Source organism: Hyperolius riggenbachi, chromosome 9 (assembly GCF_040937935.1).
Source record: "Hyperolius riggenbachi isolate aHypRig1 chromosome 9, aHypRig1.pri, whole genome shotgun sequence".
Taxonomy (NCBI): Eukaryota; Metazoa; Chordata; class Amphibia; order Anura; family Hyperoliidae; genus Hyperolius; species Hyperolius riggenbachi.
The window spans coordinates 72,284,589-72,356,677 of record NC_090654.1 but is presented as its reverse complement, the minus strand read 5'-3'; the positions used below and the strand labels follow the sequence as shown (position 1 = coordinate 72,356,677).

The window sequence follows — 72,089 nt, the reverse complement described above, 5'->3', positions numbered from 1 at the left end:
GTGTGTGTGTAAGTGTGTGTGTGTGTGTGTGTGTGTGTGTGTGTGTGTGTGTGTGTGTGTAAGTGTGTGTGTGTGTGTGTGTGTGTGTGTGTGTGTGTGTGTGTGTGTGTGTGTGTGTGTGTGTGTTGTAGTGTGTGTGTGTGTCCAGTGACTTATAGTTACGCCCCTGTTCTGATCCTTAGTGTGTTCTTAACTAGGAACAATATTTTGGCTAGAGTTAGAATATCATTTCAAAACCTGCTAGGCTAGCGTTCCTACGTCACAATGACAGGGAATAGCCACACACAGGAATTGCACTCTGGACAAATTATTAAAGCAAATCTAAAGTGAAGAAGCCACTACCAAGATGGGAGAGAAGACCCCTTCCCCCATGTGATTGGAGGGCCCTAGTCATCATGGGGGAGCATGTCTGGGCATTATGGGAATGCCATAAAACAATATTTAAGTTTGAATATCAGCATTTTTGGCGTCTTGGACTGCAGTTTGACTGTCTGTTTTGCATGGAGTAAAGAGCAGCAAGTTTTAAGTAGGCTCGGTGCTCCAAGTACCCATGGCAATCTCTTCATGAGCCAAATTCGCGAAACATCGGTAATCTCATCATGAGCCAAATTCACGAAACTTCGGTAAGATTGCCGAGCACAGGCAGCACATGGAAATGTTACCATTACTTACGCAGCTACATAGTGTGTGCTGCACAACTGCCGCAACCCGTGGTACCTGGATAAAGCTTGCGTTGCTGGGATAACGCATGCATTACCATAGCAACATGAGCGTTATCCAGGTGCCTGTGCATGGCAATCTTACCGATGTTTAGTGAATTTGGCCCATAGTGACATATCACTTCAGGTATGTATTAGTGGAAAAAAGCAATGGACAAACTACAGCCCGCAGGCCATATCCGGCCCAGATACACTGTGAATCCGGCCCGCTGGGCGGCCAGATTCCTCTCCTCCCTCCCTGCACAGTTGCAAGCAGGCCTAAGCAAGAGGTTTATCTCACCTAATCGTCTCTTCCAGCGCTGGTTCTCCATGGTAACAGCAGCGTCACGTAACATGCCATCAGTTCATACCATGCGGCCAACAATCCACAGCCTGTATAGAATTTGCCCTGCCTTGAAAGCCTGTGGCAGGGTGAAACAGTTGGCTTTTACTTACCTGCCAGGAGTGTTCTGCTCATACGCGGTTCCCCAAGATTCATAACTGCCATAGTGCGCAACTCAGCCGACTCGTAAACTTTACCGGGGGTGACAGCGGACCAACGGCGGAGACCAAGAGGACACTGAGGGACCTTCAAGACTACAGGGGCTGGGGCCCCACCTTGGGCTTCCTTTAAAGGGGCACTATGGAGTAAAATTGTAAAATGTAAAATATGTGCAAACATAAACAAATAAGAAGTACGCTTTTTCCAGAGTAAAATGAGCCATAAATTACTTTATTCCTATGTTGCTATCACTTACAGTAGGTAGTAGAAATCTGACAGAAGTGACAGGTTTTGGACTAGTCCATCTCTTCATAGGGGATTCTCAGCAAGGCTGTTTTTCTTTATATATTCCCTAAAAAGGATTTAACCACTTGAGGACCCACCCTTTACCCCCCCTTAAGGACCAGCGCTGGTTTGATTGATCTGTGCTGGGTGGGCTCTGCAGCCCCCAGCACAGATCAGGGTGCAGGCAGGGAGATCAGATTGCCCCCCTTTTTTCCCCCCTATGGGGATGATGTGCTGGGGGGGTCTGATCTCTCCTGCCTGCTGTGGGTGGCGGGGGGGGGGGCACCTCAAAGCCCCCCTCCGCAGCGAAATTCCCCCCCTCCCTCTCCTACCTGCTGCCTCCCCCGGTGATCGGGGCTGCACAGGACGGCTATCCATCCTGTGCAGCCAGTGACAGGACGTCCCCTGTCACATGGCGGCGATCCCCGGCCGCTGATTGGCCGGGGATCACCGATCTGCCTTACGGCGCTGCTGCGCAGCAGCGCCGTACAAATGTAAACAAAGCGGATTATTTCCGCTTGTGTTTACATCTAGCCTGCGAGCCGCCATCGGCGGCCCGCAGGCTATTCACGGAGCCCCCCGCCGTGATTTGACAGGAAGCAGCCGCTCGTACGAGCGGCTGCTTCCTGATTAATTAGGCTGCAGCTGGCGACGCAGTACTGCGTCGCTGGTCCTGCAGCTGCCACTTTGCCGACGCACGTTATGAGTGTGCGGTCGGCAAGTGGTTAAACAATGATGCTGGCCAGCTTCCCTGCTTTCTACACAGTTTTTTGGCAGTTGGATGGAGCAACTGCCATTCACTAAGTGCTTTTAAAAATAAATAAATCCCTGAGAATCTCCCCATGAAGAGATGGACTAGTCCAAAACCTGTCACTAATGTCAGATATCTACTGCCTACTGTAAGTGACAGCAACATAAGAGAAAAGTAATTTATGGCTCATTTTACTCTGGAAAAAACGTACTTCTGTATATGTTTGCACGTATTTTAAATTTTACAATTTTTTTCGCCATAGTGCCCCTTTAAATACGGTACTTACATTATTATTTCCCTGTACTTCAGACACTGCCTTATTATCAACTGTGTGTAAAGTAAAAGCTATAAAGGTAAGTACAGACACCACATTTTCATCTTCAGATCTTCAATAAAGACATCCATTCATTAACTGGTGTCAGTAAAGCTGTCATGCAATGATGCTTAGCAGGCCATAGTAATGAACAAGCTGTATATTTTTTGTATTGTTCTCCCTGGGTTTTTTGCCACTCATTGTGTCCCACCTCTCTCTATAGAGCATAGGTTCTCAACGTGTGGTACGCATACCCCAGGGGGTACTTCTGATGGTTCCAGGGGGTACTCGGGCTTGATATACTTAAAGAGAACCCGAGGTGGGTTTGAAGAATATTACCTGCATACAGAGGATGGATCTGCCTATACAGCCCAGCCTCTGTTGCTATCCCAAACCCCCCTAAGGTCCCCCTGCACTCTGCAATCCCTCATAAATCACAGCCATGCTGCTGACAAACAGCTTGTCAGAGCTGGCTGTGTTTATCTCTATAGTGTCAGTCTGCTGCTCTCCCCGCCTCCTGCAGAACTCCAGTCCCCGCCTGCATCCCTTCCCTCCCTGCTGATTGGAGGGAAGGGACGGGGGCAGGGACCGGAGCTATGCAGGAGGCAGGGGAGCAGCTGAGACTGACACTACAGATGTAAACACAGCCTCACAGCATGGCTGTGATTTATGAGGGATTGCAGAGTGCAGGGGGACCTTAGTGGGGTTTGGGATAGCAACAGAGGCTGGGCTGTATAGGCAGATCCAGCCTCTGTATGCAGATAACATTCTTTAAACACAGCTCGGGTTCTCTTTAACCAAGAACAACAAATTTAGAGTTTTAGAACATGACAAATCTTCTTTAAACAACACCAAATTAGTATTTTAGCTAATTAAAATTATCATGTACTACAATTAAATATATATTTGTAAAGGGGTACTTGTGATAATGTTTACTATGCTAGGGGGTACTTGGTGAGTACAGGGTTTTAAAAGGGGTACATACCAATAAAATGTTGAGAAACACTGCTATAGAGGACACAGGATTCTTGGGCATAGCCAACTAGTAGGTCTGTACAGTGATTCTTACTATAATAGACCAATCACTAATGATTATAACTTTCTACTTATGATGATAGTTAACAAGCTGCAGTGTGTACTCAGTGATCAGTGCTTTAAAGAGAATCTGTACTCTAAAATTCTTACAATAAAAAGCATACCATTCTATTAATTATGTTTTCCTGGGCCCCTCTGTGCTGTTTCTGTCATTCCCTGCTGCAATCCTGGCTTGTAATTGCCAGTTTTAGGCAGTGTTTACAAACAAAAGACATGGCATGTGATAGGCTGAGAGTAGGTCAGTGTGTGACTCATACAGAGCTTGCAGGGGGCCTGGAGAGGGTGTGTATAGCTTCTATCCAATCACAAGCAGAACAGCACATTCCAGCTTGAGTGCCTGAGCCCAGAGCCGACAGAGGAAAGATTAGATCATATAACAGAGATAATACAGCCACTGTGCAACTAGGAAAGGCTGCAGTAATCCAGACCACATTAGAACATGTATATCAACTTATAGGATAGAAGAAATAAGGCTAAAAAAATGTTGTTACAGAGTCTCTTTAATAATGTGTTCTGAAACTGTTTAGAAATTATGCTTCTAATATGTTCCCACTTTCTGTAGCACTTTCTTTTTTCTTCCTCTTACACATCTCATCATCCCTCTCGATATCTTTTCAGCTTTGAATGCCGGCTAGTGATGAGTCATTTGTAAATATGTGAGTCACATGACGGTATCTTGAAATAAAGCTAACATCAGAGCATTCAAAGATATGACTATTCAACCAGCTTATGTCCAATAAGTCATTTATTTATTGCTAGTGACTTCAAGGCTTCTGGTGTGATCTGTAGATCAAGCCCATTTCTGCTGTGCCTTGATGTCACTAGCAATAAAGCTCTGAATTACTGGGCATGAGGTGGTTGAGTAGCCATATCTTCACATACTATTGGTTACAGGAGTTGTTGGATCCTCCTTATGGCACACTCCCTTTCTGATCTAGGAGAATGTATTGATGACGATGTGCAGAATCTGGAGTAAATTATTCAGAGCTACGTTTTAAGATGTTTTAAAGAGGAACTCCAGTGAAAATAATTTAATAAAAAAAGTGCTTCATTTTTACAATAATTATGTATAAATGATTTAGTCAGTGTTTGCTCATTGTAAAATCTTTCCTCTCCCAGATTCACATTCTGACATGTATTACATGGTGACATTGTTACTGTGGGCAAGTTATGTAGCTGTTTCTAGCTGCTCTGGCTGTTACAGACAGCTTTAAACAGCCATTTCCTGTCTGTGAACATTGTTACATTGTGGCAGTTTGCCCAGAGTACCGCGGTATTCAGAGCCTCTTGTGGGAGGGGTTTCAGCACAAAATTAGTCACACAGCGCCCCCTGATGGTCTGTTTGTGAAAATCATTCTATTTCTCATGTAAAAGGGGGTATCAGCTACTGATTGGGATAAAGTTCAATTCTTGGTTGGAGTTTCTCTTTAAGACAACCTAACCACCTAACCACTATCGCGAAAAAAGTAGGCAGTTAAAATCTGACAGAACCGACAGGTTTTGGGCCATTCCATCTCCTCATAGGGGATTCTCAGGGTTTTCTTTATTTTCAACAGCATTTCATGAACAGCAGTTTAACTGCCAAAATAGTAAGATACCAGCCAGCCTCCCTAATCACTTGCACACTATTTTGTCAGTTAGACTTTGCAACTGCTGTTTAGGAAATGCTGTTAAAAAACAAAGAAAACCCTGAGAATCCCCCATGAAGAGATGGACTGCCCCAAAACCTGTATGTTCTGTCAGATTTTAACTGCCTACTTTTTTTTGCGATAGTGGTCTTTTAATGGAAACCTGAACTGGAAAAACGTGCAGACAGCCTTTTTTGTTGTTATCAGATGCTGGACTGTCATGCTGATCTTTTGACTTCATTAGTGTATGAAACCATACAAAACATGTGGAGCACCATCCATAACCAAAAATTTTGTACTATCTATAAATAATACAGTACTCTGAAATGTCCAGAATGGCCAATCAAATTCAATATCAATCAAAAGAAAACAGCTATGACCTCAAAGAACCGCACCAGATCAGCACACAAATAATGTTGAAAAAAGTCCATCCTTTATTGATAAATCCACAAACAACTAAAAACACAATTAAAAACAGGTGGGGAATAGCATGTAAACCCCAAATATCGGAGAACCGGAAGGGTAATAAAGTGCTGTTAGTGCTGATCACACACCACTAGGGGTGTGAAACATAGATTGGGGTGCACAATATAAGTTGTTGTCAATTGAAATACAAGTAAAAGCTGTTTTCTTTTGATTGATATTTCATTAGTGTATGAGTCCTGAGTCGTGCATCTGGAGCAAGCATGTAGCCAGCCAGTGGAGCTGGACTACAGTAGCCTTCCTCAACCATGAAAGGGGACAAGAGACATGTTTTTTTTTTTAAGTGAGTTTAAAGTGACTTCGAGCTCATCAAAAAAATGAAAGTTGTACTCACCTGGGGCTTTCTCCAGCCCAGTGCTGGTCAGGAGGTCCCACGCCAGCGTCCTGGCTCCTCTCCTTCTCCCCGCTCCGGAATGGCTGACAGGCCGCAGCCCGGGCGACACTCTCCCGAGTGTCGGGCTGCTCCTTCCGCATATGACGCGGATTACGTCACACGCCGGTCGCCTCGCGTCATCACGGCGGCCGGCGTGAAAGTACTGCGCATGCGCGCTTTAATCGCGCATGCGCAGTACTTTCACGCCGACCGCCGTAAGAGTGTCGCCCTGGCTGCGGCCTGTCAGCCATTCCGGAGCGGGGAGAAGGAGAGGAGCCAGGACGCCGGCGTGGGACCTCCTGACCAGCACTGGGCTGGAGAAAGCCCCTGGTGAGTACAACTTTTATTTTTTAGATGAGCTCGGAGTCCCTTTAAGTGGACCTGAACTCAGAACTTCCTCTCTGCTCTAAAATATACACAACAGCATAATAACCTTTAAAGAAAACCTGAACTGAAAATTAAGTCAAAGCATACACAAGTCATACTTACCTTCCATGTAGTCTACTCCTCAGTGTCTTTCTCCTGTCCCGCGTCTTGTTTGTTCACTGTGATCAATGGAATTTTCTGTCCTCCATTTTGAAAATGGCCATTACCCATAACAGCTTTCTGGTCAGCACACAGTTAAACTGTAACATCGCCCACTTGAGCCATAGGGAAACATGGACATTACCTGGTACATCAGTTTTCCTCTCAGCTATAAGTGACAGCAACTGATATTTTACTGACAGCAACTGTTATATTTCAGATCTGACAAAATATTGTCAGAACTGGAAGGGATTATTGTCAGAAGAAAATGGTGAGCTTCTGAGAGGAATTGATGGCAAGGTAACTATGTGATGTTCATTTGAAGTTACCTCATGTGTTTATTTTAACCACTTCAGGATTCTGCGTACGCATAAGTACGCCCCTGAATCCTGAAGCGGTTTCCATGGAAACGAGCGGCCGTTCCATGTCAGTTCACGGAGGGTGTCTCCGTGAACACCCTGCGAGCCTCCGATCGCAGCTCGCAGGGTAAATGTAAACACGCGGGGAACAACTTCCCCGCTGTTTACATACATACGGCGCTGCTGCGCAGCAGCGCCGTAAAGGAGATCGGTGATCCCCGGCCTCTGATTGGCCGGGGATCGCTGGCATCTGATAGGCTGAAGCCTATCCGTCCTGCGCAGCCCATAATGAAGAGGGGAGGGAGGGAAGGAGGCAGAGGGAGGAATAGCGCTGCGGAGGGGGGCTTTGAGGAGCCCCCTCCGCTAGGCACAGCAGCACGGCGGCAATCAGACCCCCCCAGCAGGACATCCCCCTAGTGGGGAAAAAAGAGGGGAAGTCTGATCGCCCTGCCTGCTATCTGATCGGTGCTGCGGGCTGAAGAGCCCCCGCAGCACAGATCATCCAAACCACCCGAAACCTGGAAGTGGTTAAATATTTTTACTCAGTACAGGTTCTCTTTAAAAAAAACAAACATTTTTTTGTTATAGCTGATACAAATAAATCTGCACAGTTTCTACTTTCTGATTCATGGAAGCAAACATATTGTTTACAGCCTGTGCTTTCAAATGGGCTTATCTGCTTATCTGCCATAGGTAGTCATGTGACACAGTGGGGAGATCAAATTACAACTAGTGATTAGACACAAATGAGGGGGAATTACAAACTCTTTAAATACATACAGGGTGCATTTCTGTTATGCTTTCCTTGTGTCCTGTGCAAGAGTTAAGGTCCACTTTAAACACTTTGTATAAAAATTCTAGCAACCTTCTTATTTGGCCACGTTCCTCCTTTACAGTGCACCCGTTTCACTACTCTTCATCCACTGTATACCCATCCTCAGTTCTGGGCTCTTGTGTACTCGTTCATTACTCCAACATGCAGTGGCGTAGCTAAGGAGCTATAGGTCACAGTGCAAGCTTTACATTGGGCCCCCAAGCTTTCTATACATAACAAATGATATGGTGCACCAAAACCTGCCAAGGACAACCACAGTGTCAGAGGTGCAAGAAGGGGATGGGGAGCAGTTTGCTAATGATCACTACTATTCAAAGCATCTATAGAAGTAATTATTCCCCATAAAGGATCAAATAAAGAGCTAATACTGCAGTTAAGGGAGGTCCCTACGGGGCCCCTCTGGCCCAAGTGCCCCGATGTGGTCGCAACCTCTGCACCCCCCTATTGCTACGCCACTACCGGCATGATAGTCATGTGTCACACAACAGGCTACTTCACATGGGATAGGAGGGAGACTGCTGTACATGGAATGGTAAGAGGGGCTGCACTTAGGATGGGCGGGAGGCTGCTGCACATGGGATGGGATGGAAAATGCTGCACATGGAAAGGGAAAAGGGGACTGGATGTCTGATAAGAAAGAGGTTGCTGCACATGGAATGGGAAGAGGGGGCTGCACTTAGAATGGCAGGGAAGCTGCTGTGCAAGGGTTTGGGAGAGAGGCTGCTGAACATTGAATAGGAAGAGGTTACAGCAAGTAGGTTGGGAGGCTACTGCACATGGCAGAGGAGCCACAAGAAAGAAATCCTCTCTCACTGAGGAAAAAATGCCAGGAACCCTTGTAATGTCCTTAAGGAACCCTGGGGTCTACAGCACACTAGCTGAGAGAGTCTGGATTAGAGTCTGAGGCCCTGATCTACACTCTCCTTCCGGGTCAGGGGTCAACGGTAGTTCTAATCATATTCCTGTCAGTACAGGTTTTCTATAAGAAATGTTTGCAGCTAACGTTTAGAGTGCGTGAGCTCTGTACTCAGTGAAACGTTTACTCAACGGAACCCTCCACCCTTTCCATGTAACACTGACAAGTCTGGCATGGAGACACGACTTCCGATGCATCCTTTATTGAGTCATATACAAGCAGTAAAAGGACCATGCGTCATATATACAGGCTTTCAATATCCATAATAAAATTGCTATATACAGAATACACAATGTATATACCGACAACACACAAAAAAGATCCTTTCCCTATAAAAATAACTTTTCACATTCATTTTTGTTTTTTTTTATATCCAGGAGAGGGGTGAATGGAAATACTGATAGAATCATTTATTTTTACATGTCAGAGAAAAGAATTTACACCAGCATCAACCATCCTGGGGGAGCTTGATTGAGAGTCCATCAAAGTAAAAATGGATCTGTTGGGCAACTGGCATTGCTGGAATGAGATTAGTTTAGGGGCTGACATCTTTGCGCAGTGGAGTCTCGTTGCCATGGGTTACTGCACTTTAAAGAGTACCCAAGGTGGGGGGGAAAAGTGGAGTTCTACTTACCTGGGACTTCTTCCAGCCCCCAGGTCATCAGGTCCTCTAGTTTCCTCATAATCCCTTCCTTTGTGCCAATGTCCCTCTCCGAAAGATTGCTTAGGGCCTGTTTCCACTACACGCAGATTCTGGATGCAGAAAAATGGACTCCAATGAAAGCCTATGGGCCTGTTTCCAGTAAACACGATTTTTCTGATGTAGATTTCCCATAGGCATTCATTTGAGTCAGTTTTCTGCATCCAGAATCTGCGTGTAGTGGAAGTTGCAAGCTACTGTACATGCATGGCCATGGCTGCATGCTTTCTCGATCATGCGCAGTTCATAAAGACTTAAACTGTGTATGCGCAGAACACTCCTGGCCATGGAAGCACAATTGAAGAGGCTCATGGCCGGTGCTGTACATGTGCTGTCCGCAAACTTTCAGAGTGGGACAGCAGCACAATGGAGGGGAGAAGGAGGACTCTGATGGACCTGATAGACTGAGGAGGGGGGGCGGAGTCTGGAAGAGGCTCCAGGTAAGTATAACTCCACTTTTCCCCGCCCCGTTTTTTTAAGCAGATATTATTATTGGATGTTTGCACTTTTGTATTTGGGTAACTTATGCTGAATTAAAGTTGTAGATTACTTCACTTAATTACAAGAATCTGTAACATAGGTCATCACTATTCAACTCATTTTGGGGTATATTCACAAAAGTATGGTAAGATTTTGTTGGTGTCTACACAAGCAGCATAACGTGCGTTGCGCATATAGCAAAACTTTTGTAATGTACACAATGTACCTTCTGCTTCTACAACACACATACTATTATGCTGTCTGCGCAACTTCATTTATATATACTTTCATCAATATGCCATATGCCATGTGTTAAGAAACTTGCTGGAAACCATGGCAACAGTATACAGTTAAGTCTAATAGATACCCAGAATTTTCCTCTCTCTGTTTCTCAACGGTGTCTCTGTGTCTATATGGCTCAAACTCTTCACCTGGCAACATTACATTTATCGCTGCCATTGTATCCCCTTAGCTGTGCTGGTTTACTGCAATGACACATTCATTCCATAGTGTGTGTAGAGCTCACAAGCACATGGATTCAGGGATGCATATGTATCATTTGGATTTAATGACTTCTGGTTTTAATAACAGCTGATACTGCCATGCAAGGCAGCTTTCACAGTAAGGCTCAGAGGAAAGATCAGGGCAAGCATGAGAGAAATCACTGCTGCACTGATAGGTTAGTGTAATTTAGGCCATTACAGTAATTAAGATGCATAACCATGCATTAAAACTGTTACCCATAGAAATTGGGGCTCAATCCCTATGGTTCTTGGCAGTGGGCATGGGCACAAGCTCACACAGATGTGTTCCTTGGCTACTGCCAAACATGTACTGTTGCTATGGAGTGGGTAGAAGGGACTATGGATGGAGGAACATTTGGTAGGTGGAGTAAGGATGGGAACAACGCATGCCAAATCTACCCTCCTTTGCCAAATTCTATCTAGCATGTGTATGACGCTTGAAGGACCACTATCGCAAAAATAAATAAAATATATACATACATTTCCCTGAGAGTTAAATACACAAAAAAATATTTTTTTCCTAGCTTACTTTCACTTACAGTAGGTAGTAAAAAGCTGACAGATCTGACAGATCTCATGGGAGATTGTTAGTGTTACCATTATTCTTTACAAAAACATTCCCTGGAAAGGATCTATACCAAGATGCCAGCCAGCTTCCTTACGAGTTTTGCACACTATTCAGGCAGTTGGACTGAGCAACTGCAGTTCAGTAACCGCTTTTGTAAATAAAGCAGTAACTGAGAATCCACCATGAGGAGATGGTCTAGTCCAAAACGTGACAGATCTGTCAGATTTTCACTGCCTACTGTAAGTAACAGCGACAAAGGAAAAAAGTAATTCGCAATGTATTTAACTCTGGGAGAAATGTACATTGATATATATGTAGCTTACAATTTTTGCAATAGTTGATCTGTAAATCTATATGATTTTGATCATTGGGAATGTGAAGATACACTTTAACTTGTAGAGAAAGGAGTATAGAGACTGTCCTCTTTACTCCCTCAGACCTCAGGATAGCGCTGTGCAATAGATGGCAGAGTGTCTCTTCATTCATGCCAACAGACTGGAGAGGGCAATGTGGAGGTAAGTAAATAGGCTGAGTTCTGGCATGCTTTACATGCAAGGCTGGCACTTTCATAGAGGCAAAGAGGGCAATTGCCCCAGGTCCCCAGAGCCTGTAGGGACCCCCAAGGTGTGTCCCCCCTCCCCTCCAGCTACGGTGACCCCATACATGCCTACAAGGAACAAGGAAGAGAGGCCTGGTGGAGAAAAGTCCAGAGTGTAGAGCATGGTGCTGCCTCCTGTGTCCTACCTGGATTAGGCAAGACCCCGCTGTGTGCACACTCTAAATTTGTAAGGCAAAGGAGGAGGGGAATAATGGAGTCCTCAGCAATGCTTTTGGGGACATATGATGGACACCTAATGATTTGCATGGCTGGAAGTGTGGTGGGATGGGTCCTGGGAGTCCGGTCAAGGGCTGCTAAGGGGGGCTCCCAAGTTACTTTTGCCCCGAACCTCAGCTAAAACCATTCCTGTTTACATGGATGGAGGCAGGTACTGCGGGCCTTTCAGACGCAGAGAATCCAGAGGGGAATAACTAGGACAGATGAACACTGTAAGTATAGTCTTCCTTTCAAACGCTATCATGACAACAAGAGCTGTCGAAGAGCAAGGTTTATCAAACAGTTGAACCTACTGCTTTTTAAGTGAGAATGTTTAGGCCGAGGACTAACCAATGGAATGAGACACTGAACACGAATGTGACATTTTGTACTCAAAGATTCAAACAGCTTTTATTGCACAGCTGCTAAGGACCTGCTCTGAAATGAGGACAGGCAAAACTGGAACCCTGGCCTGTATTAAAGACAAAACCATTAAGACAGGACCCAAAAACAAATATTTTTATAGGGAGTCAAGTGAAACAGTAACAGCAATAGATATGGTCTTTGACAAGGTGGTCTAGTTTGGGTTACATGTTGGGAAGGGGTGCCAATGTGTTACACCAGAACACTGTGATAAAATGCTGTGTGGGTTGGTGTTCTTCAAGCCAATGTGCTGGCAGTAAATTCATTAAGGGTCATGGGCTAGTACAGTTGGAGTTATTGTGGAAGGTTGTGTACATTTCCATAAGTGAAGGGGTTGTCAGAGATGCTTCTTAGATTTGTTGGAGGACTGAAGAGGCATTTACTCCTGAGCTGCAGGGACCTCTGCTTCCCAGGTTGACCGTCGCCCAGGATGTTGCCTCTTCTCTTCCAGCCGGCCCCTGTTGACATTGTCTAGAAGCTCCAACAAAAGGCTTCCTTTGCTGCAGTTGTACGGGTCTGTGCCTTCACATGGGGGGGCATAGTCAAAGTTCTCAGGTTCTACGAGCCTCTTACCAGGGTGCTGACGCTTCTCCATGTCCTGGAGGTCCCCAAAATCGCTATCTTCATCCTCATCCCATCCTCGTTTGCCTGGATGTTGACGCTTAGGGTAGGACAGACTTCGCTTGCCTGGGTGCTGCCTCTTGGAGACATCAGTCAGGAGGCCCAGAGGAGGATTGGAGTTATCTGAGAACTGATCTCCAAAAGGAGATCTCCTTCCTGGGTGCTGTCTCTTGGGAACTTCCAGATACCAGTCGCCTTCCTCTCGTTTGCCTGGATGTTGCCTCTTTTCCACCTCCTCAAGGAGCCTTTTGCCTGGGTGTTGTCGTTTTGAGAGCCATTCCAGAGGGGTAGACTCTGAATCTGCAAAGGTCAAAAGTCAATTCAGTATAAATACCGCATAAGGCTGCAACCTGTATGCAGAAAAAAACCCCAATGTGCTCTAGGAAAAAACAAATTGAGTTTAAAGCTCTGTAGTCTCGGTTGCCATGGTACATGCTAATTACTGTATAAAGTAAAATACAGGAGTATATACAATTTTAACTTATCAGCTTGCACTCCCTAGATAAGGCACATTCATCTTCTTATTAAGAAGTTCTTAAGACTGTTTTCCTCTCAACTACGTCAGGCTGGTGCTTAGGATGCCCATACACATTTATTTTTCCCATTCGATTCCTGGCAGATTCGATCCCCAAAATGTCCAAACCGTGAATTTCAGTTCATTTTGACAGGACAGATAATCTTGCGTGTCCAAAGACACATGCACATTAGACTGCGACTGGTGATTAGTCGAGGGCCATAGCAGCAGAACAAAGAACTGAACTGTAATGCCTAATACACACGATGAGATTTTTCTGACAAATTTCTTGTCAGATCCATTATCTCCAGCATATCCGATCTGATTTCTGAACGATTTTCCAAGCGATTTTCCATAGAAATGAGCGGATAATCGATCTAGCAAGAAGTTTCCTAGAAAATCTCATGTGTATTAGGCATAAGGCTACTGGGGACTGAAAGAAGCCCCAGGTACCAGTCAGTAAAAAAAGTGTTTGTTCCCTCCGTCTCAAGTTTACTTTAAAGGGAAGGTTCAGGGACTATGGAAAAAAAATAAAAATCCAAATCCACTTACCTGGGGCTTCCTCCAGCCCGTGGCAGGCAGTAGGTGCCCTCGGCGCCGCTCCACAGGCTCCCGGTGGTCTCCGGTGGCACGCCCGACCTGGCTAGGCCGGCTGCCAGGTCGGGCTTCTTCTGCGCTCCAATCTGCGTGTCACTGGTGCGCGCTGACGTCATCGGACGTCCTCCGGGCTGTATTGCGCAGGTGCAGTAGTTCTGAGCCTGCGCAGTACAGCCCGGAGAACGTCTGATGATGTCAGCACGCACCAGTGACACGCAGATTGGAGCGCAGAAGAAGCTCGACCTGGTAGCCAGCCTGGCCAGGTCGGGCGCACCACCAGAGACCACCGGGAGCTTGCGGAGCGGCGCCGAGGGCACCCCCATGCCTGCCACGGGCTGGAGAAAGCCCCAGGTAAGTGGATTTAGATTTTTATTCTTTTTCGATAGTCCCTGAACCTTCCCTTTAACCATTTCAGCCCGCGGGATTTTTTACCTTATGCATCAGAGCAATTTTCACCTCCCATTCATTCGCTAATAACTTTATCACTACTTATCACAATTTATTGATCTATATCTTTTTTTTTCTGCCACTAATTAGGCTTTCTTTAGGTGGTACATTTTGCTAAGAATAATTTTTTTATAAATGCATTTTAAGAGGAATATGACGAAAAAATTGAAAAAAATAATTTATTTCTTAGTTTTCGGCCATTATAGCTTTAAAATAATACATGCTACCATAATTAAAACCTATGTATTTTATTTCCCCTTTGTCTCGGTTATTACACCATTTACATTTCGTCCCTATCACAATGTATGGCGCCAATATTTTATTTGGAAATAAAGGTGCATTTTTTTCAGTTTTGCATCCAGCACTATTTACAAGCTTATAATTAAAAAAATTTTTCTTAGTATACCCCCATCACATGCATATTTAAAAAGTTCAGACCCTTAGGTAACTATTTATGTTTTTTTTTAATTGTAATTTTTTTTTGTTTCATTAAAAAAATTATTTGGGTAATTTTTTGGTGTTGAGGAATAAACAGTTAATTTTTAATGTTATATGTGTAAATTGCATAAAAAATGTATGTAGATGTACTTTTACTATTTGGCCACAAGATTGCCACCTTGAGTTTTTTTTTCTCCTTGTGCTTCTCACTTACCAGCAGCACAAGGAGGACGGGGGAATTTATTCTTTTAGAAAAACTGTGGTCTCTCATTAGAAACCGTCAGTTTTTCTGCTGCCAACTTAGATCGGTGAACGGGAACCATGTTCCCATCCACTGATCCCAGGGCTACCCGGGGAACAGCACGGGGACACAGGGGCGCGCCCACGATCACGCGCGGGAGTGCGCCGAAGTGCGCCTCTGCATCAGAGCAGCCTCCTGGACGTGAGAATCACGTCCGGGCGGCTGAAATGTTTAAAGGGAACCCGAGGTGAGAGGGATATGGAGGCTGACATGTTTATTTCCTTTTTAATAATGCATGCACATTGCCTGGCTATCCTGCTCATCCTCTGCCTCTAATACTTAGAGCAATTGACCCTAAACAAGCATACGCAGAACAGATGTCTATGACAGATCAGACAAGATTAGCTGCATGCTTGTTCTGTGTGTGATTTAAACCCTACTGGCCAGAAACAGCAGCAGGACTGCCAGACAACTAGTATTGTTTAAAGGCAAATAAATATGGCGGCTTCCATAGATCTCACATTTTGGGCCATATCCTATTCAAGGTGATAAGTAGCTTGCAGATGCGAGCTACTTATCACCTTGCCATCGCGCGAGGATTACCGGCAAATCCTATTGCCCATATCCTTCGCGCGATGGCCGATCGTTAGGGAGCATTACTCAGGCGAAAGCCTGAGCGATGCTCCCTTTTACCGAGCGATGGGGAGTGAGGTTTACGCTGTGGTGCTGTCCATCAGCACCACGGCCTCACTCCCCACACATGCGCACTCGCCCGCCGAACATCGCCGACATCTTTAATAAGGAGACCCCCAGAGCTCCCCGTCGGGTCACCGCACAGTTTAGAAGCCCCCGCGCAGCTCTGCTGGGCTCCCCTGTCATACGTACCGCCGCCGATCACCCGCCGCCTCTCGCCGCAAAATCCGTCACGTAATTACACTGTATCTAACACTGTAATTACTGTGCGCATAGAAGGAGCCCGGGCAAAGCATCTTTGAATCTGCAGCCGGGCTCCCCATTTGTCTGCTGTCTGAGCCATTGGTTCAGACAGCAGACCAATAGGGAGCCCGGCTGCAGAGTCAAAGATGCTTTGCCCAGGCTCCTTTTATGCGCACAGTAATTACAGTGTTAGATACACTGTAATTACGTGACGGATTTTGCGGCGAGAGGCAGCGGGTGATCGGCGGCGGTACGTATGACAGGGGAGCCCGGCAGAGCTGCGCGGGGGCTTCTAAACTGTGCGGCGACCCGACGGGGAGCTCTGGGGGTCTCCTTATTAAAAGAGACCCCCAGATGCTGCGGCGACGACGTGCGTTAGCTAGTTTAGACCTGCTTTTTGCAGGTCTAAGCTAACGCTCATGTCTGCCGGGAAGACATAAGGGTAATTGGATTCTGTGTTAAGAACTCGCTGGGCGATTATCTTCTCCGCCTGGGCGAGTTCTTTTCCGCCTGGGGGGGTCTAAAGTTTAATTAGATTAGGCGATGCCCCCATCGCCTAAGTTAAGAACTCGCCAGTGCTTAGCGCTGGCGAGTTCAGCAATAGAATATGGCCCTTTGGGTTCCATTTAACAAGTGTGGCCAACTACACACACACACACACACACACACACACACACGCACGCACGCACGCACGCACGCACGCACGCACGCACACACATCCTGCCCCATCATATTGGAATTATTAAAGGGGCACTACAGCGAAAAACTGTAAAATGTAAAATGTGTGCAAACATATACAAATAAGAAGTACATTTTTTCCAGAGTAAAATGAGCCATAAATCACTTTCCTCCTATAATGCAGTAGAAATCTGACAGAACTGACAGGTTTTGGACTAGTCCATTTCTTCATAGGGGGATTCTCAGCAAGGCTTTTATTCTTTATAAAGATATTCCCTAAAAAGGATTTAAACAATGATGCTGCTGGCCAGCTTCACTGCTCCCTACAAAGTTTTTTGGCAGTTGGACAGAGCAATTGCCATTCTCTAAGTGCTTTTGAAAATAAATAAATCCCTGAGAATCGCCCCATAAGGAGATGGACTAGTCCAAAACCTGTCACTTCTGTCATATTTCTACTAAATGCTTTCCACGCTATTCAGAGCTACAATACAACATTACTTAGAATAGGGCTTTAGTATTTCATTTTAAACAATGTCCAACTGGCCTCCAGCCTGAATTGACTCAACCATAGGCAGAGGCATATTAACCACTTCAGGATTCGGCGTACGCTTAACTACGCCCCTGAATCCTGAAGTGGATTGCATGGAAACGGCCGCTCGTATGAGCGGCCGTTCCATGTCAGTTCACGGAGGGTGTCTCCGTGAACACCCTGCGAGCCTCCGATCGTGGCTCGCAGGGTAAATGTAAACACACGGGGAAGATCTTCCCCGGTGTTTACATGTATACGGCGCTGCTGCGCAGCAGCGCCGTGGCGGAGATCGGCGATCCCTGGCCTCTGATTGGCCGGGGACCGCCAGCACCTGATAGGCTGAAGCCTATCCTATCCGGCGCAGGACGGAACTCCGTCCTGCGCCGCTCACAGGGGGAGGTAGAGGGAGGGAAGGGGAAGGCGGCCAGGAAGCGCTGCGGAGGGGGGCTTTGAAGAGAGCCCCCCCCGCAAGCGCAAGCAGCCGGCGGCGATCAGACCCCCCCAGCAGGACATCCCCCTAGTGGGGAAAAAAGGGGGGAAGTCTGATCGGCCTGGCTGCTAGCTGATCGGTGCTGCGGGCTGGAGAGCCCACGCAGCACCGATCAGCAAAACCACCCGGTATCCGGAAGTGGTTTTTAAAGGGAATCTGAAGTGAAAATAAATGTATGATATAATGATTTGTATGTCTATCGCCACCGATTCCGCTTTCCGCTAATGATTTCCTGCATTCCGATGCGGATTTTAACAGTAATTTCCGCCGACTTTAACATTGATTTTCTCAAAAACTACAAAGTCTTTTGAAATATTTTTTTCCTCTTGTTCCCACTTGTCTGCTTAATTGGTGGCCATACATGGTACAATTTTTTCATACAATCTTACCATTTCTATGTAATATAAGGGAACTGCCTAAATTATCCTTTCAGTATATTCACTTAATTTGCCCTTATACTACATAGTAATGGTAAGATTGTATGAACAAATTGTACCATATATGGCCACCATAACATTCCCTGAAAATGTGGTGTCTCTAGCACCTATGGAGGATTTGCTATTAACCTCTAAAGTCGGTTTCATACCGCATAGTGGTTCCAATGCAGATTTTCGCTGTAATTTCTGCCGACTTTAACATCGATTTTCTCAAAAACTACAGTCTTTTTAAGATATTTTTTTTTCTTCTTGTTTCCATTTGTCTGCTTAACATTCCCTGAAAATGAGGTGTTTCTAGCACTATGGAGGCTTTGCTATTAACCTGTAAAGTCGGCATAATACAGCATATCGGTAATGCGAATCTTCTGCATTTTACATTACAGTCAACAGCGGCCAACTTTGGCAGTTAATAGCAAAGCCCCCGTAGGTTCTACAAACACCACATTTTCAGGGTATGTTAACCACCCTGGCGTTCTATTGAGATCGCCAGGGCGGCTGCGGGAGGGTTTTTTTTTAATTAAAAAAAAACTATTTCATGCAGCCAACTGAAAGTTGGCTGCATGAAAGCCCACTAGAGGGCGCTCCGGAGGCGTTCTTCCGATCGCCTCCGGCAAGCATAAGTAACAAGGAAGGCTGCAATGAGCAGCCTTCCTTGTTTGGCTTTCCTCGTCGCCATGGCGACAAGCGGAGTGACGTCATGGACGTCAGCCGACGTCCTGACGTCAGCCGCCTCCGATCCAGCCCTTAGTGCTGGCCGTAACTATTTGTTCCGGCTGCGCAGGGCTCGGGCGGCTGGGGGGACCCTCTTTCGCCGCTGCTGACGGCGGATCGCCGCAGAGTGGCGGCGATCAGGCAGCACACGCGGCTGGCAAAGTGCCGGCTGCGTGTGCTGCTTTTTATTTCATCAAAATCGGCCCGGCAGGGCCTGAGCGGCACCCTCTGGCGGTAATGGACGAGCTGAGCTCGTCCATACCGCTAAGGTGGTTAAAGCGGACCCAAACCAAACATTTTTTTAATTAAAAAATATTTAGTTGCACCACTCTGACACATGCAAAGATAAATAAACACTCCTTCAAACCTATGATCATTTCAGTGCATGCTTTTCAGCCTTCTCTTTTCATAGCTAGGATTATACTGGGGGCAGCCATTAGCAATTCCTCCATTGCTGGACACCATCTACTCCACCAGTTTGCCGGAAAAATCCCGGGCAATTTGAAAGGAAGGGGAGGGGTTCCTCCAATAAATGTAAAATATTTTATATTTGTCATCATGCAGCTGAAAAAAAGGCTGCTATTTATTCTTATAATTTAGAAAATAGATTTTATTTCTGAAATCTTGTATTTTTTATTTGGGTCCACTTTAAGCAGAAACGTGGAAACAAGAGGAAAAAAAATATTTCAAAAAGACCTTGTAGTTTTTGAGAAAAATCGATGTTAAAATCAGCAGACAGTACCGCGAAAATCCGCATTGGAAACGATATGCGGTATGCTGCCGACTTTAGAGGTTAATAGCAAATCCTCCATAGGTGCTAGAAATACCAAATTTTCAGGGAATGATAAGCCGAAAAGTAGGAACAAAAGGAAAAAATCTTTCAAAAAGACCTTGTAGTTTTTGAGAAAATTGATGTTAAATGTGGCAGAAATTTCCGCGAATATTTCTGTGAAAATCCGCCTACCGCACTTCCATTACCGATTTCCGAATTTCAGAAAGAGTTAAGAAACTTCAGTTATCTATGCAAAAGAGCTTCTCTGAGCTCTCCGACCAAGCTTGGTCGGCTACAGTGCTGTTTTTTGAAGTACTTATCTCATCCTGTCTCTCACTGTCTCATGTTTGTTTAAGGTTTTACTTCCGGGAAGTTCAAAGGGTCATTAGCTCTGCTCTGTTTTAAAATTTAAAATACTGATTTTGTAAACTGCAAATGTTATAAACATAAAGCTATATGACTGAAAATAAAAATATGAGACCCATTTCTTTGCTACTAATGTTCTATGAGTTATCAGTACTACACATACAATTCATTATATCATACGTTCTTTTTTTTGCTTCAGTGTCACTTAAAGCGGAACATAACCCTGCATTTCAACTTTGCTCTAAAACATTATTTACAGCATATTATATGCAACCAGCATTTTTTTTTTTACTAGACCAGCATTGGAAGGGTTACACACAGAGCTTTAAAGTTCCGTGGAGAGAAATGCAGACACATCCGAAGTTTAGATAGATACATTTAAGTAAACACAATGTAACAAGTGTGGAATGTGGCTCACACTGTGACTGTACAGGAGCTCCCAGACACAGAGAGAGAGTGAGTCACATTCCTCACTTGTTACATTGTGTTTACTTAAATGTATCTATCTAAACTTCGGATGCATCTGCATTTCTCTCCACGGAACTTTAAAGCTCTGTGTGTAACCCTTCCAATGGTGGTCTAGTAAAAAAAAAAAAATGCTGGTTGCATACAATATGCTGTAAATAATGTTTTAGAGCAAAGTTGAAATGCAGGGTTATATTCCGCTTTAAATCTTGGAAAGTGAAGCTGGCCTCACCTTTCTCGCTCTGTTCCTCTTCAATCCTCCGGAGGATGCTACGGATCAGTGCGCCCTGTGCTCTCCTCATCAAGTCTACACTGTCCTCAGGCAGAGTGTCCTCCTCATCGGGCAGAGATTGCTCCTGCGCCACCACCATGTGCGACACAGCAGCTCCCAGAAGAAGCAGCCACCAAGCGGACGTCATAGTTACTGCAAGGCAAAAATAAAAGCAAAAATACAGCAAAATGACCAATAAAAAAAAGACACACTAGTGTAAAAGAAAATACTTTCTGTTTTAGTGGGGAGCGCCGCATTTCTCCAATGTACTCTGCAGTCACTGTACTGTGATGTGTAGGACACCACTTTCTTATGCTACAGTTATTTCTATATAATATGGTCAGTGTTCCACCTACACTGGTACCAGAACCCCTCCCCCAATCACCCCTGTTATCAGATGCTCATCGAGAGAAAATTGTGTGGACATGTTGAAGTGAACCGCGGCCAGTAAGAATGATGTGTGTGATAGAGCAGAGTGATCTGCACACGCAGATAGGTACCCAGTATAAGTTAGAACTTTTTACTTGAAGGGAACCTTAACTGAGAGGGATATGGATGTTTCCTTTTAAACAATACCAGTTTCTAGGCAGTCCTGCTGATCTCTTTGGCTGCAATATTGGCTGAATCACACCTGAAACAAGCATGCAGCTAATCCAGTCTGACTTCAGTCAGAGCACCTGATCTGCATGTTTGTTGAGGGGCTGTGGCTAAAAGTATTGACACAGGATCAGCAGGTGTGTCAGGCAACTGGTATTTTAAAAGGAAATATCCATATCCTTCTCAGTTTAGGTTCCTTTAAGAAAAAACATGCAGCGATAAATCATACACCACCATCAGGGAAAGCAGCTTACTTAGCACAGAGAGGAACAACAGAGTATACAGGAAAAAACAATCCCCCAAAGATCATCATCACATTTTACACACAGTGACATCTTGTGGTTGTTTTACTATACTGCAGTTTAAGGTAATAATGTTGTTCAATCTCTACCAGTGTGACAATAGTTCAGTCATACAGTAACATTCGAACAGTTCAGCGTGTACAGGTATAATGATTAGTCCTTGTTCTCACTACAAGTTCTAGAGATACAACTAGGCAGCAGCAGGTCCTCAAATAACAAGAAAGCATAATAACATAATTGTTCTCCCAAATAACATAATGGCATATTCATATGCATGCTCTGGACTAGTCCATCTCCTCATGGGGTATTTTCATTATTACTTTTATTCTTTACAAAAGTCCACCCTGGAAAGGATCTATACAAACATGTTACCTGGCTTCGCTACTTATTTGCACATACACAACACAAAAACTACTCCGCTGTCTCATGCACATATAATAAATTTATAGATAGCCTTGGCTGCATCTTGCTGTGATACTGACATTTTAAAACCAACACAATTAAAATTGTACTACCTGGCCAGGAGTGCTTAATGCATTAATTGGGGCTAGACCTACTCATCTGTGCAGCGCGATCGCCCAGCCTCAGCCTACGCAGAAAGCGGTGCACTGAGTTTGGTCAAAGAGGCCCTCTACCACCACCAAAAACACCGCACGCTGTGAGACGTTGTTCTAATTGAACCAGTTCTGCAAGCTGGGATTCCTGAATCCTCAAAGCGGTTCCTTGATACGCTGATAATCATTCCATGGGCATTAATGAGCAAACAGCAACTGGCATATAGACGTTACAGATCCCATATGATCAAAGTCACTTAGGAAGTTGGAGCATTTGTCACTTAGCAAAGTTGTGGTCTAGGCCTTTATACTTGCGCAATTTGATGGTGAGCTCCAGCTCACATAACTACGTGACCTGCAGTGCACTGGGTCTTAGACACCTATTCAGCCGCGCTGTGCGCTTCCGCCTCCAGACGCTTGTTAAATCATGTGCCGCTGTGGGATCCCAGCTTGGTGGTCAGAGTATGGCTCAGCGTGCCGGCGTTTCCTCGTGGTGAGCCAGCGCGAGCACTCCGGCGGTAGCCACGCCTACCGACGCGTTTCGCCCCGCCCACGGGGCTTTGTCAAGGTAGCGGGTGATTGGAGGTCTGACTGTTCCTCCTCTTATGCTGCAACGTCATCACTCCGCCTCTGGCTTGAAATCACCATGGTTACCCGTGGATGATCAATCTCTTATCATGAAGAGCAGCGGGTGAGGCTACACAAAAGAGGAACATGTCATTTTACTCATATAACGGAACTCTCGATTTCCTCAGTTGAGATACCAGATAGTGAGATTGCATAAAGCAACTTCTTGCTGTTTTATCTCTGTTTTGCCTCCCTTTTTAAAAAAAAATAAAGAGTATACAATAAAGAATGATAAAAGGCGATACTTTCGAGGTGGCGATATTGAGAAGGAGTTATACAAGATTGAGCAGACTTGGATTTACCGTCTTGGAACACTGGCACCTAGAGGACTCAATACAGATTTGAATCTGGTATATTTCCTGTAATCAGAAAGTATCGCCTTTTATCATTCTTTATTGTATATTCTTTATTTTTTTTAAAAAAGGAAGGCAAAACAGAGATTGTTCATCCACGGGTAACCATGGTGATTTCAAGCCAGAGGCGGAGTGATGACGTTGCAGCATAAGAGGAGGAACAGTCAGACCTCCAATCACCCGCTACCCTGACAAAGCCCCGTGGGCGGGGCGAAACGCGTCGGTAGGCGTGGCTACCGCCGGAGTGCTCGCGCTGGCTCACCACGAGGAAACGCCGGCACGCTGAGCCATACTCTGACCACCAAGCTGGGATCCCACAGCGGCACATGATTCAACAAGCGTCTGGAGGCGGAAGCGCACAGCGCGGCTGAATAGGTGTCTAAGACCCAGTGCACTGCAGGTCACGTAGTTATGTGAGCTGGAGCTCACCATCAAATTGCGCAAGTATAAAGGCCTAGACCACAACTTTGCTAAGTGACAAATGCTCCAACTTCCTAAGTGACTTTGATCATATGGGATCTGTAACGTCTATATGCCAGTTGCTGTTTGCTCATTAATGCCCATGGAATGATTATCAGCGTATCAAGGAACCGCTTTGAGGATACAGGAATCCCAGCTTGCAGAACTGGTTCAATTAGAACAACGTCTTACAGCGTGCAGTGTTTTTGGTGGTGGTAGAGGGCCTCTTTGACCAAACTCAGTGCACCGCTTTCTGCGTAGGCTGAGGCTGGGCGATCGCGCTGCACAGATGAGTAGGTCTGGCCCCAATTAATGCATTAAGCACTCCTGGCCAGGTAGTACAATTTTAATTGTGTTGGTTTTAAAATGTCAGTATCACAGCAAGATGCAGCCAAGGCTATCTATAAATTTATTATATGTGCATGAGACAGCGGAGTAGTTTTTGTGTTGTGTATGAAGTTGGATATATATCCGCTGGCTCCTTATCATTAAGTTTGCACTTTTTCATTAAAAAGGGGGGGCTCTCCATAACTAATTAATTCTCTACTTATTTACACAATATTTTGACGGTTGGACTGAGCAATCGCCATACAGTAAGTGCTTTTGTAAATAAAGAACTAATCCCCCACGAAGAGATGGACTAGTCCAGAACTTGTCAGATCTTTCAGATTTTCACTGCCTGCTGTGACAGTGACATGGGAAAAAATTAATTTATAGAGCATGTTACTCTGGGAGAGATGCACATTTATATGTATGTACAGTATTTGTAATTTTACAAACTTTCACAATAGTTGTCCATTAACAGCTTCTGTCAGGCATTGTATTTATGTTAATACTTGTTTCTCTCACTCAGGTTACTCTTACTCAGGAATCTAAGCCTTCTGCAGCTGGTATCATTTGAGGTAGAAACTATTTTTAAACAGGTATACATTACAAATATTATTCCTATTGAAGCCTCAAGCGAATGATATTTCACACAGTCCTTTTTATAAATTACCAGATTTAGCCACTAGAGGGTGCTTCTGTCCTTTAAAATCAATTGAATTTGGCCCACTTCATTAGACTATTTTAGAGCTTTAGAAATACCACATATCAGCCCTTAAATATTTGAGGCTCATACACATATAGTTGTGACTGGGTGAGATAGGTGAAAGTCGAGAAGGAGGCCCTTATTTTGCACCCCCCTCTTTCTCTTCCCCCTGGTTCAGTCCGCAGAACTTCACAGACTATCTTAGAAGGCAGCATATGACCTTATTCTAGGCACACATTTTCCTAGGTCTGTGCAGGTATCCAGTGGCATAACTAGTTATAATCTGACTATAAGCTCTTATAAGAGATAAGGTAATGTCATATAAACTAATTGTAAACCACGTAGGCAAGAGCCCTGGCAATGTCCATTTCCTGCATGACTGATTGTGCTGCAGGCTGCAATCTGCCATACTTAACATGCAAAATCAATTGGCTGTATCGATTGAACATGTCAGAAATAAATCGATCGATCCCGTGGATAGAGTTGTCGCGAACCTCCGATTTTGGTTCGCGAACCTCGAACTCGAACACGCGAAAAAAGTTTGCAAACAAGCAAACTTTCAAACCGCCATAGACGTCAATGGGCAGGCGAACCTTCAAAACTACAAACACTAACTGTGGCCGCTAAAGTGATGGAAAAAATGTTTCAAGGGGTCTAACACCTGTAGGGGGTCATGGCGGAGTTGGATACATGCCAAAAGTCCCGGGAAAAAAATCCGGATTTTACGCACAGCAAGGTTTAAGGGCAGAAATCATATTTTATTGCTAAATTGGAGGCCTAAAGTGCTTTAAAACATCTTGCATGTGTATACATCAATCAGGTAGTGTAATTAGTGTACTGCTTCACACTGACAGACTAAACTCACTGTGTAACGCACCGCAAACAGCTGTTTGTGTAGTGACGGCCGTGCTGGACTGGTGCGCACCATAGCAAGAGTGCAGGCGATAGCGGTTTTCAAGCCAATATGGTCAGGCTGAGGTAGCATAATGACAGAACAACAGTGACCGAGTGTCCAGCTAATCGAATTTAGTCTGTCCACAATGAAGCAACGACCTTATTATGCTAGCAGCGGCCTTAAAAATTCAGGAGTCCACCTGGAGTCCTGGACCCTGTTGGTGGTGGCGGAGAAAGCAGTCAAGCGGCCTGCAGGCAGAGATGCTGTGTGAGGAACGACTTAGTCTTGGGGCAGGCAGTCACACGGCGTGCAGGCAGAGATGCTGTGTGTGGGGACTGACTTAGTCTTCGGGCAGGCCTGACCATGCTTTGCAGACCAGGCATCCGTGGTCAGATGGACCCTTGACCCAACGCTGTGTGCCAGAGATGACACGACTTGCTTTTCAACATCACGATACAGTTCAGATATTGCCTTTTTTGAGAAATAATTGTGTGATGGGATCTTACAATGCGGTGTGTGGCTTTGCTTTTGTGTGCTGCTTTTCCTCAGGTGGTCATCCCATTGCAGTTTGTGCTTTGTAATCATGTGCCTTCGTAAGGTAGTTGTTCCTATGCGGGTCTTGGTCTTTCCACAGCTCAATTTTCTGTGGCAGAGAGTACAGATGGCTTTGCTCTCATCTGGCGCAGACAAAAAATTTTCACACAGCTGAGCCCTGGGATGATGGCACTTTGGTGATGGCTGCCGACGTAGTGTTAAGTGGGGTGCCAGAATCAGAGCAGGAGGAGGAAGATATGTCATGCTTCCGTGCGTATGCTGAGGAAGATGAGATGTTCTCTGTTAAATAGTCAACTACGTCCTGACAATATTTGGGGTTGATGGCACGTGCCTTCTTCTGAACACTGTACTTCTGGCTCTGCCTCTTGTTTTGTCCATATTGGGGGGGGGGGGGGGGGGTGTGAAGAAAAAGGTATGCACTGACTTGACTAATACAATGTGCGGTTACACAGGTGAAGTGAAAAGGTGACTGCTGGTACAACAATGTGTGGTTACCCAGGTGCAGTGAACAGGTTGCAGTGACTGCTGGTACAACAATGTGCGATTACACAGGTGCAGTGCACAGTTTGCAGTGACTGCTGTTACAACAATGTGCGGTTACACAGGTGCAGTGAACAGGTTGCAGTGACTGCTGGTACAACAATGTGCGGTTACACAGGTGCAGTGGAAAGGTTGCAGTGACTGCTGGTACAACAATGTGCAGTCACACAGGTGCAGCAAAAGGTATGCAGTGACTGCTGGTATATAACAAAGCGTGCTGTCACGCAGGTGCAGTGAACAGGTATGCAGTGACTGGTATCAATACAATGTGCAGCTGTCACACACACAGGTGCAGTGAACAGTTATGCAGCGACTGCTGGTATATAACACTGTGTGCTGTCACGCAGGTGCAGTGGACATGAACAGGTATGCATGGTCGGACTGGTATTACAAAAGTGCAGCTGTCACACACACAGGTGCAGTGAATAGTTATGCAGTGACTCATATATAACACTGCGTGCTGTCACGCAGGTGCAGTGAACATGAACAGGTATGGTCAATTATGGAGAAAAGAAAAGAAAAAAACCGCAGGGGTACCAGGAGCCCTTATGGTGTATTACCTTCAGATAAAGGAATAAAAATTAAGAGTAAATATACTCACAAGTGTAGGTTGCTTGGAGGCAACCACTTGTACAGGCATGTGGGGAAGTCCCGTCCCCACTCGGTCTTTGTAGTGATCGGTCGCTGCTCCTTAGAAAAAGGCTTCACTTCTCGTCGGTCGTGAAGGACCCCACGCGTGGGGTAATACAGGATTGTTTTTCGAAGGGGGTAGGAGGCGCCCGTATAATGTATTGAGTGTTCCCTTTATACAAGAAGACTCCACTTGATAAATGGTTAAGATGGTTTATTTAGCACAATAGACAACGCGTTTCGCGGTCCAAGCCGCTTCCTCAGGTCGATTACAGGTGCTTATGAGAGAGCCCGGAGAGCCAAAGCGCCAAGCCGGTGGCTCTGTAAGTAAACGTTTAAGAGTGTATCTATTCCGGAAGAGGAACGGACCAGACGGGGGGCGTGTGTAGTGAGAGGCCTATCCGGTGGAGAAGGGCCAGTCTTCTTGTATAAAGGGAACACTCAATACATTATACGGGCGCCTCCTACCCCCTTCGATGAACAGGTATGCACGGTCGGACTGGTATTATAAATGTGCAGCTGTCACACACAGGTGCAGTGAAAATGTAGGCACTGAATGTGCTGGGCCTTGCACAGTATAGCAATTAGCAAGGGCCAGCTGTGACACACAGGGCTGTATAATGCAGTGTCAGTGGCACACACAAAAAAGGAAAAACTTCACAAGAACATTAGCTCTGAAAAGAGCTCTTTTTGTGGTGCTTTTCAACAACAAATGTCAGCTAGGAGCAAGCTACAAGAGCCTAACTAAGCTTTCCCTAATCTCTGCAGCAACTCTCTCCCTTCTCTCACTACTGCAGCAACACCGAGTGAGATAATGGCCGACACAGCTGCCTTATATAAGGGGGGGCTCCAAGTGGGAGTGCAGCCTGATTGGCTGTCATGTGTCTGCTGACTGTGATGTAGAGGGTCAAAGTTTAGCCCAATGATGTAATATAGGGGCGGGTCGAACTTGCCATAAAGTTTGCGTTTCGACGCGTACACGAACCACTGATGTTCGCGCAAATATGTTCACGGCCGAACTGTTTGGGACAACTCTACCCGCGGATCGAGCGGGAAATCGCATCGTGTGCACCCAGCAGGGATTGGAGGGATTGTGTCTTATCCACTGCAGTCAGAACAGTGGGGGTAATCAGCAAGCAGCCACACCCAGAGCCTAAAAACATACTCTTTGAACTCAGCTCTTCTGATCATGTGATCAAAAGTTAAAGGAAGGAAATTTAGCTGAAGAAATCTAATTTTACTCAAACAATGTAACACTTGGCAGGCACACTTGTGATTTATGTGAAGGGAGAGGCATGATGACTGCACTGCATATCAGGGTAGGGGGAGGAGGAAAGGGTGGAGGCAGTACTTGTTATGGTGGTTGTGGAGAAAAAGTGGGTACACTCGTGGGGAAGGGCCGGGGCACTCTTTACAATTTGCAGTTCTTTATAACATGAAATACCTATAGAACAAAACTGCATCTAAAACCCACACACACATCAAGGATTAGCTTGTGGTAGCTTTTCAGTAATAACTTAGGGTTAGTATGCATAGTGCACTATTCTCTCAACCAACAAATCAAATAATTGGATTGTCTGCTGATGTGGAATGAATTCTCTTTCCAACTGATCAAATAAGACCAAGAAATAACCATTTTCTCAGTTATTTACCAAATAAGACATGTTGGTAAAAATTGATCCCAGCATGTGTTGAGGACCGATTAATAAGGTGGATGCGAGTGACTGTAAGTGGGAAGCAGTTGCCAATGATCTTGTGGTTGGGATGAGTCTCTGATTGGTCATGCGAATTAGAGGAGTCTCTGATTGGTCATGTAAGTGATGTGTATCTGATTGGTCAGGCCTCTGATTAGTCATGTAGGTGGGTTGAGTCTCTAATTGGTCATGCAGATTAGAGGAGTCTCTGATTGATCATGCAGGTGATGTGTATCTGATTGGCCAGGCCTGTGATTGGTCATGCGGATGGGATGAGTCTCTAATTGATCATGCAGATTAGAGGAGTTTTTGATTGGTCATGCGGGTGATGTGTATCTGATTGGTCATGCCTCTGATTGGTTATGCGGGCGGTATGAGTCTCTAATTGGTCATGCGGGAGGGATGAGTCTCTGATTGGTCATGCCTCTGATTGGTCATTCAGGTGGAATGAGTCTCTAATTGGTCATGCCTCTGATTGATCATGCGGCTGGGATGGGATGGGTCCCTTGTTGGTCATGCGGGTGGGAGGTGTCTCTGATTGGTCATGTGGATGGGATGAGTCTCTAATTGGTCATGCAGGAGGGATGAGTCTGATTGGTCATGCAGGAAGGATGAGTCTCTGATTGGTCATGCCTCTGATTGATCATGCGGCTGGGATGGGATGGGTCCCTTGTTGGTCATGTGGGTGGGAGGAGTCTCTGACTGGTCATGTGGGTGGGATGAGTCTCTGATTGGTCATTTGGGTGGGATGAGTCTCTGATCAGTCATGTGGGTGGGATGAGTCTCTGATTGGTCATGCGGGTGGGAGGAGTCTCTGATTGGTCATGGGGGTGGGATGAGTCTCTGATTGGTCATGGGGGTGGGATCAGTCTCTGATTGGTCATGGGGGTGGGATGAGTCTGTGATTGGTCATGGGGGTGGGATGAGTCTCTGATTGGTCATGGGGGTGGGAGTAGTCTCTGATCGGTCATTTGGGTGGGATGTGTCTCTGATCAGTCATGTGGGTGGGATGAGTCTCTGATTGGTCATGCGGGTGGGAGGAGTCTCTGATTGGTCATGGGGGTGAGATGAGTTTCTGATTGGTCATGGGGGTGGGATGAGTCTCTGATTGGTCATGCGGGTAGGATGAGTCCCTGGTAGCTCATGCGGGTGGGATGGGATGAGTCCCTTGTTGGTCATGCAGTTGGGATGAGTCTCTGATTGGTCATATGGATGGGATAAGTCTCTGGTAGGTCATGCGGGTGGGAGGAGTCTCTGATTGGTCATGCAGGAGGGATGAGTCCCTGATTGGTCATGCCTCTAATTGGTCATTCAGGTGGAATGAGTCTCTGATTGGTCATGCCTCTGATTGGTCATGCGGGTGGGATGAGATGAGTCCCTTGTTGCTCATGCGGGTGGGATGAGTCTCGGATTGGTCATGCAGGTGGGAGGAGTCCCTGGTAGGTCATGTGGGTTGGATGGGATGAATCCCGAATCCCTTGTTGGTCATACGGGTGGGAGGAGTCTCTGATTGGTCATGTGGGTGGGAGGAGTCCCTGGTAGGTCATGTGGGTGGGATGGGATGAATCCCGAATCCCTTGTTGGTCATACGGGTGGGAGGAGTCTCTGATTGGTCATGTGGGTGGGATAAGTCTCTGGTAGGTCATGCGGGTGGGAGGAGTCTCTGATTGGTCATGCAGGAGGGATGAGTCCCTGATTGGTCATGCCTCTAATTGGTCATTCAGGTGGAATGAGTCTCTGATTGTTCATGCCTCTGATTGGTCATGCGGGTGGGATGGGATGAGTCCCTTGTTGGTCATGCGGGTGGGATGAGTCTCGGATTGGTCATGCAGGTGGGAGGAGTCCCTGGTAGGTCATGTGGGTGGGATGGGATGAATCCCGAATCCCTTGTTGGTCATACGGGTGGGAGGAGTCTCTGATTGGTCATGTGGGTGGGAGGAGTCCCTGGTAGGTCATGTGGGTGGGATGGGATGAATCCCGAATCCCTTGTTGGTCATACGGGTGGGAGGAGTCTCTGATTGGTCATGTGGGTGGGATGAGTCTCTGGTAGGTCATGTGGTTGGGAGAAGTCTCTGATTGGTCATGCTGGTGGGATGAGTCTGTGGCTTGTCATGTGGGCGGATGAGTCTGCAGTTTGTCACGTGGGTGGGATAAGCCTGTGCATATGTATGTTTCCAGCAGTATTTATTTGGGTGCAGGGAGAAGTAGAAAGACAGCTCTCCCTGTGCCAGGAAACGCAGGGGACTATAACAAATATATTCCCCTACTGATTATCTAATTTGGACACGTACTTCAGGGTCCGACTATTACCAGCACCAAAGTTACAGTGATTTTGCAGAAATTCCCCCTGTGCTGCTATAACTGTCATTAACATTACGGTATATGGTGGCGTCCAAATCAGGTGCTGTGTGGTGCTGCGCAGACCTGACACATGTGGCTGTGGCTTGTCATGTGGATGGAATGGAGTGAGTCTCCTGCTGGTCATGTGGTTGGGGCAGATCAGCTGCTAGTCATGTGGTTGAGAAAAGTCTCCTACGTGTAGGTGGGTCAAGTCGCTTGCTGGTCAAGTGGGTGGCACAAGTCTGCTGCTGGTCATGTGAGCAGGATAAGTCACTGATTGGTCACGAGTGCAGCATGGGATGTGTAAATAATCCTAATCCCTGTTTAAAATTTTTTGGATCTCCCCTTTGTACCCTGAGGGGACTTGTTTGGGATGAAAGATCAGAGGCGATATCCATTGTACATACATCTACATTGTTTTGGTATTACCATCCAATCGATTACCTTCCAGAAAATTCATTACCTTCCAGAAAATCGATTGATTCAATCAGGTAACGGACTGTATCCTAACGGATGCGAACAGGTCCTATGTAAATAGCATCCGTTCACCTTGCTCCGGTCAAACACATCAGCTTGGCACTTTTTGCCAATTGGACCGCATGCTTAAGGCAGCCACAATATATCAATGGATCAACTGATGCGTCAGACTGAACATGCGCTAACGGAACGGAGCGTCACAGATGACAAATTTATGCCAAATAAAAACTGATCCATTTGATCAGTTTTTGATCTGTGCAGTGTAAACAGGACCTAATACTTTTAGCCATAGACCCTAAACAAGCATGCAGATTAGATGATTCTGATTGAAGTCTGACTGAACTAGCCACATGCATGTTTCAGGTGTGTGATTCAGACACTACTGGTGCATTAAAGATCAGCCGGGCACCAGGCAACTGGTATTGTTTAAAAACAAATAAATATAGCAGCCTCTATATCCCTGTCAGTTCAGGTGTCCTTTAAATACAGGGGAGGACATGAAAGCTCTCATCTGATTGGTTGGTACAGGCAGCATCTGGGTATCCCTGGGCTCCAGTTCTACAGAAGATGATGCTGAGGGAGGAAGCCGTTTCTTATTAGCACCTTTGCGGGGAAACAATTATCGCCGCACAGCTGTGAGGAAATCTGCAGGTAGTGGGGGACTGGATGCTCGCTCTCTCCACAGAACGCAGCCTTATTTGCATGTAATTATTACACATCAGCGCTATGATACACAACTCAAGCAACAACCTGCCTCCACAGTACATCCTGCCCTGTAATTATAACTGCAGCGATCCCCCCAAATCTCACTTCTCTGTGACAGCAAACAGCAGGTTCAGCGCACATGTTATTTAAACTTAAAAATATTCTTCATCCTTCTGAGGCAAGTGCTGGTAATGGTATAAAAATACGGCTTATTTTATCCCAAATTTACTTAGCATCTCTGGGACTGGAGAGTAACTAAAGGACATACGTTTGCCTGTAAACCTGGGCTGAATTAAAGGACAAGTGAAGTAAGAGGAATATGGAAGCTTCCATATTTATTTCCTTTTAAACAATACCAATTGCCTAGCAACCCTGCTGGCTGCAGTAGTGTCTGAATAACATCAGGAACAAGCATGCAGCTAATCTTGTCAGTTCTGACAATATTGTCATAAACACCTGATCTGCTGCATGCTTGTTCAGGGTCTAGAACATAATTAATTAAATTACTTTTTTTTTTTTTTTTTTTTACAACAATAATTTATATTATTACAGTCAGTGTTTGCCTCTCATAAAATCTTTCCTCCTTTCCTCATCCCAATTTACATTCTGAAAGTCATCACAGGTGGTGGCATCTGCAGTCCTGTGTTAAGTTAGGAGAATAAAAATATTTATTATTATTATTATTATTATTATTTAGTATTTATACAGCCCCAACATCTACCGCAGCGCTGTACAGAGTATATTGTCTTGTCACTTAACTGTCCCTCAGAGGGGCTCACAATCTATTCCCTACCGTAGTCATATGTCTATGTGTGTATTGTGTAGTGTATGTATCATAGTCTAGGGCCAATTTTAGGGGGAAGCCAATTAACTTATATGTCCTGTATGTTTTTGGGGTGTGGGAGGAAACCGGAGTACCCAGAGGAAACCCACATAGACATGGGGAGAACATACAAACTCCTTGCAGATGTTGACCTGGCTAGGATTCAAACTGCGGACCCAGCGTTGCAAGGCGAGAGCGCTATTTACTATGCCACTGTGCTTGAGAAACCACAGAAAAACTATTGATAATTCCAAAAATAAGCACCCAACAATATTATATCAAAATGACAAAATTTCCAAAAAAAACGTATTAAACCGTATGTCAAAAAATGAATCCGAGACAAAGGTCAGTCAACCACAGAATATCTTCCAATTTGATAATTCTTGGCAAAGGATCATGTACACTATTGTTTCCATTTCGGGTCACTTCTAACCCTTCTTTAGGCCTTTACTAAACAAACAGAATCTCCAACAAGAGACAAATAAGATTAGATAGCTTTCAAAAAATATGGGGCATCTATTCCAACCAAAAGCAACACTGTACCATCCTAGTGGCCTGCAAAGGAATTGCTGAGCTGCTAACTAGGAGTGCACCCAGGAGTGCTCAGCAGTTCATTTGCAGGTCATGTAGGATGGTGCAGTGTTGCATTTGTTTGGTACAGATGCCCCATATTTTTTTTGAAAAGCTATCTCTAGCTAATCTTCTTTGGCTCTTGTTGGAGAGTCACTTGTTGGCCTTCAATTTCTAGGTCCTCTCTCAGGTTCTGGACCTTCTGCAACATCGTCCTACTCATACAATCACTTGGCACCGTCACATTTAACACTACTGCTATTTTCTGGTCCTTGTCTACTGTTACAATTTCCAGATCCAGAGGGGCTTACTATCGTCACAACTACTTTACCCTCCATCCACGGTAATCACCATGGCAAGGAGACCATCCAACAAGGGTCATACAATAGATGTGGGCACCATGAACGCTCCCTAACAGTGTGTAGCCCCCTCCCATGCACACACACCCATTACAATGCTGACCACAAAAACAGCTGTTTTGGGAAGGGGATCCCTGTGCCGTAGGAATGGTAAGAAGTTGGAGTATCCCAGTAATTATGCCTGTATGGGGGTGTTTTTGAGGGGGGAGGGCATTTTTATCTGTAAACAAGCCTTAGCTGAGCTCTTTTATAATGATCTGGAAATTGGAATGTAATATGCTAATCAGGTTTCCAATACCTCTTTAGAACAGGAAGTGGCATAATGAGGAGTACCAGAGTGAGCAGACAATTGCCTATGGGTTTTTTGTTTATTCCTTCAGGGATCAATATGGTTAAATAGGATGCAGTATCATCCATCAGACTCAGCCCAACAGGTGTCTTACGAGATCAATTTTACTTAGAATCATAAAAAAGTCTTTCTAATTGGCCAGCCTGTTAATCCACATTGAGACAAATAGGAAGAGAATTAGAAGAGTGTTAGATCTGCATGTGAGACAAGTCTACAGAGCTTATTTATTGTGTTGTTTAAGAGAAGGGCTCATGCAGGACACACGTGTGCTATAGTACTCTAATCATAAGCTTACATATTCCATAAAACGGACTCCTGCACAGCACACAATGAAAAGTTTTCATTCAACATACAGTATACATATGCTGTAGAAATCAACTGCACTGAGCTGTGTTAGTTTTTTTAGCTACATCAGTGTGTAATTATCTGTAGCATTGCCTTACCAGTAGGTGTGACTAGTGACAGTGCAGATGCTATACAGGAAAAGACAGATGCTTTAACTCCCTGCAAGCTATGCCTTTTAAATCTCAAGGTTTTGTTAGGGTTTCCGTAAACTGTAATGAAGACATTTGTTTCCATAATGGTTATTATGCTGTGCCTAATCTTTTAGAGCAGAGAGAGAATTTTGAGATTAGATCTACTTTAAATATGATCATTTGATAATTGCAATGTGTGTGAAGTTGTCAATGCTCGTAGTCCAACTTCATTTCCTTATAGGTAGCCTTAAATATAAATTGGGTAAGGTGTACAATGCCTTGTTTTCTTTGACTGAATAGTAGTGCCCATGGTGTACTATTAAAGTCAATTTTGATTTGTGAGGTTACCACGTATACCTACAGTGATCCTTCTCGGTTAACATGTGAGATCATCTGTCATTTTTTAAATCGGTTTACAGGGAAGCTGAAGTGAGAAGGAGATGGAGGCTGACAATTTTATTTTATTATAAACAATACCAGTTGCCTGGCAGCTCTTATGATCTTCTGCCTCTAATACTTGTAGCCATAAAACCCTGTAGATCAGAAGTTTCTGACAAACATATGACTAGATTAGCTGCATACTTATTTCAGAATGCGTTATCGACACTACTGCAGCCAAAGAGATCAGCAGGACTGCCATGCAGGGCAAGTTCTGGACTTTTTTCAGCCTTAAAGAGACTCTGTAACAACATTTTTAGCCTTATTTCTCCTATCCTACAAGTTCCTATACCTGTTCTAATGTGGTCTGGCTTACTGCAGACTTTTCTGGTTGCACTGTCTCTGTAATATATCTTATCTTCTTTTCTTTGTCAAGCTATGTTGACCCAGAGAGGAATGCACTGCCTCTGCTGTAATAGGGACAAGTTAGGCATGCCCCCTGCACTCCCCCCCCCCCCCCCATGCTCACTCCTGTGTGCTCTGCTCTGTTTATTTCTCACTCACAGACAGCATCCCTGCTCTCAGTCTCAGTGTGTCTGTGAGGCTGAGGGAGGAGGCAGCTGCCTGTCACATGCTGACAAACTGTTACCCAGACAGTAGTGCAGAGCCCAGGCTCCTGGCTCAGAAGAAACAGCTGTGTTTATAGTCTGATTCTTGTCACGCTTCAACTTCATAACTTCTTCTAAACTTGCAAATAACACCTGAGGACTGATTTCACTGTGTAATCAGGGCCGGCCCGCTCATGAGGCGGGGTGAAACTTTTGCCTCAGGCGGCAAATTTCCAGGGGCGGCACCCGCCCGTCCGTGGGTGCGGGGAGCCGGCCCGCCGAGCTGGAGGGGTAGCTGGCAGGACGGGGGTATTGGGCCAGCGGCGGGGAGGGGGGTCGGACCCCCCCTCCCTCGCCTGGGTCCCCCGTCCTCCGCTCCCCTCCAGCCTAAATAGACGCAGCCGTATATGTAAGAGGCACGGGCGGGGAGACACTCACCTCCTCCTCGCTCCAGCGTGCGCTCCACTGACATCACTTCCTGCAACGCTGCAGGAAGTGATGTCAGTGGAGCGCATGCTGGGAAGAGGTGAGTGTCCTCCCCGCCCGTGCCTCTTACATATACGGCTGCGTCTATTTAGGCTGGAGGGGAGCGGAGGACGGGGGACCCAGGCGAGGGAGGGGGGGGTCCGACCCCCCTCCCCGCCGCTGGCCCAATACCCCCGTCCTGCCAGCTACCCCTCCAGCTCGGCGGCCCCCCAGAGCGGCCCCCCCCCCGAGGGGGGGGGAGGGGCGGCGGCGGCAATTTTTTAAAAAAAATTTGCCTCAGGTGGCAAAAAGTCTAGGGCCGGCCCTGTGTGTAATAATATAAACTTGTCTCCACTGACGTACTTTCGGTTTCGGCGGCCATCTTTACTGTTTAAAAAACAGTTTTTAAAACAGTTTTTTTATCGACAGGATTGTGGCGGGGAGTTGCGAAAATGTAACAGAGGGGGCTAGGAGATGTCCCCGAACAGGATGGTATGTTTATCTATGTAATTTCTTCAATACAGATTCTTTTTAACCACTTCGGTACCAGCAGCTTCTGCCCCCTTAAGGACCAGAGGCTGCTGGTACGCTAAAATATCTCATTCCGACAATTCGCCGCAATAATCCGTCGCTCCCGCCGGTCACGCTGCTCTGCCCCCGCCGCAGGTTGCTCTCTCTGCCGTCTCTATGATGGCAGAGCTCTGTGCGCCGGTCAGGAGCCGCTTTCATTGGCTCCTGACCCTGTCACTCAATGTAAGCCAATAGGATTGGCTTACAGTAATGACAGGGCCAGGAGCCAATGAAAACGACTCCTGCCCGGCTCACAGTGCTCTGCCATCATAGAGGCGGCAGGGCAGCACATTGCGCGGGGACGCGTGGTGAATGGGACGTAGAGTTTACGTCCGATCATAACCGCAGCGCCACCTGCTCAACCTAGATTTAAACTGCGTCGGTCCGCAAAAAGTTAAGCAAACATTGTGAGTTCCACCCCCCCTCCTAACCAGGCTAACAAACTCTTAGTCTCACCCCCCCTGCTCTGTCAGCCATTTTGAATGGTCCAATTATTACTATTCCTTCACTTGTCTTCTCTCACAACAGACCTTAGTCATCTGTGGCACTCTCACTCCCCCCCCCCCGGTCAGTTGCCCCCCCTCCACTCCCTTGTCTTCTCCCACCTGAGCCACCTCAGACTTCAGTTAGATGCTTGGCACAGCACTCTCACTCGCCCCCTCCTCCTCCGTCAGCCATTCTTCATCACTAGTTGTCCTTAGCGGTGTCTGTGGCTCCCCCGGCGGCGGGTCCCAGTCTCCCATCCTTTGGCAGCTCCTCCTACTTCTCCTCATAGCTGCAGGCAGCCTGTCTCAGTCCCTTGCATCTGTTGTGGTGCTGGCCTTGTTCACGACACGTGAACGATGGGCAGGCATCGTCACCGTCGCTCTCTCTTCCGTCATGCTGTGTCACGTGACATCACCACCACTTCCAGCTTATGCCCATTGCCACCCCCATGTAAGCTGCCGCTGAATGACACGATTCAGGTTACTGCATAGAAGGTCCGCCCCTGCTGCCAAGCAACTGGTATTGTTTAAAAGTAAATAAATATGGCAGCTTCCATTTACCTCTCACTTCATGTTTCCTTTAAAATGTAGTTAAATTAATAATACTATAAGACAGTACAGCAATTTGGCATTTTTGCAAAAAAATAAAATAAAATCGTGACCAGAGACAGGTCCTGTATTTATCAGTATTTGTGAGGATTTTTCTTTACTTAGCTTATGGGCCGGCCCCTGGGTAGCTGCAGGGATGGATTTATTGAAAGGCCACAAAGGCCCAGGCCTTGGGTGGCTGTAGCCCAAGGAGGCACCTGAACATGAAAGAGGGGATATACTTATTAAAGAGGAGCCTGACAATGGGGAGCAACACATGAAAAAGGGAAACTGATGCCCATGGAAGCTGTGTGTTAACCATTTGAGGACCGTGGTGTTAAACTCCCCTAAAGACCAGGCCATTTTCCCCTAATTAGGCCACTGCAGCTTTAAGAGCCCACTGCAGGGCTGCACAACTCAGCACAGAAGTGATCACCCCCATCTCCCTTTTCTCTCCACCAACAGAGCTTTCTGTTGATGGGGTCAGATCGCATTTTTGTTTTCCCCTCTCCCTCCATCCCAGGGTCAGCCTATCACAGCGAGCCTATCACAGCAGATCGCTCCTGTGTCCCCCAGGGAGACAGCCGTGTCACACGGCTGTCCTCAGTACAGCGCTGCCTTAGATTGCAGCACTGTACAGCCTAATTAGCCGGTTTCGCCGTCTAACAGTCTCCGAGCGGCAATCGCTGCTGGGAGACTGAAGGCAGATGCGCCCACAATCTCCTGCTAGCCCCATAGAAGGTCGTTCACGCCAATCGGCGTGGAGCGATCCTGGGGCTGCCGTCGCGTTCATGTCAATTGGCGTGGAGCGTTCAGCTAGTGGTTAAAGAGAGGGGGTGCTGTACATGGATGATAGACATGAAAGAGGGGGCTGTACATGGAATGGGTGCTGCTGCACATGAAAGGCAAGCCACAACATACGTGGCCTAAGGGCACAAAACATATAAATCTGCCTTAGGAAGCTGTGCTACAGGCAATGAAAAAAATAAGAAATAGAGGGAAGCTCTAGCTAGTGTCTAAGAAGCGTAGTGAGTCATGTAGAGTCCAGCCAGCTGCATGTGATTTGGAGCAGGAACGGAGTCCATGACCCCTATTTACTTCATATTTCACTCATGGCTTTTATAGGCCAATTACGTAATTTTACCATATTAAAGAGTCAGTAGTCTGGCTCTACAATCTGGATTTGCTAGCATAATGCTCACACTCACTGTCACATAAGATCAGCAGAAAATGTTGTGTGTTCATCCAGTACTGTGTGGGATGAAGTGTGATTAAAGAATGGCACCCTGTTCATCCTTGTCTGCTTCTTCCTACAGTGTACATCAGAACATTGTCTAGTTCAGCTACAATGGAAAACCGGAAGACCCAAATGTTGTATTTCTGGTTGAGTTCCCTCTGTTCACTTGCGCTACTGTAACGAACGGTGAAGCACAGAGAGGATCTGATTACCGGTGAGCTGCAGTATCACTGGGAATACAGATGTATACCAGATTATAAGTGATCTGCAGTATCACCGATAATCCGATCTACCAGCTAACCTCTGTTCACCTGAGTAGAGTGTAGTGTTTGGTGTAACAGTAACACTTAGAGGACCGGCCTCAGTGCAGTGAGGAGTACTGCACGGCTTCCTTCCGAAGGCCTGAACTCTCCAGGAGTCAGACTGACAGTAGGAAGGTTAGTCTGAAAGTAACACTCAGGAGGTAGTGTCACTAACAGGACGGGGAACCGCCTCCAATAGTAAGGTCGGTTCTCGAGGTCGGACAAGCCAGGTTGTAACACACGGACAGATAAAGTACAGAATCAGAAGGCAGAGGCGGAGTCTAGGTACAGGCAGGGTTCGGCAACAGGGTATCAGAAATATCGAGGTACAAGATCAGGAGGCAGAAGCAGAGTCTAAGGACGAGCCGGGGTTCGGCAACAGAGTATCAGAATGGCAAGGTACAAGATCAGATTTCAGGAGGATAGTCAGGCAGGCAAAGAGTCATAACAGATAATCACAATCAAACTAGTACTTTAAGCTATCAACAGAATCTAGCTAAGTGTAGGATTACAGCTCCAGCTGGTCACGGCACACTTAAGAAACTGACTACAGGTCTGAGTGCTCCCACGTATGTGTTTGGAACGCCAGACAAAGAGCAAGTGAACAGCCAGCAGTATATATACACAAGGACCTCTCCAGGACCTCCCTAATTGCTGGACCAATGAGAGTAGTGGAAAATGTCAGCTGACCCGCCTGGTCAGCTGACTCCCTTCTGGCTGTTATTTAAGCTCTGCCTCTGTGCGCGCGCGCGTGTCACTCTGAATCTAGGTGGACTATCAGTCCCAGCCACAGCAGTACTGTTTTGCAATGTATCCAGTGAACTGAGTGCGGGAGCCGCCTCTAATGCGGATTCCGCCGTTACCAATGCGGATTCCGCCGTTACCAATGCGGATTCCGCCGCTCTGCCTATGCGGCATGCGGCGTTTTTTCCGCGTTGTGACGCCATGCTGGACGCGGAAACAGCCGCCTCACCTTGAGAGGCAGCGGCTTTTCCGCGTTTCATCACAGCTACATTGTAAAATGTTGTATTCCTCTAGTATACTCCCTCCTAAGAGATATGCAGATTGCACTGGTCACTCAGGCCACCCAAACACGGCATTTCAGAATTAACCCATGAGCAGCTTCAAAGTTTGAGATAAGTGCACTGCTTTTGACCTCAGTCGGCAGAACACGTTGTGCTGTAAATTCTTGGAATGCTTCCATGTATTTCTGCTAGAAACTGAAAGCAGAATTCTCTGTTATTGTCTCACACTGCCCCCTGGTGACAAGTGGCCATAAATACACATTACAGCAGTACTAATTAGAAGCAAGGATATGTAACAAATAAGAAATAAAAAAATGTGCTAAAAAATTGGCCTGGAGCACTTATAAGCCTCTAAATACATTGGGCTTGATTCTCTAAGCTGAGCTGCTACAGCAGCGCAGCTTATTGACAGCAAGGAGTGTTATAATCCCCTGGGCATGCTATGCAGCCATAGCATGAGCAGTTAAATTACGCTGGGCTCAGATAGTTTAAAGGGAACCTGTACTGAGTAAAAATATTTAAAATAAACACATAAGCTAACTTTAAATGAATATTGCATAGTTACCTTGCCATTAGTTCCTTTTAGAAGCTCACATTTTCTTCTGACAATAATCCCTTCCAGTTCTGACAATATTTTGTCAGATCTGAAATATATCAGTTGCTGTCAGTAAAATATCAGTTGCTGTCAGTTATAGCTGAGAGGAAAACTGATGCACCAGGTAATGTCAATGTTTCCCTATGGCTCAAGTGGGCGATGTTACAGTTTAACTGTGTGCTGACCAGAAAGCTGTTATGGGTAATGGCCATTTTCAAAATGGAGGACGGAAAATTCCCTTGATCACAGTGAACAAACAAGACGCGGGAGAGGAGAAAGACACTGAGGAGTAGACTACATGGAAGGTAAGTATGACTTGTGTATGCTTATTTTGACTTAACCTCCCTGGCGGTAAGCCCGTGCTGAGCACGGGCTATGCCGCCGGGGGGCACCGCTCAGGCCCCGCTGGGCCGATTTGCATAATTTTTTTTTGCTGCACGCAGCTAGCACTTTGCTAGCTGCGTGCAGTGCCCGATCGCCGCCGCTACCCGCCGATCCGCCGCAGCCGCCCCCCCCCCCAGACCCCGTGCGCTGCCTGGCCAATCAGTGCCAGGCAGCGCTGTGGGGTGGATCGGAGTCCCCTTTGACGTCACGATGTCGATGACGTCGGTGATGTCATCCCGCCCCGTCGCCATGGCGACGGGGGAAGCCCTCCAGGAGATCCCGTTCTTTGAACGGGATCTCCTGATCTCCGATCGCCGGCGGTGATCGGAGGGGCTGGGGGGATGCCGCTGAGCAGCGGCTATCATGTAGCGAGACCTCGTCTTTTTTTAAAAAAAAACTTATTTGCTGCCCCCTGGCGGATTTTGCCAAACCGCCAGGAGGGTTAATTTTCAGTTCAGGTTTTCTTTAAAGAGCGCTTTGTTACACTTAACGAGCGCTCCACTGAACCCGCCCAGAGCCCGGCTGGTCCAGTAACTTTAAAGTATGATATTCCTGCACTATGACTGGCCCTGTAGGCTGCCTGTCACTTGACAGTCAAGCTGCTGGGCCAATCAAAGTGCAGGAATATCGTACTTTGAAGCTACTGGACCCACTGGGCTACGGGCGGGTTCAGTGGAGCTCTCATTAAGTGTAACAAAGCACTCTTTAAATTATCTGAGCCCAGCGTAATTTAACTGCATAGCGTGTGGAGGGGATTATAACACTCCCTACTGTCATTAAGCTTAGAGGATCAAGCCCATTGGCTGCTAAAGGGTTAAAGGAAATGTGAGAGAAATACAGGAAAGAATGTATACGTAACTGGTGCTTCCTCCAGCCCCTTTCAGGCCGATGGCTCCCTTGCTGTTCTCCAAGCCCACCTTGATCCTCTGCTTTAAAACCCAGTAAAGCCTTCAGTCACTGTGCACTGCACATGCCGGCTAGACTGCGCGCACTTCCCTCCATCATGCTCCCACCACCGGGAGCGTTCTGTGCAGTAGCACTCTTGGCCCAGTCTATGCATGCACTGTACACACCGACTCGCTGCGTCTAAATGATTTACCGCCACATAAAGTGGAGGATCATGGTAGGCCGGAAGGATGGCAAGGGAGGGATCAGCCTGAAGGGGGCTGGAGGAAGCCCCAGGTACGTATAAATTCTCTCTTTTATTTGTCTCAGGTACACTTAGATGCATCACCTGCTCCCTGGCCCATATGCAATTCACTTTTTCTCCTGAATTTTCTCCTGGGAGATATTTTCACAACTTGTTATTAAAATGACTTTTAAGACACCAGCGAGCAAGAAAATACTCAAAATAATATCTATAGTGTTTTTCACCTACTTTTTGGTACTTTTTCAATTGCAAAGTGCTAAAAAGTTACAGTATTTTTTTGTCTATAAGACTCACTTTTTCTCCCCCAAAAGTGGGAAAAAAAAGCCACTGCGTCCTATTGTCTAAATGCAAGAAGCTGCTGACTTGTGAACGCCTGCCAATACGAACCTCCACAACCTGCTGCAGTGTCAAGGACTCCCTGTACTGTGCCCATGCAGAGGAGGACACAGGACCAAACCGAGGACACCGGGGGACACAAAGGAGCATAGAGGAGGACACAAGGGGGAAAGAAAGGGGATAGAGAAGGACACAAGGGGGACAGAGGTAGACATATGGGGGACACAAGGGGGACAGAGGAGAACATAGGGAGACACAAGAGGCACAAGGGGGCATGAGGTACAAAGGGGACATAATCCACAAGATGCCCTTTCACCAGGGATACACACCAAGTTTAGTGTATATATATATATATATATATATATATATATATATATATATATATATATATATATATATATATATATGTATATATATATATATATATATATATATATATATATATATATTTTTTTTTTTTTTTTTTCCATGGTTTTTGTCCTCTACACCTAGGTGTGTCTTATGGTCAGGAGTGTCTTATAGTCCGAAAAATACAGTAATTTAAATTGAAGATGAAAAATTATCTCCTAGGAGAAAACTAAGGAGAAAAAGTGATTGCATATGGGCCCCTGGCTTTGTGCAGCGATTGTATTCACGTTTTAAAGAAAAAATACATTATATTTGTTCTTTTCATGGTCAAAGAGTTCACTTCCTGACTTGCGTCAGGGAGTGAATGAAAAAACGATCGGAAAAAGTGCTTAGAAAAGCGCTTTTCACAAGAACAGAATGCCCACCCAAGCTCCTGGAATGGAAAAACAAATCGCTAAAAAAAACAAAAAAACAACGCTAACGCGAGCGGAACGCAATGTGAACGAGCCCTAAATGCATTTTATAAGAAGGTGTGAAATTAGCACTTAGGAGAAAGTCAGGAGAAAAAGTGAATTGCATATGGCCCATCTCTCTGTTTTCTCCTGGTTTCAACTTTCAGCACCATGGACAGCAATTTCTAGAAATGTTTTTTTCCCTTTTTCCTCCTGTGCAAAACAAAATGCAGTGAACTACTTACTACTTAAACTCCCTGATCCCTCCACTGTGAGGGGATGCGCAGAGTGTGTCTCTCTTCGTATCATACTTTACAGACGTATGGAGAGAGGATGACTAACGCAAGGCGAGGATGACTGATGTAGGGGTAGAAGCAGGGAGAGCAGATGACTAGTGTAGGGAGAAAGGATGACTGAATTACTGAAGTGAGGGGAGAGAATAACTATAGCGGGGAGGCAGGGTGGCTGAAGTAGAGCGAGATGATGACTGAAGTGGAGGGGGGTGGAGGGGGTTGTTGTTGGGGGGGGGGGGTTAGTTGATGATGCAAAATAAGGGAAAAGCAGGGGGTGACAAAGACTGATGAGGGAAAGGGTAGATGACTGATGTAGGGTGACAGGATGGCACAGCAGAAGAGAAAAATGGCGGGGAGGGGGGTAGAGGGGCAGGAATGGATGACTGAAGAGTAGGGAGACGAAGACTGAAGTGGGAGACAGGAATGGGTGACTGAAGAATGGACAGAGGATGACTGAAGTTGGGGACAGGAATGGATGATTGGAGCAGGAATAAAAGATGACAGAAGAAGTGCGAGAGGATGATTGAGGAAGAAGGTGAGGCAGACTGAAATAGCGGAAGAGGATGAGTGAGGTAGGGGGAAAGAATGAATGAGGAAAGGGGTGAGGAAGAAATAGAGGGAGAGGATGGCTGAAGTATGTGGAGAACATTACTGAGGCAGGGGAAAGGATGACTGAAGTAGGCAAAGAGGATGACTGAGGAAAGGGGCAAGTAAGAAATAAAGGGAGAGGATGACTGCAGTGGTGGGGGGGGGGGGGGGGTGACTGAAGTAGAGGGAAAGGATGACTGGAGTGGGGGAGGGGATGACTGGAGTAGGGGGAGAGGATGACTGGAGTAGGGGTAGAGGATGACTGGAGTAGGGGTAGAGGATGACTGGAGTAGGGGGAGAGTATGACTGGAGTAGGGGGAGAGGATGACTGAAGAAGGGGGAGAGGATGACTGGAGTAGGGGGAGAGGATGACTGGAGTGGGGGGGGGGTGATGACTGGAGTAGGGGGAGAGGATGACTGGAGTAGAGGAAGAGGGTGGCTGAAGTAGGGGGAGAGGATGGCTGGAGTAATGGGGAGAGGATGACTGAAGTAGGGGGAGAGGATGACTGGAGTAGTGGTAGAGGATGACTGGAGTAGGGGTGAGGATGACTGGAGTAGAGGGGAGAGGATGACTGGAGTAGGGGGTGAGGATGACTAGAGTAGGGGAGAGGATGACTGGAGTAGGGGGAGAGGATGGCTGAAGTATTGTGAGTAGATGACTGGAGAAGGGGGAGAGGATGACTGGAGTAGGGGGAGAGGATGGCTGGAGTAGGGGGAGAGGATGGCTGAAGTATGGGGAGAAGATGACTGGAGAAGGGGGAGAGGATGGCTGGAGTAGGGGGAGAGGATAGCTGGAGTAGGGGGAGAGGATGGCTGAAGTATGGGGAGAGGATGACTGGAGTAGAGGGAGAGGATGACTGGAGTAGAGGGAGAGGATGACTGGAGTAGGGGGAGAGGATGACTGGAGTAGGGGGAGAGGATGACTGGAGTAGGGGGAGAGGATGACTGGAGTAGGGGGAGAGGATGACTGGAGTAGGGGGAGAGGATGACTGGAGTAGGGGAGAGGATGGCTGGAGTAGGGGAGAGGATGGCCGGAGTAGGGGGGGATAATGACTGGTGTAGGGGGAGAGGAAAGCTGAAGTAGGGGGGAGAGGATGACTGGAGTAGGGGGAGAGGATGGCTGAAGTAGGGAGAGAGGATGACTGGAGTAGGGGGAGAGGGTGGCTGAAGTAGGGGGAGAGGATGACTGGAGTAGGGGGAGAGGATGACTGGAGTAGGGGGAGAGGATGGCTAGAGTAGGGGGAGAGGATGATTGGAGTAGGGGGAGAGGATGACTGGAGTAGAGGGGAGAGGATGACTGGAGTAGAGGGGAGATCATGACTGGAGTAGAGGGGAGAGGATGACTGGAGTAGGGGGAGAGGATAGCTGGAGTAGGGGGAGAGGAAGGCTGGAGTATGGGGAGAGGATGACTGGAGTAGGGGGAGATGATATCTGGAGTAGGGAGAGAGGAAGGCTGGAGTAGGGGGAGAGGATGGCTGGAGTAGGGGGAGAGGATGACTAAAGTAGGGGGAGAGGATGACTGGAGTAGGGGGAGAGGATAGCTGGAGTACGGGGAGAGAAAGGCTGGAGTAGGGGGAGAGGATGACTGGAGTAGGGGCAGAGGAAGGCTGGAGTATGGGGAGAGGATGGCTGGAGTAGGGGGAGAGGATGACTGGAGTAGGGGGAGAGGATAGCTGGAGTAGGGGAGAGGAAGGCTGGAGTAGGGGGAGAGGATGATTGGAGTAGGGGGAGAGGATGACTGGAGTAGGGGGAGAGGATGACTGGAGTAGAGGGGAGAGGATGACTGGAGTAGAGGGAGATCATGACGGGAGTAGATGGGAGAGGATGACTGAGTAGGGGGAGAGGATAGCTGGAGTAGGGGGAGAGGAAGGCTGGAGTATGGGAGAGGATGACTGGAGTAGGGGAGATGATATCTGGAGTAGGGGAGAGAGGAAGGCTGGAGTAGGGGGAGAGGATGGCTGGAGTAGGGGGAGAGGATGACTAAAGTAGGGGGAGAGGATGACTGGAGTAGGGGAGAGGATAGCTGGAGTACGGGGAGAGAAAGGCTGGAGTAGGGGGAGAGGATGACTGGAGTAGGGGCAGAGGAAGGCTGGAGTATGGGAGAGGATGGCTGGAGTAGGGGGAGAGGATGACTGGAGTAGGGGGAGAGGATAGCTGGAGTAGGGGGAGAGGAAGGCTGGAGTAGGGGGAGAGGATGACTGGAGTAGGGGGAGAGGAAGGCTGGAGTAGGGGGAGAGGATGGCTGGAGTAGAGTGAGAGGATGACTAAAGTAGGGGGAGAGGATGACTGGAGTAGGGGGAGAGGATTGCTGGAGTTGGGGAGAGGAAGGCTGGAGTAGGGGGAGAGGGCGACTGAGTAGAGGGGAGAGGATGACTGGATTAGGGGGAGAGGATGGCTGGAGTAGGGGGAGAGGAAGGCTGGAGTAGGGGGAGAGGATGACTGGAGTAGAGGGGAGAGGATGACTGGAGTAGGGGAAGAGGGTGGCTGAAGTAGGGGGAGAGGGTGACTGGAGTAGGGGAAGAGGATGGCTGGAGAAGGGGGAGAGGATGGCTGGAGTAGGGGGAGAGGATGACTGGAGTAGGGGGAGAGGATGACTGGATTATGGGTAGAGGATAACTGAAGTAGGGGGAAAGGATGACTGGAGTAGGGGGGAGAGGATGACTGGAGTAGGGGTAGAGGATGACTGGAGTAGGGGGAGAGGATGACTGGAGTAGAGGGGAGAGAATGACTGGAGTAGAGGGGAGAGGATGACTGGAGTAGAGGGGAGAAGATGACTGGAGTAGAGGGGAGAGGATGACTGGAGTAGAGGGGAGAGGATGACTGGAGTAGGGGGAGAGGATGACTGAAGTAGAGGGAGAGGATGACTGAAGCCAGGCCAGGTGAGAAAATAACACTAATCTGGTTGTATTAGAAGGAGAAAGAGGTCATGCTTGAGGGAGCTGAACTTGTAATCTTGCTATGGTAATCTCTGAGAAACATAACAAGCCAGGGATGTAATTCAGCATAAAACCATTTTTCAATCATCAATTTACAGGTATCATCTTTAGGTAAACTGAACCGAGGCCGTAGAACAGTAAGTATATCATCCTGGACCATATACGTCATTGCTATGGGTGATTTTAATGATTGCCATATAGAGAGCTCTGTAAAGATAAGTCAGTCCAGGTAGCTCTACTTTCTTCCTAGGTGAGGAATGCTATCCATCATGCCTTAAGTGGGTTAATAGTACCCTTTTATATGTCATAGTCGGCGAGGTACTTAGCATTTCTACAAGGGAACTCCTGAATGGAGTGCAGAATACGTAACACAGATTCCTTTACACTTCCTGCAACTGGCTGATACACCACAGTCTCAACATTATAACAGAGGGCTCAACATGCATTACAAAATTTGTGGAAACTGAATGCGGCAACAAAGAAAAGATGTGTTGTGCAGCTCTGATCTGATCTGTTACACCAGTTTCTATGTGTGCAGACTGCACCGTCCATTATGCTTGTGTAGGTCTCACAATCTAGTAATGAACTGGGAAGTTTAATGGCATCTGAACACCCGTAAATGTAATGGTGCGCATGTGTGTACGAGTGTGTGTGTCTGCATATGTGTGCATGCATGTGTATTTGGCATGAATGTGTGTGTATATATGTATGCGTGTTTGTATATGCATAGCTGTGTGTGTGTACCAGTATGTATATGTACATATTATGTTTGTGTATATGTGTGTGTGCCTGTATGTCTGTATGTGTATGTTTATGTGTATAATGTGTTTGCTTAAATGTGTGTGTGTGTGCATATTGCATTTACATGTTGCATTTACATGTGTGTGTTTGAATTTATGTATGTATTTGTATGTGTGTGTATGTATGCGTACTAGTGGTTTAAAGATAAAATCCTGAATGTTTTACAAAAGCCTGGACAAGTCCCCGGTTGAGAATCTGTGGCAATACTCAGGCTGGGTGCACACAGGAAACGCTGCGTTTTATGCAGCAATGTTAGTCTAATGGGACTAGTCTATGGGTTTTTTACAGTATGCGTTTCGCAAACACTGGTAGTGTTGCATATTATGCAGGATGGCTGACAAAATGCACATAATGAAAGTCTATGGTAACGCATATGCAAAAACGCGTGAAAAACACATTTGCGTAAAAAACGCAAACGCATCATCCTAAAAACGCTACTTTTCAGGCTATGTCATATGTGAACCCAGCCTCAAAATTGTAGAGTGCTGGTTAATATGCTAACCATTATAAAAAGGTCAAAGAAAAAATACAGAGGCGTACGAAAACAGAAAAAAAAACGAACAACTGGTGTGTGTGTGATAACACAAATTGCTTCCCACCATCTTGGAGCAAAATCATGAACGCCAAATGGGGCGACCCAAACTCTTTCTATAGCTTATATATTTATTTACTAAGTATTACTTTTTTATTTATAAAGCTCCACCATATTATGCAGAGCTGTAAATAAATGATTAAGGCTGAAGATTGCAAATAGGAGATGAATATGACACAAGAGAGGTGAAGACCTGCTCCAGTGTACTTATTTCATAATTATTATTATTATCATAACATAAAAAGTAACTTTTCCTAAATATTTCTTTTTTACATTAAGTGCATATTTATTTAGTACTGCATAGGACAATGTGCAGTAACCCATAGCAACCACTGACAAGGAAATGAGTGCTACCTTTGCATTGCTTTTGCATTGTAAGCTTTTTTTTCTCTTCTGCTGTAATAAATATCCATCAGTTTATGTGACAGGGGGGATTTTGTGCATACAGGCTTTTTGAAAGCATTTTAAAATACTGCAATTTATTTGAATAACAGCCTCTGTGAGAACACCAACAAAGAATTGGGGGAATGGGTTGAAAGCGAGAATTTATTTTATAACTAATAAATATTATTATGTTTTAGTAACGGTATGAGCATGCATTTATATGTGCTGACTCTTCCGGGATATACAGAACAGTGTCCTAAATGAATGTCACTACAGAATACCCAGATAGCTCGGGGTGACCCAGAACGACAACTCGACAAGGAAAGTATAAAGGGCTAAAGCTACTTACACACATAAGATAAAATCATTCAGAAACGACCAATTAACAAGGTTTCAAACGATGGCCACAGAAGCAAACGTAGACGACTAACCGTCAGCGATGGACTCAAATGACCGATATCGGGAGTCGGTCGTGATCAGTCCAGTTATGATTTTTTTCAACTGACGATCGCTCATCACGGAGAATGTGTACGGATAATCCAGCGACATATTACAATCGTATCATATGAATCGTTCGTAGTTGTGCATGTTTGTATCGATATCAGTAGTTTCAGTTAATTGCACCTCAGAAGTCACCTCCACATTCTCTGTGAATTCCTTCTTTCTCTGATCATTCATGTGTGTACACAGGTCGGTCATTTGAGATTGTTAACCTTCACCGATCGATCGTTGGTCGTCATTCATTTCAATCAATTTTTGTCTGATGTGTGTATGTATCTTAAGAGCTTAAAAGCCCTCCTACTAAAAAAGCAATCAAGAGTATAATTTTGCCTTCTTAAAAGAAGGAAAAAATATATTCAGAATTAATGTCAGTAATTGTCATTCAGTATTGCTCACACAAATCTGCTCTATCCAGTGATTTTTTTTTTTATTTAGCTACTCCCTGCAATGTTAGAGCCTAAACTATAGTTACTACTAGCACATATTCTCAGATGTATATGATAAATCCAGTCTTCTACTGACTAATATGAATTGCCTCTTAAAACCAATAAGAAAACAATAACACTGTACAGTGTACACCCTCTCAATGAGCTTATCAGCAGGGCTTCTGATGGTAAGGGGGATAATTGGTACAGATTACTCCTAAATGCATCAGATTGTGTGTGACAAGGAATAAAATGTGCCAATATATCGTTAATAGAACTCTGGTTGTAGTCCTCTCTAGCTGCGCAGAGTGTTGAGTCTTTGTCTACGTGAGAATATTTGTCTCTTTTATCTATAAATCTTCAACTGCAAAACCCCCCCCCCGCAGATTTTCATCTGTCTGTCCATCTTATGAATCAAATCTATAGATGCCTATTAATAGTACAATTCTTTCATCACATGCAATCTTTCAACGCAAATTGTACAGAAAACTGCCCAGTGTACAGCAAAAAATTGATATAAATTCTACGGTCGATTGGAACATAAAATTTAATTAATTTGAATGTTGGATTTTACGGTCAAATGGAAGAGAGAGAATGTCCTAATGGACTCGTTTAAGGAACAATAGATAAATACCTTCCAATTACTTTTGATCATAAAAATGGAAGATCACATCTGATAAAAAAAATTGTCCCATTAATGGGCACCTTATTATCTATCTATAGGTGGCCACACACCATACAATGAAATGATTTGAAATTTTACAGCAATTCGATAAAAACGATCGTATCTCCCGAAAATATCGAAAGCTTTTTTTTCATTCGACTGAAAATACGATCCGGATTTACCGTTTTTTTTCGATTTAAATCGATCCGAAATGCAAGATATTTCTCTTCAATTTTTTTTAAAGATTGTATGGTGTGTGTTAGATTGTCAATTTATTAATATACACACCCTAGCAATTTTGTCAGAGTTTCCAATCAGTTTTATCATAATTGGGGAAAGATTGAACATAGGTGTGTAGTACATTGGTCATATTTTTGAAATGTTACAATCAGTCAGAAAAATTGATTGCAATTCTTAAATTGAACAGATATTAAAAAATTGTATGGTGTGTGGCCACCTTCAGCCTGATATTTCTCTCTTGGTTCATTTCTTCCCCGTCTCTTGCACATTCTAAAGCCAGGTACACACTTTCAATTATGATTGGCCAATCGCTTACCAATTTTACCACTTCCATGTAGTATGAGGGTTTACCTACAGAATCGGTTCCTTGTATTCAATATCTGTTGACTCTCATACTACAAAGAGATGGTAAAATTGGTCAGTGAGTGACAGCAGTCAGCATGTTGGGTTAGTGGTCCTGCCTAGCAGCGCTGGGTCCCTGGTTCCATCCCAACCAGTGCACTATCTGCATGGAGTTTGCATGCTCTCCCTGTGTCTGTGGGGGTTTCCTCCGGACATGCCAGTTTCCTCCCACATCCCAAAAACATACAGATAAGTTAATTGGCTTCCCCCTAAATTGTCTCTTATGCTGAGAATACATGATCCGTCTTTTCGGTCAATTTATCGATTTTCGATTTGTTTTCTGCTGGATTTCCCGCTCGATTCTCTTATCTTTTCTTATCAATTTAAATTCACTTCTATAGGAAATCGAGCGGTAAAACGGTCGAAAGTAAGATCGGACATGTTGGAAATTATCTATGGAACCATCTGCCGAAAAAAACGCATGGTGTATTCCCAGCATTAACTACAATACATACATTACACGACATATAACTATAGTTGGGATTGGATTGTCTCTGATAGACAGGGAAGTGACAATACATTTTTGTACAGCGCCATGGAAGATGTCGGCGCTATATAAATACTAAGTAATAATAGTTGAATAAGTCTCGGAAGGTCTGTTTGCTGTGATTACATACAGATACTGCACAGGACTGCATTGCTGCGATCACTAAGATGCTGCACAGGATGGCATGGTGTGTGTTTCCCCTCTCCTTTGCTGGCAGTGAGACTTGATCAGCCATGGAGAAGCGCCCTCTGCGCGGAGTGTTGGCTGCAGTGCTGGGGATGAGCACAGACGGGACAGGGAGGAGAGAAGGAGAAAAGTTCCTAATTACCTGTTCAGTGGGAGAGGACGGCCGTCACTCAGCTCCAGCAGTGTGGGGTGTAGCTGGTCTGTCAGGAGCAGTCAGCGTGCTCTGGTTCCTCTGTGCTGCTCCAGTCTCCTGCCTCCCTTATTTATACCTCCCCCGACCCAATGATCAGGCTGCCTGTGATGTAATTCGGGGTACGTCTTCACTCCGCTCCTCTGTAGGTTTGATGTCAGAGAAGCAGATACTAAATGAATTCCCATTAACTTCTTGTAGTCCAGAAAGTGAGGATAGGCTTGCGCACCAGCTTGTAATCGGATCCACTGACTGGGTATATTTACAAGTGTCAAAGCCAGATAAAATCATAAAGGAAAAAAGTCATGCTTGGAGGGAAAATTGATGACACGTGATACACTGAAGTCACTGCAAGTAATGAGCTGTTTTGGGACTTCAAATGTTGCTTGTTCAGAACCTCCTCCTCCTCACCACCACCCCTTCTTCTCTTTGTCCCTCTTTCCCTTCTTCCTTTTCTTTCCTATTTCTCAGTCCTCCTCTCTCATCTCCACCCCTCTCCATCTCTCCTTTTCTCCTTATTTCTTTCCCATTACCTCCTCTCCCCCTCCCCCGCATCTCCACTGTCCTTCCATCCCCCCCCCCCCCCCCCCCCTTCCCCAATCTCCCTCTCTTTCCCCTCTCTTTCTCTGCCCCTTTCCCTCTCCCTTTCTTTTTACCCCACCCCCTCCCATCCATCTCTCCTTTTCTCCTTGATTCTTTCCCATTCCCTACTTTCCCCTCATCTCCCCCCCCCCCCCATCCTTCTTTCCTTTCTTATTTTATTCTTTCCCATCAGGGCTGCCATCAGAATTTTTGGGGCCCCTCACACATCGTCAGGTCTGGGCCCCCCTCCCTGGGCCCACCCACTGGTTGCTGTACCCGCCTACTAGCCACCCCACCCCTGTGTCCAAGCGTTAATTGCACTGCAGCGAAAAATGTGCATGGCTCCGACACTGAAAAAAGTCGCTTGCACACCGTGATGCGGAAAAAAATGGCAGTGGCTCCCCACTTTCAAGTGCTGATGTCACTCTTCTCTCAGTGCTGGAACACTGTGTGCTGGTTAGTGAGCCACAGGCCCACAGCAAGCACATGCGGCCCTCCCATCGCTTTTGGGGGGCACAGGGCCCCCAGAAGCCCTGGGCCCCTCACTGCAGTGTCAGTTGTCCCCCCCTGATGGCTGCCCTGTTTCCCATTCCCTCCTACTGTACCCCCCAACTCATCTCCCTCTCTTTCCCCTGCCCCCATCCCTTTCCTTCTCTACACCCCCCCCCCCCCTCCCCTCCCATCTCCCTCTCTTTCTCTGCCCCTTTCCATCTCCCTCTCTTTTTTCCCATCCTATGCTTCTCTCTTTTCTTGTTTATCCATCATACCCCTGACACAAACACACTGTAAATCACAGAACGCAAACATGCCGTTTTTTGGAAGAGTTTTTGCCTGTGATCCAGAAAGCAGAAGGACTAGCACAAGCGCAATCACAATCTGAATCGCACAAAGATGCATTTGCATTTCTTCTACTAAAATCAATTTGCAGTAAAATATCATTTGTGATTTCCGTTTTATGATTTATACTTTTGCGATTTGTAAATCACATGTGTTTATTGATTCTGATTGAATCGCTTTTAGTGAAAAAGGACACAGGCACCTGCCTGACCATACCCTCGATTTGGTAGGTCCCAAATATAAACATCATTTAAAGGGACCCTGGGCTCTGCCTAAAATCACCATTTGGATTTACCTGGGCCTCCCTCCAGCCCCCCAAGACTGAACTGCGCATGCGCAGGACTCTCACACCGGCCGGCGTGATGACGCTTAGTGTGCGCAGCGGGGGGTGCGAATGGGCGACTTCAGACCGAAGTCACCGAATAACGGAGCCGTCAGTGGGACCAGGAGAGGAGCCAGGAGGATGCCGGGAGACCTCCCAGGCTACGGGCGGCTGGAGAAAGCCCCAGGTAATGGCAATTTTATGCAGAGTTCAGGGTCCCTTTAAGTTAATGGGGGAAGTACTGGTGGCTTGTTGCGGTGTCTGGAAAGCAAACACAACTTCAACTTACAACTTTTTTGGGTTAGAGGCACACCAAACTGAACTTGAGCTAAACATAAACTGATGAGATAAAGAATTGTATCTATCCTCCTCCTCCTAAAATTACTTTTTTTTTTTTTAAGATATCTTACAGTTTTATTTTACGTTAACATAAAGAGTAGATTTAAGGGTGTATTGTTTGACCTGAATAATGCCGTCTTTCTATTGACCTTTTTTCTAATCTCTAGTCTGCACTCAGAATCTGTTCTGAGCTTAATGACTGTAATTTCTTATTAGTGAGGGTTACACCATAGTCCGACACTATTGAAATACATTACCCTAGCGGATCCGCACCCGCAAGCAGATCGCAAACAGCAGCGGAAACGCTCCGGTGTGCACTAGGCCTATGGGTGGGGTGGAGTACATGATGAGGAGTAGAGGGTGGTGTATTGATGAGGAGTAGAAGGTGGTGTATTGGAAGGAGGAGAGGTTGGGCAGTCCACATTGCTTTGGATAGGGTGTTGTTGCTGGAGAAATAGAAGCCTCTTCCTTCTTTTACTTTTCCTCCTACAAAGTAACTGTTCCAGCAGGCAGACAGTATTATTATTATTATTATTATTATTTATATAGCGCCGACATATTACGCAGCGCTGTACAGTGTATATATATATATATATATATATATATATATATATATATATATATATATATATATATATTGTCACTAACTGTCCCTCAAAGGAGCTCACAATCTAATCCCTACCATTGCCATATGTCTATATTATGTAGTGTAAGTACTGTAGTCTAGGGCCAATTTTAGGAGGAGCCAATTAACTTATCCGTATGTTTTTGGAATGTGGGAGGAAACCGGAGTGCCCGGAGGAAACCCACGCAGACACGGAGAGAACATACAAACTCTTTGCAGATAGTGCCCTGGCTGGGATTCGAACCAGGGACCCAGTGCTGCAAGGCTGCAAGGCGAGAGAGCTAACCACTACACCACCGTGCTGCCCGCGGTAGGAATAATGTCATTGATAACTGAGCACAAATGATCATTTTTGTCACTTTGGCAACAGGACGTATAATGGCACAAAAATCCTGCATCTCTAGCCACTTCTGATTTCCACTGAGAGTCTGCTATGCTCATGTATGGTCATGAGGGCCCTTTACAATGGGGTATGTATAGATATTTGCATAGGGTTGCTACTAATGAGAAGGTTTGGAGAAAGTTTGGAAAAAGGTTGCAGTGGTGGTCACTGGCGAACTCAGGGGGCTGTTCCGGGTGTCTGGAACCTCCCCCCTGCACTGAGCTGTGTATTCAGCCAGGGAAGCCCGCATAATATAAACAGCCTCATTCTCCCTCCCTTCTTACTTCTGGTGCTTCCCTCCAGCTAATAGAATGAGAGAGGCAGCTGAGCTTCCCTCACAACCCTCACAAGAAGATGCAGCCTACAGTGAGAGAATGTTGATTATGGAGTCCTGGACTCTCCACAGCACAGAAGTGTCAGACATGATGAAATTAGAGTGCAGGCAAGCTGGTAAATATGCACAGCATGATGCAGAGCTTGCCTGGACTCAGGGTCTGTGGGCAAACATCTGTCTGGTCTCTCCCCATTGTTATAATGACTGCATGTGTGGATAAGGTGTGGAACTGTGGATAACAAGCTGAAAAGTTTTTGACAGTCCCTAGACTCCAGGAGGGCTTCTTTCTGACTTGTGTGAGAGACTGACAGGGACAGGAGTCCGATTACAGGCAAGTAGCCTGTGTGATGTGGGACTTCAATACAGATAAGTTCTCTGCTCCATCTCCGGGGCTATTCTCAATTTCTCCACTCCTCTCTCTGGGCTAGTGCAACGCCAAAATGACAATAGCAATCGCTAGCAATTTGTGAGTGTGATTTTGTGAAGTGATATTTAGAGCGATTTTTGAATGAATTGCTCAAAAACATGCTACATGCAGTATACCTGCGATTTTGAAAAAATCACAACGCTGCTGTGGGAACACCCACATAGGGTAACATTAGCCAAGCGCTTTTCAAATCACTGTTGATTTGAAAAACGCTCAGAAGCACTCTTGGTGTGCACCAGCCCTCCCTCATTCACCTTTGTTTCCCTCTTCCCCTAGTGCTGGCTGGCTGACTGTGTGTTCTTGTCTTACAGGAAAGCTAAATAAAAGTGCAATCCTGGTGAGGCAAAATAATATTATTTAGTATTTATGTAGCGCCGACATCTTCCGCAGATGCATATATCCCTGCATCATATGGGTATCGCTTGCGCTATGTGAAACTATGTAGCATATTCCACTGAATTGTCCAAACTAAGTCTATCTCCTGTTCCTCTCTTGGGGAGTTGTTCCAGCGCTGTCCCCCGTTCACATTTGCTGCTACCAGAAGCCCTCAGAAACACTTGTGTCCTTGAGTACTTCCAAAGATAGGCAGCTCCGTAATACGCCAGCGCACTTTTGTGCATGGGCAGTATGGAGCCACCTGTATTCGGAAGCACTCGGGACATACGTGCTTCTGGACCTTTCAGGAACCCCCCCCTTAAAAATCCTGCGTTTGCCCCTGGTGGTGTACTTCTGCCAAATGAGCAATGGTGTGTGAAGAACAGTAAAAATGAGAACACACTTCCCCGGTCTCAACAGGTGGTGTCACTTGGAAAGGAGGAGGAAAACAGAGGTGGAGTAGAAGGAGGAATAAAAGTATTAGGTAGTAGAGATGGGGACTGAGATGGAGTAGAAGAAGGAAGAGGTGGTATAGGTGGCAGAGATGGGGACAGAGGTGGAGGAGAAGAAGAAAGTGGTGGTATAGGTGGCTTGGATGAGGACAGAGGAGAAGTAGAAGAAGGAAGTGGTGATATAGGTGGTAGAGATGGGGAGGGGACAGAGGTGGAGTAAAAAGAGGAAGAGGTGGTATAGGTGGCAGAAATGTGGACAGAGAGGGAGTGGAAGAAGGAAGAAGTGGTATAGGTTGCAGAGATGGGGACAGTGGTGGAGTAGAAGGAAGAAGTGGTGGTATAGGTGGCAGAGATAGGGACAGAGGTGGAGTAGAAGGAGAAAGTGGTGGTGTAGGTGGCAGAGATAGGGACAGAGGTGGAGTAGAAGGAGAAAGTGGTGGTGTAGGTGGCAGTGATGGGGACAGAGGTGAAGTAGAAGGAGAAAGTGGTGGTGTAGGTGGCAGAGATAGGGACAGAGGTGGAATAGAAGGAGAAAGTGGTGGTGTAGGTGGCAGTGATGGTGACAGAGGTGGAGTAGAAGGAGAAAGTGGTGGTATAGGTGGCAGAGATAGGGACAGAGGTGGAGTAGAAGGAGAAAGTGGTGGTGTAGGTGGCAGTGATGGGGACAGAGGTGGAGTAGAAGGAGAAAGTGGTGGTGTAGGTGGCAGTGATGGGGACAGAGGTGGAGTAGAAGGAGAAAATGGTGGTATAGGTGGCAGAGACGAGGACAGAGGTGGAGTAGAAGAAGGAAGCGGTAGTGTGGGTGGCAGAGACGTCCCAAAACTTTTTATGCTATCACAATCTCAACTGATGTACTCTTTGCAGTGTCTTACCCAGCTGCTTCTATATTCTCCCACTGTTCTGTTAAAGATTAGAGATGGGCCGAACCTCCGATTTTAGGTTCGCGAACCGGGTTCGCGAACTTTCGCGTAACGTTCGGTTCGCGTTGAAGTTCGCGAACCGCAATAGACTTCAATGGGGATGCGAACTTTGAAAAAAAAAAAAATTATGCTGGCCACAAAACTGATGGAAAAGATGTTTCAAGGGGTCTAACACCCGGAGGGGGGCATGGTGGAGTGGGATACATGCCAAAAGTCCCGGGGAAAAATCTGGATTTGACGCAAAGCAGCGTTTTAAGGGCAGAAATCACATTGAATGCTAAATGACAGGCCTAAAGTGCTTTAAAACATCTTGCATGTGTATACATCAATCAGGGTGGGTGGTTCACAAGCAGTGGTGGGTTCACAGAACAGGTATGCAATGGTGGGTTCACAGAACAGGTATGCAGTGGTGGGTTCACAGCACAGGTATGCAGTGGTGGGTTCACAGAACAGGTATGCAGTGGTGGGTTCACAGCACAGGTATGCAGTGGCAGGTTCACTGAACAGGTATGCAGTGATGGGTTCACAGCACAGGTATGCAGTGGCAGGTTCACTGAACAGGTATGCAGTGATGGGTTCACAGAACAGGTATGCAGTGGTGGGTTCACAGAACAGGTATGCAGTGGTGGGTTCACAGCACAGGTATGCAATGGCAGGTTCACTGAACAGGTATGCAGTGGTGGGTTCACAGAACAGGTATGCAGTGGTGGGTTCACAAAACAGGTATGCAGTGGTGGGTTCACAGCACAGGTATGCAGTGGTGGGTTCACAGAACAGGTATGCAGTGGTGGGTTCACAGCACAGGTATGCAGTGGCAGGTTCACTGAACAGGTATGCAGTGATGGGTTCACAGAACAGGTATGCAGTGGCAGGTTCACTGAACAGGTATGCAGTGGTGGGTTCACAGTACAGGTATGCAGTGGTGGGTTCACAGAACAGGTATGCAGCCAGCCAGGAACAAGTTAAGCCTAACTAATCTTTCCCTGAGAGACAGTCTGCAGCAGCTCGCCCTACTCTCACTAACGCAGGCAGCACACGAGTGACCGTAATGGCCGCCGCTGCCTGCCTTATATAAGGGGGGGTGGGGCTCCAGGGGCTAGTGTAGCCTAATTGGCTACACTGGGCCTGCTGACTGTGATGTAGAGGGTCAAAGTTGACCCTCAAGGTGCATTATGGGGCGAACCGAACTTCCGCAATGGTTCGCCAGCGGGACGCGAACGCGAACCACCGAAGTTCGCGTGGAACCGTTCGCCGGCGAACCGTTCGGCCCATCTCTATTAAAGATATGTACCACCCATGTCTACTTTACCACATATCTGAGGTCAGCTAAACCCTACCACCCTGAGGCTGCTGCTGTAACACACAGGCACAGGCTTGCCTATGTGGTCAATCATGTAGGGAAGAAACAGCTTTTTGTAAATTAGTGGCTTTGTCCAATATTTTACTGTATATGGCAGTAGTTGGAGAGCTAAAAGCTTTGCAAAATGAGTGTGGAGGCAGTGGGCATAGAGATAATTATCACCCAGAAAGTTGTGGGATAGAAGGCTGCTGCTAAGCAGTGATATACAAAACCGAGTAATCCACTCACATTTTTGTAAATATTTTATTATATCTTTTCATGAAGACATGAAACTTTAGGATCATATTATTAGTCTTTAAATCCCTTGTACCCTTTGTTGCGTAATTAGCACGACCTGCAGAACACGAGTAACGCTTCTCCTCCCTCCTTCCATTTGAGAATGCCCCACAGATGCTCAATAGGGTTTAGGTCTGGAGACATGCTTGACTAGTCCAGCACCTTTACCTTCAGTTTCTTTCGGGAAGGCAGCAGTCATCTTAAAGGTGTGTTTGGGTTAGTTATCATGCTGGAATACTGCCCTACAGCCCAGTTTCTGAAGTGAGGAGATCATGCTCTGCTTCAGTATTTCACAGTACATTGGCATTCATGGTTCCCTCAATGAACTATACTTCCCCCATGCCGGCAGCACCCATGCAGCCCTAAACCATGACACTTCCACCACCATGCTTGACTTGTAGGCAAGACTTACTTGTCTTTTGTAGTCCTCACCTGATTGCCGCCACACGTTTGACACCATGTGAAGCCGCGGCCAGGAGTGCTACGTCACAATTGTGTAGTGCACATACGCAGAGCACTCCCGGCCGCAGGTGCCGATCATGGATGCACATCACTGGGAAGCGCCTGTGCACTTGCCACCGACCCTCCAAACCCGGAAGAAGCTTTGGAGGCCTATTAAAATTAACGGAGAGAGACGGAAGAAACCTGGAGGAGCGGTGGCTGGCTATGAGGAGGCGTACGAGAGATAACGGCGCCGGAGACTTGGGCACAGGATACAGCCGGTATATGGCTGATCCTGCTGCCGCACAAGTCCGGGCCTTGTTAATTACTATTCCCCCTCCAGGCCGCCATGGATAGTGGGGTAATGAAATAAGTCGCTGGAAGCCGAATTATTGTTTTAAAAGTAACTTCAGATCCGTCTTCTGACGGCGCTGAAGTTACTCCCTGTGCCTGCTATAGCAGTAGTTCCTATTACGGCCTATGGTGGCGCCGGCTGCGCCCAAGTCTCCTGCGCTGCTGCGCCCAAGTCTCCAGCGCTGGATTCAGCGTGTTCGATGAGGAGAGCATACACATGCCTGCTCCCCCCATTTTTAAATTTCTGATAGCGCTAAGGTACTGTATAATGCCCTAATAAAGTTTTATTGAGGGAAAACAATCCTAATATTCCTTGGGGGGGGGGATGGGGGTCCTGTATAGCAGAACTTTACTTTGGTTGCTTTGCGCAGGGCTGTGGAGTCGATACCAAAATCATCCAACTCCTCAGTTCATAGATCTCCAACTCCGACTCCAGGTACCTAAAATTGCTCCGACAACTTAGTCTAATACTTACCAGGGCTGTGGAGTTGGTACAAAAATCATCTGACTCTTTGCACGTCTTTACAATTTATCAGTTTTTGTTCCTTCTCTTTCAGGCATACCTAAAGTGACATATGACATAATGAGATAAACATAGGTACATATAGTACTAGCCCTAGTAAGACGTTTGTTTTCCAAAACAGCAAGAGTTAAAGGGAACCAGAGACGAACAGAGTAAAAAAAATGAAAAAGCTTTTATACATACCTGGGGCTTCCTCCAGCCCCATAAGCCTGGATCGCTCCCACGCCACCATTCTCCGCTTCCTCTATCGCTGGTACCAGGTCCCGTCACTTCCGGCGGACGCGACCATTTTTCCGCATACACAGGGGCTCCCTCCATACCCTTACGCATGCGGCTGCATAGTGTGGAGTCGCACGCGTAATGATATGGAGGGAGCCCCTGTGATGCGGAAAATTGGCCGCGTGCTTTCGGCGACTGGTCGAAATTACAGGACCCGGCACCGGCGGATACAGGCAGCAGAGGACGGCGGCGTGGGAGCGATCCAGGCTTATGGGGCTGGAGGAAGCCCCAGGTATGTATAAAAGCTTTACCCCCGAAGATCTCTTTAACCCTCTGGGCGATACAATTACATCGCCCAGGAGGGGGCGCAGCACTTTTTTTTAAATTTTTTAAATCATGTAGCGAGCCTCGCTACATGATAGCCACTGCTCAGCGGCATCCCCCCACCCACTCCGATCGCCTTCGGCGATCAGAGTAAGCAGGAAATCCCGTTCAGAACGGGATTTCCTGCTGGGCTTCCCCGGTCGCCATGGCGACCGGGCGGGATGACGTCACCGACGTCATGGACGTCGTGACATCAGAGGGAGTCCCGATCCACCCCTCAGCGCTGCCTGGCACTGATTGCCGTGCCGGTGAGTAGCGGCGGATCGGCGGCAAGCGGCGGCGATCGGAAGTTACACGCAGCTAGCAAAGTGCTAGCTGCGTGTAACAAAAAAAAAAAATGCAAATCGGCCCACCAGGGCCTGAGAACTCCTCCTGCGCGACATACCCCGAGCTCAGCTCGGGATTATCGCCCAGGAGGTTAAATAAATAGTAATCTATGAAAAAGAGTTTGTTGACAGCTTGTCAAATTCAGTCCTGAAAAGCAAATATTGGGTAAAACAGCTGGATGCTGCTAAACAGTAAGGGCTTGTTTACACTTGTGCGGCGTGCGTCTCGTAGACGCATGCCAGCACTGAGCGGGTGGGTGGGATCGCAGGCGAATCCCATCAGCCGTGCTATGCATGGCTATGGGAATCGCAGCCTCCGCTGCGAATTCTGCGGGGTGTTCCGGCCGAATAGCTACCACAAGCGATTTGGCCGGCGGTGCCGTTATACCCTATGGCAGAGTTTCCCCGCGCGATTTGCCTGCGGGGAAACTCTACGGATTCGCGGCGGAAACCGCGATAGTGGAAACGGGCCCTGAGATATGACTGAAATATGACTGTTTATCAGCATTTAGCTGCTCGGTGGATCAGTCAAAAACAGTCTGCCGACAGCTTCTACTCATGTACAACTGTCGGCAGAACGACCAGCCCGTGGGAGGGTCTGATGGACCCGTCGTTTGAAAAAGTACGGCGTGTGTACGTGCCTTAAGAAACTTCACTTGTTATCTATGCTAAATAGCTTCTTTAAACTCTTCAACCCAATTTGGACTCTGAAGTCTCAAAAAAAACAAACATGTTTTTACTTAAGTAACTTGATAAGCACTCATGCCATCTTGGATACACATGAATTCATACTTTGCTTGGTGTTGCTCCTGTATATTTCCGCTACAACAGAATTATGTTATATTAGATATGTGTCCAGTTTAAGTATTTATTGTAGTATAATGTAGTATAACTTGCAGGGGAGCAGCAGAAGACCTCCATGCAAGTTCCAGACGCAGCATACAGCAATGTTGATGATAAGCAGGGTTATTTTTTCCATAGGTTCAAACTGGGCAATCGTCCAGGTAGGGCCGGTTTAAGCTACATGGTGGACCTAGGGCAAAAATAACTTTGGACCCCCTCCCCTTGAAAGTCAGCTCTCGAGCCCCCACATCACTGGACCCCTCAGGTGGCCTCCTCAATGTGCTCCCCATGACCCCATTCGGTAGTTCAGCTGCCTTGAAATTTCTCACCTATCCCGTCTGCTGCTCCATCCGTCTTCAGCCCAGTTGCCTGCGTCTTCTTCATCCGGTGTAGTTTATGTGTAAATAACATGCGCCGTGCATAGAGAAGAGACAGGCTGAAAATGGAGATTGGGGCGGAGCAGGCGCCAAGACAAGTGAGATGTTTAAAGGCAACTGAACTGGCAAACATGCGGGGCCATTGAGAGCAGTTGGGGGAGACCACCTGAGAGGTCAGGTGGGGTGGGGGCCCCTGGAAAGGTTGGGGTACTAGGACAACTGCCCCTTTTGCCTCAATGGCAGCGCCGGCCCTGCTCCCTGGGCTCCAAGCTCCATAGATTCCCCACAATTCATGGATAGTAGAAGTCACACGTTTACTGTCAGCACTGTATGAAAATAGGGAATAACTGGGCAATTGCACCAGGACCAAAGCTCTTTAGGGGCCCCATAAGTTATGGATTGTAGAGGTCACAATTTACTGTCAGTGTTGAAAATATAAGGGCCCCACATTCATTCTTGCCAAATGCCCTTATTTTTATATATATATTTTTAGATTTTCTGTATGTTCTGATTACAGAGATCTCTACCTGTACTACACGCCTCTAAGAAGTGACCTTTAATGGTCACGAAACGCTTGTCAGGCTGCGCTCCATGACATTACCGTGATGTATTGTTGTTTTCATTTGTCTCTTCGCATGGAATTTTGTGAGTGATATTTTTTCGGATGGAACTGAATGCATTACAAACCCTAATTTTGGTTGCTTTTTTCAATTATTAATGTATATATAAAGGAGCCATTATACCTGTAGAATTTACTATATAATTGCATAATTTCCTTTTTAGACCAGTTGTTATTAAAGGAAACTTGCAACAAGCATTTAGATCAGTACAATCAGAAATGGATTAAGATGAAATGGGGCCCTGGCAGGGCTGGGCCGAGGCAGAGGCTGGGCAGGCTGCAGCCTATGAGCGCAGCCACTTGAGGGCGCAATTCCCTTCCTGACACTTATTGTTTTGTGCCCAGTGCCACCCGTCTGCTGGCTGCTGCTGGTTTGGCGCACCGGTATGCTAAAATGTTGGAACATCGGCACTGAGCTAATCTCCCGAGTCCCTGGTGTCAGCCGCCTATGTAGCGCGCCCCACTGCTCCATAATAGCCGCGCTGTCATCACAGAGATGACAGGCATGGTTGGGGCATCACGTAACCAGGCAACAGCAGGAAGCTGGCTTCTGCTCTGACGGAAGTGGTGTCGGCTTCCTGCAGAGTTGCCTGAAGACTTTCTCTATGAGTGAGCTGTGCCTGGACTGGACGGGGGAGGGACAGTGCCTGATAGCATTGAAAACGCCAAGACCTCGGATGACTGAAGAGGTCAGGAGGGGGACACGCTGTTTTCACATACATGCCTAAATGAAGCAGGTATGGAGGAGTAATTGGAGTAGAGGGGGAGAGAGAGAGAATGTGAGTACTGTATGTGTGTACTCTGTGTGTGTATGTGTGTACTGTATGTGTGTGTACTGTGTGTGTACTGGTTGTACTCTGTATGTGTGTGTACTGTGTATAACAATATAACATGTATTGTAAATAGTGACGGATGACGGCTGGGAGGCTAATCCATTTGTTAGGGGTGTTTTTTTTACTTTCTTTTCACAACCATAACTGCTGCCTACATAGTTTTCAGTGGTATAACCCACTTCTAGCAATAAATCGCCGTTATAACGCTAACTGCTGAGCTCCACTGAGCTGCTGAATATGTGTTTACATTGTTGCTAGGCAACCAGACCCAGGGTGCAGAGACTCCTTTGTGAAGAGTCATAAGCTGCAGGGAGAATCAGTCCCATCTACACCATATGATTCTTTGTCAGATTCAATTCAATTTGATTCATTGATATGATTTGATTCAATCTGACATGTCTGATTCATGATTCGATTCAATTTGATTCAAATTGAATCAAATCATGAATCGGACATGTCAGATTGAATCAAATCAAATCAATGAATCGAATCAAATTGAATCGAATCTGACAAAGAGTCATATGGTGTAGATGGGACTGATTCTCCCTGCAGCTTATGACTCTTTTCACAAAATGAGTCTCTGCACCCAGGGTCTGGTTGCCTAGCAACAATGTAAACACATATTCAGCAGCTCAGCAGAGCTCAGAAGTTAGGGTTATAACCAGTATTCCTGCTAGAAGTGGGTTATACCACTGAAAACTATGTAGGCAGCAGTTATGGTTGTAAAAGAAAGTAAAAAAAAAAAACACCCCTAACAAATGGATTAGCCTCCCAGCCGTCATCCGTCACTATTTACAATACATGTTATATTGATGAAACCATTCATTTTTACAAAAAAACTTTTTACACTATTTTACAAGGATGTTTAATAGTTTATGCATAAACCACTTTTTATTTTTTTTCTCATTCGCGGAAGAACCCCTTTAATGAATAAAATTGCTTATTCATTTATTTTTTACAGTATTTATTATTATATTATTAGTCAGTGCTTGCACATTGTAAAATCTTTCTGGTCCCTGATTTACATTCTGAAATGTATCGCTGGTGGTGACATCTTTAGTTCTGACAGGTAATCTGTACGGAATGTTCGTTACTGAGAGTTCTTTGCATAGAGAGAAATATTGCTTGCTTGTCAGCTGGAAACAGCCGTTATTTACCACAATACAACGAGGTTCACGGACAGGAAACTGTCAGGACCATGGTCATGACATCACACTGTGGGTGGGGTTTCACCACAATATCAGCAATACAGATGTCTCTGATGATCTATGTAAAGAGGAACTGTCGCGAAAATCTTAACATTTAAAACAAATACAAATAAGAATAAATTTCTTCCACAGTAAAATGAGCCATACTGTAACGATTGGTGTCAGCAATAAACAGAATTCTGATTATTAGGTGATCTGCAGTATCACCTATAATGCAGATATATACCTGATTATATGGTGATCTTCAGAATCACCTATAATACAGATATACAAGAGCTGATGAGGCAACAAATGCAGATATATACCTGATTATATGGTGATCTGCAGAATCACCTATAATACAGATATACAAGAGCTTATGAGGCAACCAATAGCAATGAGTGTAAGATAAGGTGTAGTGCTTGGTGCAACAATAGTACTGATTGGTATGACTATGCCACACCAGAGGAGCTGGTGGGCACTAAGGACCTGTTTCCACTACACGCAGATTGGATGCAGAATGGATGCAGAAAAACTCCAATGAATGCCTATGGGCCTGTTTCCACTAAATGCGATTTTTCTGATGCAGATTTTCCCATAGGCATTCATTGGAGTCAGTTTTTCTGCATCCAAACTGCGTCCGATCTGCATGTAGTGGAAACAGGCCCTAACAGTACCAGACCCCTCACCAGAGACTAGGGCCCTCTGGTGAGAGTAGCGTGGTCAGACTAACAGAGTTTGGCAACAGGCTGGCAGATACGGTACAAAGTCAGAAAGCAAAGGCAAGAAGGTTATAACAGGCTGAGTCGGCAACGAGATCAGATGGGCAGAAGTACAAAATCACTGAGAGTAAGAATAGTCAGAACGAGCAAGAGTCATAACAGATAATACAATATTCAGTTATAATTATGGCTATCAAACAATCCTATCACTGTGTGAAATCCCCGGTTTCCTCCCGGATTAAAGCACACCGGATCTATCTAAGGTCTGAGCGCTAACACCAAGTATTTGCAACAGCAGACAAGTTGCCACTGAATCCGCCGTGCTTAAGAAGCGGAGGAGACCCCTGAGGCACACCCACCGCATTTCACCCAATCAGAAGCGGTGAGCGTGCCCTATGATGTTAGCCGACCAGCCGGTCAGCTGACGCGCCTCCTCCTGGCATAAAGATCCTGACGGTGAGCACGCGCACGCGCTAATGCACCCCTGTGAGCAGCAGAGACACCCGTCCTCGGCGTGCTAGACGCCCGAGGTGCGGGAAGACTGGCAGGCAGAGAATCAGAAGCAGCTGTGGTGGTAACGCCATTCAACGCCGCTGCTATGTCACTATTCATTACACATACATTACTTTTCTCCTATGTTGCTGTCACTTAGAGTAGGGAGTAAAAATCTGACAGAACAGACAGGTTTTGGGTTAGTCCATCTCTTCATGGGGGATTCTCAGCATGGCCTTTATTCTTTATTCTTTCTGAAAAAGATTTATACAAAGATGCTGGCCAGCCTCCCTGCTCACTTTTTTGGCAGTTGTACAGAGCAACTGCCATTCACTATGTGCTTTTAAAAATAAAGAAAACCCTGAGAGCCCCCCCCCCCCCCCCAGTCCAAAATCTGTCGGTAATGTCAGATTTCTACTACTTACTGTAAGTGACAGCAACATAGGAGAAAGGTAATTTATGGCTCATTTCACTCTGGAAGAAACGTACTTCTTATTTGTGTATGTTTGCATGTTTTTTAAATTTTAAGATTTTCACGACAGAGGTCCTTTAAGGAAAGGTAAAAAGTTCTTGTGAGAAAGGCCTTATCAGCTACTGACTGGGACGAAGATCAATCCTGGGTTAAAGTTCCTCTTCAAAGCCATGGAGGTAGCTTATGGAAATCTTCCTCCCCCCATAAAAAATTATTCCAGCTATGTCAAAGCTAAAAAAATTACTTTCCCCCCCTGGAGTTGGAGATTAATTAAAAAGTTTGTTATGTATTTAAATCACGAAATAAGGACAAACAAAGTGAAGATGAGCATGGACTGAGACAATCTCTGTGTAGAATGTCAATCTTCTTCTTCCTACACAGGCAATATTAAGCTTTAATAAACTGCAGCAACACTAGAGGGACTCCCAGCCACATGTTCTCTAAGTCAATTTGAGAGAAAGAAAAGCACACCAAGATCTGATCTGCAATTCAGTGCGCAGGGATTTCACTAATATTATTCCGACCGGATAGAAATAACACAAGGCAGATTTCTGTAGATTCTAACTTTATTCGTTGTAATGAGGCGGCGCCCGTCTCCCGGGGCTCAGTGAGTGGAATGTGAATTGTTTTCAATTTGCAGGATTGTGGCAGGTCCGCTGCTTTTTATTTTTGGAGAGCTCTTAGTGAAAATCTGCGGAATATTCATAAGGACACTGAATCCTTGGGGAATCTACCATCTGAATTGCTTATTGGATTATTCTAGTGTCTGTTCAGAGTGAGGGGAATATGTGAAGTCATGGAAGGTGCTCATTTCTGGGTTGTGTCTATGAGAGAGCAGCAACCTGTCGTTTTACTAAGAATGGGTGATGAAGGTTCCTAATGAATCAATAAATGTGGTGTTGGGCTGATGCTTCTTTGAGCGACGGGTAGACTTTATGCCCAGCTTTGTTTTTTTCTTATGTCTCCTCCAACATATTTGGTGGACCTTGTTAAAGAGGAACTGTAACCAAGGATTGAACTTCATTCCAATCAGTAGCCAATAATGCCTTTCCCACAAGAAATCTTCACCTTTTCTTAATCGGATCATCAGGGAGCTCTGTATGGCTGATAATGTGGTAAAACCCCTCCCACAGTGTGATGTCAGCACCTAGGTACTGACATCACACTGTGGGAGCCTTATTGCATTGTGGGAAATAACAGCTGTTTCCAACTGCCAAAAAAGCAGTATCTCCTTTTACAGACATCACCTGCCAGCAGTAAAGATGTCTTAATGTGATACATTTCAGAATGTAAATCAGGGTGAGGAAAGATTTTACAATGGACAAACGCTGACTAAATCATTTATAAATAATTATTGTAAAAATTAAGCAGTTTTTTATTACGTTAATTTCACTGCAGTTCCTCTTTAAATGTTCCCATCACATAACTTCATAATTTTCTCTTTCGACCTGATGAGCTGTTAAAGCCATACACAAGGGTATTACTGGTCCGGTGAAGGCCCTTAGTGGCAGAGCTTGTTTTAATCTGTGTAGAAGCTACATGAGCTAAATTACTTTTACCTGGTCGAGAGCCCATTCTCAAGCCACTTCCTGCAGCACAGACCTTTATACATAATGGCACTTATCTTCTCAGACAGCTCTGTCTGTGCCCCGCCCCCTTGTAGTCTAAACAGCATGATAATCCCTACTCCCGCAGCAGCACCTGCAGCATCTGCCTAATGCTAGAAAGGAATAGAGCCCTCCATAGCGTAAAACCAAAGGGGATTGTTTATTGCACAAATAAAAAAAAACTTACTACAAGCTTAAAAGTTCAAAAGCGCATATAGCAGAAAAGGACTGCATCCCCTCTCCTCAACGCAGCAGGTATGCCCAGGCTGTGGCTGTGTTGGGGACGATCAGCGGCAGAGGTGTAGGTGGATCCAAGGTCCAACGTGCCCTCATGGGTACGTTACTTTTCTAAAGCCTGTTGCCGTTGCCATGACACCAAGAGTCATGAGTCTCATGACGTAGTAGGAGGGGCGGCGGTAAAACATTAGCCGCTCAACCCGTGTGTTTCGCTGTCACGGGGGGAAGGGGGGGCCATGACGTTCCTAATGTGGAAGAACACTGGGGGAGTGAAGGCGTAGACATCCCAAACTACAGAGCTAGGCATTAGCTCCTTCAGATGGACAGCCTCAGGCCCCCTGTGCATTTTTTTTTTAAAGAACAGTAGGTTCCTTGTTTAACACAAGTAGGTTACTATTGTTGGTCACTGAAATCATAATAATTCTGGATTGCATGCAAATTCAATGCAGTTTGTATGCAGCTTGGATTGGAATCTGGCCAATCAAAATCAGCAGGAAGTACAATTGATTGCCTCGGTTCCAAGCTGCATATTGTAAAATATTAGCATCTCAGAGACCATCTCTGCAGAGATCTTAAAGGGACACTTAAGTCAAACAAAAAAAATGAGTTTTACTCACCTGGGGCTTCCAATAGCACGCTGCAGCTGTCCGGTGCCCTCGCCATCTCCCTCCGATCCTCCTGGCCCCGCCGGCAGCCACTTCCTGTTTCGGTGACAGGAGCTGACAGGCTGGGGACGCGAGTGATTCTTCGCGTTCCTGGCCACAATAGCGCCATCTATGCTGCTATAGCATATATCATATACCATATAGCAGCATAGAGGGTGCTAATGTGTCTGAGAACGCGAAGAATCACTCGTGTCCCCAGCCTGTCAGCTCCTGTCACTGAAACAGGAAGTGGCTGCTGGCGGGACCAGGAGGATAGGAGGGAGACAGCGAGGGCACCGGACAGCTGCAGTGGGGCTATTGGAAGCCCTAGGCGAATAAAACTCATTTTTTTTTATTGACTTAAGTGTCCCTTTAAGCATAGACAAACCAGGAAGCTATCTATGGTGACACAATGATAGTGTAGTAATCTGTGTAATTGGAGGATATTATTATTTATTGTATTTACAAAGCACCAACACATTACACAGCACTGCACAATAGATAAATGTTTTTTACCATACAAGGTAGGACATACAAGAAGCTCACAACAAAAAACAAGATCATGCAAATGTCTTTGATAACAGTAGTTCAATGTCTGGTAAAAATGGATAGAGTCTGTCTCACTGTCAGAGAAGGTTGTCCGACTGTGAGATTGCATAAAGCTGGAAACACTAGGGCCCTGCCAGAGGTGTACAATCTAAAGGGTGGGGGAAGGGACACAATAGATGTACACAACAGAACATATAGTCACCAGATCGGCAACTGGTTGTAGTGCAGGCGGGAAGAATAAACCCAACCACTCTTGGGTTAAAAGTCTCTCTCTATAGGATGCGTACGGGATCCAACCCTCCACCAAAGGTGGACTAAACTTTATGTAGGACATAAAATACATTAAAGTGACACTGAAGTGAAAATAAACGTATGGGATAATGTGTAATATTGATAATTAATAGAACATTAACCCCCTTGCCGTTTCAATTATGTCGGCAAGGGGGCGGCGCAGCACTTTTTTTTTTATTTTATTTTTAAATCATGTAGCTAGCCTAGTGCTAGCTACATGATGGCCGCTGAGCAGCTGCATCCCCCCACCCTCTCCGATAGCCTCCGTTCAGAACAGGATTTCCTGCTTGGCTTCCCCCGTCACCATGGCGACGATCACAATGACGTCACCGACGTCATGGACGTCGGTACGTCAGAGGGAATCCTGATCCACCCCTTAGCGCTGCCTGGCACTGATTGGCCAGGTTGCGCAGGGGCCTGGGGGGGGGGGGGTTGGGGGCGGCTCGGCGTGGCGGGTAGCAGCGAATCGGCAGGTAGCGGCGGCGATTGCGTACTACACGCAGCTAGCAGAGTGCTGGCTGCGTGTAGGAAAAAAAATTGCGAAAATCGGCCCAGCAGGGCCGGAGCAATCCTCCTGCGCGAGTTACCCCGAGCTCAGCTCGGGATAACCGGCAAGGAGGTTAATAGCAAAGAAAAAAGTCTAATATTTTTACCTTTATTTATAACATTGCATCATTCTTTCATATTTGCAGTTTAGAAACCACACTTTGTATTTTAAGCTGTAAAACAGAGAAGAGCTAATGATCCTTTGAACTTTCCTGCAGTAAAACCTTATCTTAATTTGTCTCTCACTGTTTTTTGGCTGTTTAAACTATTTAGAAAACAGGACTGACAAAGTCCGTGGAATAGCTCAGGGAAGCTCTTTTGCATAGATAAGAACTCTTCATGCACTGGAAAACAACATGACACTTTTTTCTTTGCTACTAATGTTCTATTTGTTATCTAAACTACACATACAATTCATTATCTCATAAGTTTACTTCCACTTCAGAACTGCTTTAAGAGG

The 72,089-nt window shown here is 46.1% G+C and overlaps 1 protein-coding gene across 1 annotated transcript; it reads right to left on the bottom strand.

The window, feature by feature from the left end:
* Positions 1-12,228: 12,228 nt before the first annotated feature.
* On the bottom strand, positions 12,229-52,925 carry TRH (thyrotropin releasing hormone). Its single transcript, XM_068253036.1, has 3 exons — positions 52,685-52,925; positions 20,747-20,938; positions 12,229-13,193 (listed from the first exon to the last, which is right to left on the bottom strand). The coding sequence occupies exons 2-3, from the start codon at positions 20,931-20,933 to the stop codon at positions 12,652-12,654; spliced, it is 729 nt and encodes a 242-aa protein (XP_068109137.1). The 5' UTR covers positions 20,934-20,938; positions 52,685-52,925; the 3' UTR covers positions 12,229-12,651.
* Positions 52,926-72,089: the final 19,164 nt, after the last annotated feature.

Coding starts and splice junctions, on each gene's coding strand:
- TRH (XM_068253036.1), bottom strand. CDS start 20,933: ATGACGTCCGCTTGGTGGCTGCTTCTTCTGGGAGCTGCTGTGTCGCAC. Junction 13,194..20,746: donor AGAGGAACAGAGCGAGAAAG/GTGAGGCCAGCT, acceptor TGACCTTTGCAG/ATTCAGAGTCTACCCCTCTG.